The sequence below is a fragment of the Lactuca saligna genome, chromosome 9 (genome assembly GCF_052625555.1).
Source record: "Lactuca saligna cultivar CGN05327 chromosome 9, ASM5262555v1, whole genome shotgun sequence".
Classification (NCBI taxonomy): Eukaryota; Viridiplantae; Streptophyta; class Magnoliopsida; order Asterales; family Asteraceae; genus Lactuca; species Lactuca saligna.
In genome coordinates, this window is record NC_136425.1 from 46696826 (window position 1) to 46768914 (window position 72089).

Sequence of the window (72089 nt, forward strand, 5' to 3'; positions counted from 1 at the left end):
CCATAAGGTGGCTGTGTGTGTGTGTTTAATTGTTTAGTGTGTGTTTATTTTGATATTTAGCATTGTAAAATGTAAATCACAGCTTGGAATAATAAAAGAACTTGAAAACCACCACCTTAGGGTGGTGGCTGCCGCCACCGGCCACCGTGACGGGTGGCGGTGTGCTTTGATGGTGTTTGGATTCGTTTGGATGATTGGACAAGGGACTAAAACCCTAATGGGCCTTGAAACCCTATTGGGCCTAACGAAGCTTAAGGGATTCTAATGGACCCAATAAAACCCTAATGGGCTTAATAAGATTTTAGTGGGCTTATTAGGCCCAATAAAACCCTAATTGTCATAAAAGGCCAACAAATGGATAAATGGGCTAATATTTGGATTGGAACACCATAATGCCAATAAAACCCTAATTTGTGGAAATTGCTTGGGACGCACACGAGAATTAATTATTAAATCGTAAACAATAATTAATAATCATTGGCAAACTAGCGTAGGGAATAATGGACTTAATGGATTAAGTCCTTAATGGGTTAAGAAAGAAACACTGAACCTTAATCATCATTTCATGTGAAAACTCTAATTTGGGATTATGCGCTTGGACTTATCGAGACCCACATTTGGGCCATTGGAATGGAATTGTGTGATTAAGCCCAATCACACCATATGACTTATTTAAAAGAATGATGGACTTAATGGATTAAGTCCTTAGAGGAATAATTCCTTAATGGGTTAAGTAGGAAACTTAACCCTAATCGGTATTTTATGTGAAACCCTAACTTCACTTGGGTTTATTGTTGGGCCTTTCTATTGGGTCTTAATAATTGGATTATTAATGGGCCATCCAAGAATAATTATATGGGCTAAAATAATTTAATGGGTCTAGGGTAAGTCCCACGTAAGGGGTTGGGCCCAATTTGGAAAATTGGGCCATAGATGGACCATAGTTGGGCCTTAATGATTGTATGATGTTGGGCCTTAGAATAAGACCATGTATAGGCCTGGGCCCAATTTGGAAAATTGGGCCATATGTTGGGCTTTGATTCCTAGTTCGCTTTGGGCCTATGGTTTGGGCCTTGGACTTGAATAAAGCCAATCTTAGGGTAATGTAGTAATTATCCATGTATGTATTTATGGTTATGTGTTGGGACCCAATTATTAATTGGGTGTTATTTTGGTGTTGACAGTTCGGGAATCTGTCCTTCAGCAGCTGGGGTTGAGTCTGCGGGACTTCAGCAGTGTGGGGTTGTGTCTACGGGACTTCATCAGTATGAGGTGAGTTTCCTTCCAGTAGTAACGGGTCTAAGGCACCAAGGTCGGCCCGTATAGACGAGACGTTAGTATTAGAGTGTGGGTCGAGCCCGTATCTCTTAGTTGAGTTGATTATGATATATGCCAGTATGATAGAGTTATTTACACTTGTTATCTGTGCGATACTTGTATGATATGAGTTGGCGGTTGAGTGTGGGCAAGGCCCGTATCTCTCCGAGAGTGGAGTGTGGGCTAGGCCCGTATCTCCCAGATAGCGAAGTGTGGGCGGGGCCCGTATCTTCACGAGTGTGGGCGAGGCCAGTATCTCCCAGAAAGCGAAGTGTGGGCGGGGCCCGTATCTTCACGAGTGTGGGCGTGGCCCGTATCTCCTAATTGAATGTTGTTTGTTATATGCTTGCATGGTATGGGGTATTATGGGGGAACTCACTAAGCTTCGTGCTTACGGTTTTCAGTTTTGGTTTCAGGTACTTCGTGTTCAAAGGAAAGGAGTCGGCTTGATCGCAACGCATCACACTATGGTTTTCCGCACACGAGATCTTTGGGATTACACTCTGATATTGTTTTATGATAACATGTTTAATTATCCCTACTTTGGTTTTGACATGACATGACATTACAAATGTTTTACTACACTGTTGGTTTTCTAATGACGTATTTAAAAGTGAAATTTTTGGCCTGTATTTTTGGGATGTTACATCAGTTTTGGCATGGGCAGAAGAAGCGCCCTGTGGATGGGAATGTGTTTGCAGTGTTTAGGTGACAGATAAAAGGATGGAGTTCAACTCCTCAGCTGAAAAGAAGTGCAGTTGGGAAGCCCTGGAGACCTTAGGGTGAGAACCAATATCATCCCTTTGGGGTGATATTGGAGGGGTGTCTCTACGGTGTGATGAAACATGCTCACTTGATGAGCTTGAGTGGAATTTGATGGCTGCATTGAATGGGTCTGTGGCAACCCCAAGGACTACTGGAGCCTATTGAGAGGCTGAGGTATCAGTCCGGTCACACATTTAGCTTGTGGTAGTGGTTTTTCTCTTTTTGAGAATGGCGATAGGTTGTGCATCCTCACCAGAATCACTGTCAGATACGACGACAATTTTTGACTTATGCTTCTTTGTGGGTGCGTTTGCCTTGGGAGCATTCTTCTTGGGAGTTGGAGGTGTTTTCTTAGATGCCAAATGTTTTCTTCTCCCAGAGATGTTGGAGAGAGTGGTAGAAGAAGGGACTATGGTACCTTCAGGAGCAACAATTGCGGATGGAATAGGAGGGTAGGTGGGTATGGGTCAATACCCTTCGTAGCCTCTATGTGGTCAGAGACATCAGTAGTCTCAAGACCAAGGGTTGTAAGAATGTAGGTTGGGAGTCTGCGGATAGGTCCGAAGGGAGTTTGATCAGAGGAAGGAGAGTACCTTTTAATATCCTTGGTGATGAAGAAGTTGATGTCGTCTCCTATACTGATACCTGCATCTGAATGAAGATCCAAGATGCATAAGGACCAAAACCTAGCAAATGTGAGCTCGGTTGGTTTCTCCTTAGGAATTTCCTTGGGAATGTACTAAAGGAAATCATCCCAAAGGATTTGGCCGTAGTTGACATCGTGGCTGGTGAAAATAGTCCATACAAGTTCCAGCAGTTTGAGACCCATATTATCGATGCCTCCGGTTTTGCCGGAGAGACTGCGGATGACATAATGGCACACGTATTTCCACACGGAGGGTAGTTGGTTCTTCTTGAATTCGTCGATGCCCTTAATCTTCTTTCAGTATCCCATCTGATAGAGAGCAGATGTGATGTCGGGCATTGAAGGGGTGAAAAACTTGATGGATGGGTGAATCAAAAGATTGAAGGCGTTAAGAAACTTCTCTTTTGATAGTATAACCAGGGAATCATCAACTAGGTTGAGATGAACTTCTTGGAGGTTGTTGAGTGGTCGATATGTAGAAAAAGCGCATTTGAAGACTGTAGATATCGGAACCACGTCTGTGAAAGCATCGAATGGACCATACAATGGATGATTCTTTAAGAACTTGATCATCAACTTGAGTGGGGCATTGTATGAGGGATGATCATCGAAGATTGCTCTGAAATTACTGGAAGCAATCGTGGGAGAGTCTGTGGGGTTGGAGCTTCGTGATCCAGAGGGCTTAGTTGGTTTCTTTGACACACTTGATTTCACCATTGTAGAAGATTGAGAATGCATGAGGATTAGAGAAGCTGTGATTGTAGTGAGTTTTGAGGGTTTGAGAGTTCAGAAAGCGTAAAGTGTCAATGGAGAAGACGAAAGGTTTACATAGGGGAGAGGATGAACTGTAAAAGGAATTTACCCTAGGTAAAAAAGGATAAGACTAAGGGTTGCTTTTGGGGGGGAATCTCTTGGATTAAGATTTAATCTTAGCCACATAAAAAACGAAACGGTTTCTAAAAGATTTTGAGGATTTTCTAAAAGGGCTAGCATTTATTGAAAAGTCAGACGTGCGACATCACGTCTGGAAAACGTTTGGAGAGGGAGTGGAGGTTGTAACTGATGGGATGTTCTGGGTAAAGGAAAGGACATGTTTGGGATGTGTTTATGGAAAACCAATCCTTTTTGTCATCACACCTAATATAGGTCTGACACAATAGTTTTTAAGAAAAAGAAGGATGACAGTTTCTCAAGCAATGTTTTTTTTATTTAATGTTCTATTTAATGAAGAATCATTAAATAGCACACTATGATTTATTTTTTTGAAAAGTTTTTTATTTTTTATTATTTTTTTTAAAAAAGATGTTGCAGATGGACTCATCATTACGGATGGATCCTTTGCCGTTGCGAATAATCACGATAGGAGCAACTGAGAAGAGCACTTGTAAAAGAGATTAGTAATAACAAACAAAAGACCAATGAGAGGTAATTATAATATATGGCTGCGGTATATGACTGCAGTACACAGGATATCCCAAAACCATTTATTATAAATATCTTTCATTTAGAACCGCAATGGAGACCATGAATGGTCTGCGGTGGCTATCAATTTTGGAAGAATTGAGGGTCCAGATTCATCATTCCTAACATTTGTAAGAATGCATTAAGTTTGGTAGAGTCAAGTGCTTTTGTAAAAACATTAGCAATCTCTTCATGTGTAGGGACAAATATGAGTTCAATGTTACCTTTCAGAATGTGGTCTTTGATGAAGTGATACCGTAGTTCAATATGCTTGGTCTTTGAGTGATGGATAGGATTGTGAGAAATCGCTATGGCACTCTCAGAGTCGCAATAGATTGGTATCCGCAACATTCTGTACCCGTAGTCCAGCAGTTGTGTTTTCATCTATAACACTTGTGAGCAATAGCTGGTAGTGGCCACGTATTCAGCTTCTGCGGTAGATAATGACACACAACTTTGTTTTCTCGAGGACCAGCTGACTAATCTTTCACCCAAGAATTGACATCCACCAGAGGTGCTTTTTCGATCCAGCTTGCAGCCAGCATGATCAGCATTAGTAAACGCTTGAAGACTAAAATCATTGCTTGCATGATACCATAGGCTAAGAGACTTGCTTCCTTTTAGGTATCGAAGAATCTGTTTGGCAGCAGTCATGTGAGACATTTTTGGATCAACCTGATACCTTGCGCATACACCCGTTGCAAACACTATATCTGGTCGACTAGCAGTGAGATACATGAGAGACCCAATGAGGCCTCTATAGGTCTTTTGATCAACAGGTTCTCCAGAGTGGTCAGCAGAGATCTTATAGCCGAATGCCATGGGTACCTTAGCTTAAGAGCAGTTATCCATTGAGTATTTCTTTAGCAACTCAGAGGTATACTTTTCTTGATGGATGAAGATTCCTTGAGGAATCTGTTTAACTTGGAGTCCTAGAAAGAAGTTAATCTCTCTATTCATGCTCATCTAAAATTTTTTGGTCATGAGCCTAGCAAAATCATCCACCATCCTCTGATCTGTGGATCCGAAGATGACATCATCCACATATATTTGTACAAGCATCAGGTGTTCACCCTTTGCACTTCTAAATGAAGTGGATGGTATTTCATCCAAACGTGAAGGCATGGTTGAATATGATCAGCAGTTACGGTAGACAGAATATCTTCAATGTCAGAAGATTCGGAAATAAGGAATGGCAGTTCCCCCTGAACTTGAGAACAGCCTGTTGAGCCTGCAGAGTTGTCTTGAATTGTTGGTGTTGCCGTAGAATGAAGTGGTTCCCCCTGGGCTGTAGATGGGATTCCTTCCGGGATTGAAGGATTTTCCCCTGGATTGATGAGAGAGTCACAATTCTTGGATCATATCTGATATCAATAGTTTCTATGTTTTCATCATCAGAGTCAAACGAGACATTTGATGGTTTAGATACCCTACGGACGGACGGAGCTGCTTCAGTTAGTACTGGAACCTCGATGGTTGTAGTATGATCCGAAGTGGTGTTTTCCCCCTCAACCGGCGAGGTGGAAGTACCTAATGACACACCATCAGAAGGCATAGGACCAGATACTTCAGCATGTTGTAATTGAGCTTGCGGAGAGACCAGAAATTCGGATAACTTGGCAGTCTCTATTAGATCAAAAAGATCATCATAGTTAACTTCAACTATACTTAGAGGACTCGAAGTATCAGAAATATCATATTCAAGAATTGATTTTGTTTCAGAGGAGGGAGTAGCACTGCGGACATAGGAATCGTCAAACTTCACATCAAAGCTTTCAACTATTAACCTCGTACGTTTGAAAAGAACGCGATATGCGATCTTATTGGTTGAATAGCCTAGGAATATGCCTTCATCGGATTTAGGAAAAAACTTGTTGAGATGAATTTGGTTGTTGATCACGAAGCATCTGCAGCCAAAAATGTGGAAGAAGCAGACATTTGGTTTTTGGTTGTTGAGACCTTCATAAGGAGTTTTGCCAAGACGTTTGCAAACTATGTTGCGGTTCTATACAAAACAAGTTGTGGCCATGGCTTCGGCCCAGAAGTACAGAGGTAGATTAGTGAAATTGAACATAGATATGGCTGCCTCTACCAGAGTTCTATTTCTTCTTTCAACAACACCATTCTGTTGCGGGGTATAGGGAGCTGAGAAGTTGTGACTTATACCCTTGGACACTAAGAAATCATTTAGAAGATAATTGGTGAAATCTGTGTCGTTGTCACTACGGATGCGCCGCACTGGCAGCTTGATCTGAAGCACGATCTCCTTGATGAAACTGATGAATACATGCGGTGTTTCTGACTTGAGTCGAAGGCAGAAGACCTATGTAAAACATGTGAAATCATCCACTATAACCAGTATATATTTCTTATGGTGAAGACTGGCTACGGTAGATGGACCGCAGAGATCGATGTGAAGTAGTTCTAATGGTTCAGAAATAGAAGAATCGATCATGGATGGATGACTTGCCTTTGACTGCTTACCACACTCACACGCCGGACAGAGTGTGTCATTGTGATACTTTAGAATGGGGAGACCACGTACTAGTTCCCTTGTGACCAAGTTGTTGATGTATCGAAAGTTGAGATGAGCGAGCTTGCGGTGCCAGAGCCAACTCACTTCGGATACAACTTTTGATAGAAAGCAAAGTTGCGGTTTGCCAATGATCAAAGAGACGTACAGGGGGTACATAGTACCTTCGGATCTGGACTTGATTAAGCAAGTACTTTTATCATCGTCATTATGTAACAAAATTGATCATCAAATTCAACTCGATGGCCTGCCATACATAGTTTTCCGACACTTATAAGATTGTGCTTCAGACTTTCTACATAAGCAACCTTTTGAATTGAGAAGTTTCCAGTAGTAAGAACACCATAACCTCGGATAATCCCACTTGCATTGTTTCCAAAAGTGACATCACCCCCATTTCAAACTGGCCTGAAGTCCCGAAGGTATTCCATCCTTCCGGTCATGTGCAAGGAGCAGGCACTATCGATCAACCATTCATCTTCTTGATCCTCCTTGCATAAGGCCTCCAAAATTAAGTGGTTAATTTGGGCACCCAAGCGAGTTTGGATCCTGGAGTAACGTGCTTGTTTTTAATCGATGCATGATACGAGGTTGCAGGGACAGGTTTTAGGTTAACTCTTAAACCTAATACTGGGTGTTTGATATTTTTTGGAGTGTTGTGAGATTGAGAGTTGTGGCGAGTTTTTTGAGGAAAATAAAATTTGTCATGAGGATTAGACTTTTGACACTGACATTGACATGAAAATTTTTTGTCATTTTCCCTGGCATTATGCTTGTACTGCGTTTTTGAAGAAAATTAATGCTTTTGTTCAGTCTGAGGTTTGTAAGATCTGACAGCTCTGTTTGTGTGTTTTGAAATAGTGGACTTTGTAGGTCTAGCAAGTGTGTTGACACGTGCAGATCTGTTGTGATGTGATTTCATAAGCTTTTGATGTGACCTTTTGAGTGTTGGAGTTGGCAAAATGCCTTTCCATTTTTGAGCTTTTGAAAGTGATTTTGAACAGGTTGGGGTAGGCAAAATACCCTTCCATTTTGGATCATCTGATGAATAGACTTGAATTCCATTGGTTCGAAAATACTTTTCCCTTTTTGAAAATTATGTCAGATGATTTCTGAGTAGATTTAGAAACTATGACATCCTTTCCTTAATAGTTGATCTGAAATGATAATTTGAGAAAGAAAATTTTGCCGGACTTTTGGACTTGGGAATTTTAACAGAATTCTTTTGTTTTGAATAAGTTTCCCATTGCTTGTCGCGGGAACGAAATTCCTCTTTGAAAACTTGTTTTGCTTCGGTTTTAGGAGAACCGCAGTCAGTGATATTTAATTGCGGTTTCCTCAAATATTTTGAACGTTTAGAAAAACGGGGACTTGATTCATCCGAACTGGAAAGATCAGGTTTTTGAGAACATTAACCTACTTCAAAATTTTTAATTGGTAATTCATGACTGATTGGTTCAAGAGTCACTGAACTTTTGACTATGGTCTACGGTGTATTGCTTTTAACAACCGCAGAGTAAGTTTTAGTGAGAACTTTATTGGGACATCCGACACTAGATAGTGGGACTGATTGCGGACAATGACTGCAGTCAGAGATACTGTGGTCAGACTGCAGGGATGGAAAGTTCGATGAGACTTCAGGACTTTCAACAACAATTTCCTCATCAACTGCGGATGATGTCTGAGAATCGGGATGAATTGTATCATTGACAGAATTAAGAAATTAAGGGAGAATTTCCTCGATAACACAGTTATGACGCAGATCATGGAGTTTACCAAAATGAGTTTGAATATCCTCAGGAAATGTTTTGTCATTGACCGGAAATAGAAATATGCGGTCAGGTGGGACATAGGGATGTTCAGGGGTGAACCGGGGTAAGGAATCCGTTGCGGTTGGATATCCATTTGACCAACCCCAGTTGAAGGTATTATCAACATTTCCATTATTAACTAGATTCTCAATGGCTTCACTTTCATTAAAAAGTTTTTCAATTAAAAGATTTAAGCGTACAATTTCACTCTGTGCTAAATCTCTCTGATTCAAAGCTATCTCTAGTTGTGTTTCACTTAACATTCTAGCATCCTTCTCTAACATAAAGTCCTTTTCCATTGTTGTGGTTGTCTTCTTTTTCATCTTCGGATGACCACACTTGATGATTCCTTTTCACTTAAGCAACATAAGCTTTTCCTTTTTCTTTTTCTTCCAATTCTTGAGCCATTCGGAGATAGAAGGCTCGATCTTTCACAACATTTGACTTACAGTCTTTGGCAAAATGGTTCTCTTTGTTGCACTTGTGACATATTATCACATCACTTTTGTCTTTTGAAGGTGTACCGGAGTCAGTAGAGTGAGCCTGCGGTGGTGCATCTTTAGGTTGATTTAACTGAGACTGCGGTGGAGGATGTGGATTATTGGTGAAACGAGAGTTATTGTTTTGGAAGTTGCGTTTGAAAGGTGGTCGGGTGTATTTTTGGTTTTTACGAAATGAAGGTGGTAATCTATTGAATTTTTGACTGACAAGGGCTATGGCATTCTAAAATTCTTCTTCATCATCATACTTTGAGTATGCTTCATATGACTGTGGTAGAGAGTCATATGTGGTCGGATGTGTTTGAGATGATTATGCTAATAGAGCAACTGGGCCCCCGAAGTCTGAACAGTCCTTGAGCACGGTGGACTCCTGAGCTTGTAATTCTCCATAGAGCTTATAGAGGGACAATGAGTGAATTTTCCTATCTCCTTGAACAATCATTTTAGCCGTTGTCCAATGTCTTCCCAAACCATTCAAGAATTGAAGTTTTGTTTCATGATTGCTTCTTACAGTACCCGCATTGGATAGTTTAGTCACTATCAGGTTGAACCTTTTGAAGGAGTCTTCTAAGCTTTCACCCTCATGAGCTTTAAATTTGTTGAAATCATTGAGTGCAGTAGTAAGCTTTTTGTCTTGAGCTTGTTTGGTTCCCTCGTACAGATTCTTGAGCACTTCCCAGATTTCTTTTGCGGATTTGCAATTTATGATGATATCGAAGTTGTCAGGGGCAACTCCACACGATATCTCATAAAAGGCTATTGCATCGTTTTCCATTTTTTCGAGATCATCCTTGGTGGGACAGTTCGTGACTGGTTGACCTCCTCCTAATCTGACAGTGGCGCCGGCGGTTTGAGCAGGTGTAAGAACCGGAACATGTGGTCCTTCTTCAATAGATCGCCATACATCTCTTCCAAGTCTTCTTAAGTACCTTTCCATTCTTTGTGACCAGTGATGATATTCATTTGCAACCAATATTGGGGCTCGATTTGAACCACCAACATCATTGGAAACATTTAAAGAAAAAGCTTCTGCGGTTTTTTGAGTAGAGCTTCAGTGGTACAGAAGGCCTTTGTGAAGAATCAAAGTTCTAATATTCAAAAACCAACCACTATGGCTCTGATACCAATTGTTTAGAGAAAAACTTTGAGACACACTTGAACAAAAGTTAGAACAAGTATTTAGCAGAATAATTAATCTCAGAGGATCTATAATCTTAATAATAATATTAAGTTAGATTGTTAGAAGGTTAGATAGTTAGATACGGAAAGTAAAGAAAAGAAAATGAAAACAATTGGTATATCAAGTATACACATAAGTTGATTCATAACATGGAATGCATTCAAACCAATGTTAGTGAGTGAGATCAAACTTAGTGATTAAGTCAGAAAGACTTGCTCCGAAGAGTGATTGTAATCTGCTATGTAACAGTAAGTAGTATGGTTGAGTAAGAAGGAGATAGAAAGGATAAATCCAGAGAAAATGTATTAGAGAGTGAAGATGCGTATCTGATACAAAGAGCATGGTCTCTATTTATAGAGACGTAAGAGTTACAACAAAAGTTCTCTATGAGTAGCCATGCAATGTCTACTGGACAATAGAGATAAAAGAGATAAGACAAAATATACTAAGTACAAAATTAAGACTCTGATCCTTGGACTTCGTTTGCGGATGACTGAAGTAGAAAATCTTAGTTGCGGCTGCGGTGCTGACTGCGGTAGGGAGAAGTTCAAGAGGGTCACTTTTAATGATTCAACGGTAATTTCTCTATTTTTGTAACATCCCGGAATATCAAGAGTAGAGTTGAAGGGCTAAAAGTGTAAATTTGAAAGGGCAACTCGGCGAGTCCATGGGTGGACTCGGCGAGTAGGGTCGCGACTGAGGTCGCTTGTTAAGTGGCCTACTCGGCGAGTCCAAAGCTGGACTTGGCGAGTAGGATTTGTGCGAAGAAAACCCTAAATCCAGAGGATGAGCCCTATTTAAAGGACATTATACCCTCTCCTCAACCTCTTTGATCTCCCTTGAAGTCCAGAAACCCTAGATACGTGATTGTGGAGGACTTGAGTGCAATTGGAGCTTGGGGAAGTGATTGTTGAAGAAATCTTGAAGGAGAAGAGACTTGGATAAAAGGGCTTTGCAAGGATTCGGATTAACCTTCTCTTGGAGCTTCCTTTTGAGGTATAATTTCATTGTTTGAGCTTCTATTATCTAGTTTCATCATTTTTGGAGGTGTGCGAGATCATATCTTTTGATGTATTGGAGTATAGAGGTTAGATCTGAGGTTGCTACCTCAGATCTGGAATGGAGAAGGGTTAGAATGCATAAAGGTCCCTGTTTTTGAGAGATTTATGGAGCTATCTTGTCCCAAAACCAAACGCTAGAGTGAAAATGCCTAGATCTCCTTGGATTCACATAAAGATTGCCACTTTACGTGATGGATGGCCTTAGGAGGGGTACATATATGGTTTGGATCATCTGCATGGCTTGGAAAGCCTCTGTATGGATTCAGACCCGGTGGTACTCGGCGAGTCACATGGGTGGACTCGGCGAGTTTCTTAAAGAAAGGCTGGAACTCAGCGAGTTGGAAGAACAACTCAGCAAGTTGGATGAAGATGGCCTGGAACTCGGCGAGTTGTAAGAACAACTTGGTGAGTAGGTTGAAGATAGTCGTAGACTCGGCGAGTCTGTTCTTGGACTCGGCGAGTCTGATCTTGAGGTCCTAGCCTTTTCTGGTTAAGCTAAGAATCGGTGAGTCAAGGGATGACTCAGTGAGTTGTGATGGGATTTTCAGAGTTGAGAGACTCGGCGAGTCATCGGGTTGACTCGGCGAGTAGAGCCAGTCAGGAGGTTGACTTTGACTTTGACCTTGACCCGGAGTTGACCAGTTGACTTCCACGGGTATTTTGGTAATTATTGGTATTTATTGAGCTTAGTCTTTTGGTATTATCAGTTGTGGAGTTCGTGTCGGAGGTTGGAGTAGCGTGATCTATCTTTTCAGTCAGCAGTTGTGAAGTGAGTTATCCTCACTATATCAACAGGGTCTAAGGCACCAAGGCCGGCCCTTTATCGGATTGAGATCCGGGTATCTGTTGTTATGTTATTGCTTTGATATGTTTGCATCCGGGTGGTTAGGATGGTATTCGTTAGAGACCTGGTTAAGGTCGGTATCCTGGTATATAGGATGATGTTATGCTAGTGACCGGTTAGGTCGGTATCCTGTTAGAGTATGTTGTGTTACGTGATCTGCTAGATCGGTTTGATTGAATATGAATTGTTATGTGATTGTATGTTTATGTGCACATGGTTGTTTGGACTGGAGTTGGGTTGAGGCGGATCCTGCTTCGTGCTGTAGGCCAAGATATCCAGGGCGGACCGGTTGTTCAATCTTCAATTCTTCCATGATTCTTCAATTTGGGCTCTAGGATGTGAGACCATACAAACCGAGCAGCAACGAATGATTAACTCCAAATAATCACCCAAAAGTTGCACATAAAAACACACCCCAAAAATCTTCAATAAAACCAAACCCATTTCGAATACATCACTTCCGAACTTCCAATTGCATCATCTCGTAGGCTTCAAAACTTCAAGATCACTTCCATCTTCAAATCCATGTAATATGAAAAATTCAAGTTCGAATTTCCAAGTAAGATCTTTAGCAAGATCAATTGAATGCTGAAAGTATATGCTCTATGCTTCATCCATGTATAAGATTCCATGCTCAGAATGAACTATGAACATGTGTTGACTAGGATGAACACCCACTAGAAGGGAGTTGTCAATAACTTTGGTACTATAAGGAAGTAAAAATCTAATTCTCTTGAGGTGATGCCTCCTAGGCATAGTAACAAATACTAAGGATGAGGAGGATTTCTTGGAAAAATTTGGTACGAAATCAAGGTCTTTAACCTTTGTGATGAGATTTTCTAAAATAAGCCTCATTTCCCCCAACATATTTACCCTTTTTTGTTGACCAATTCTAGAAGCTGCAGCCAATCGCTGTATCCAAATTTCACCGGATCTTAGAAAAATAAGACTTTATTGTATTCTCATGCAGCTAGACCCTTATCACCTTGCCTGGTAAGATGCACTATAAGCATCCTTTCATTCTAGGGATTAGTGCATATAACCTTGATCATTGGGTCGAGGTCCTTTCTTCTTGTTATCACATCACCAAACCTGCTCCTCTCAAGCTTATTGATTGCACTTTCTTTCACCCCTTTCTCCCTTTTCATCAACTTTTTGAACTTGTTGAGGCATTCAATCCGATCAGATAATGAACCAGAGGCAGACAATGTTTTTTGAGTCTATTCTGGAAAACAACTAATTTGCAATTTGAATGTTGTGTTGTCGAGTAAACTCTCTAGCCTCTTCAACGAACACACCCCATAAACTTACCATTTCAGACACCGTGAACTATTTGTGTTCCTTCTTAGAGGGACCAACATTATAAGTAGAATCAACTTTAGCCTTCGTTTTCTTTTTCAGCAAAATATCATCACCAGATTCAACGTCACTTGGTACCCTAATATCGCTATATTTAACTGTATATTTTAGGTTAGTATCTTGTTATATTTGATTAAAATATTATATTTTAAAGATATATGATACTTAACATGCTTTAAAATGTTTTACTACAATTAAAATGGGAGATGTGATGCAAAAGGAGGAGAACGGAGCTGAAAAAGGCACAAAAATGATGTTGTCGGACAGCTTGACCCCTCATCACTATTTTGTCCATATTTGATGACTCGTAACTCCGATTGAAAAGAATCAAAATGTTATGGAACTAGAAAAAAATTTGTACGGCTTTCGTTTTTGTGCCAAACGCAAAATTTCATTCTCACATTGTGACAAGGGAATTGTCACGACATGGCGAATACAAAATTGCCGAAAATTGTCTGTGTCGGTCTGCGAGTTCATGTGCGGCGAGGAAAACCATTGCCACATCGTGGAGGAAAAAAATCTATAAATTAAGTTTTTATAGACCTAATTCGGATGTCAACTTCCACCAAATTGGGGAGCAAGTATTTGGATGATTTTTTATCCTTGAAGGCTGAAGAACACCATTGAAGTGTGGATTTGAAGATCACGACGAGAATTCATTGATTATATCGTTTCGGTTTATTTATTATCATGTATTTCAATTCCAAATTTGTTAGTTCCATTTTTCTAGTTATGATTCAAGGATGAAAACCTTATTACTTTCACTAGATGTAGAAGAACCCTAGTTTATATGTTTTGATTTCGTTAGTTAGATTATGTGAGTTGGATTTAATACTTCTGTTTATGTGATTGTTAATATTCCATGTTAAAGTTATGATTTTTATTATCAATATAAGAGTTAGGTGTAGTTTAGATGATAAATCTGGTTACATTAGCTTGATTCTTAACTTTTTATGATCATTAAATTGTTAGGAGGGCTAGAGATTTATCCATCATGGGTTAGGTAATATTACTTGGTAATTTTGATTATGTTAGAGTATAATAGTTATCCATGCTATGCTTGATTCATTTTCATGAGCACTGATAAGAATCATTAGATCATATCGTTCATAGTTGAATTTAGTTATATGGTTTTGTGCTCACTAATTGTATGATAATTGGAATTAGATGTTCACGAATAACTAGTCCTAGGAAAATCCGATCAAGATTTTTGATACTAAACTTGGTCTCATTCTGAAAAAGCATGGGTACTGGTTAGCAAGACTTTTAACAATGACTTCTAGAGATACTCTGGAACTGCTAGCTTGTTGTTGGACAGGTGGTTGCTGAAAATTGGATTCATGCTGATTTTGATGAAAATATTATTTTGTGAAATCCAGGTAGATGTTGGAGCTACCTACAGAGTTGAGCCAGATACATAACAACTTCCATGTGTCTTAATTTAGGAAATGTGTAGCCGACGAGACGATAGTGGTACTGTTAGAGGACATTCAGATTGATGCGAGTCTGAATTACATCGAGAGGCCAATAGCGATCTTAGATAGGAAGGTGAAGGTCTTGAGGAATAAAGAGGTGCCCTTAGTTCAGGTCCAGTGGCAACATTGGAAGGGGTCCAAGTGGACTTAGGAGCCGGAGTCCAAGATGCGTGAGCAGTACCCAGAGTTACTTCTAGAAGATGACTTCGAGGGTGAAGTCTGATTCTAGTGGGGGAGAATTGTAACATCCCAAGACCAGGTATACCTTATAAACCCTTGTTCTTTTGGTAATTGTCAAGTTCGGCCTTATTTAAGAAAAGGTAGTAAATTAGTACGTGAGGCATACGCGTGTGTACGCTCAGCGTACTCATGTGCGTATTTTTGATGCGGAAGCCACCTAGTACGTTGGGCATACTAGAGGGTACGCTGGTCGTACTCTAGTACATCCAACGTACTAGGCCCAGAGTGAAAACCTTAATTTAGGGTTTTGGTCCCAAACTTGGATTTGTGCATCATTTTAGTTCGTTTGTACGCCCAACGTACTAGGCGTACTCTGGGCATACTCTGGCACGCCCAACGTACTAGACCCAACATTGGGCGTACCAGAGGGTACGCTCAAAGCTTTCTCACCCTTTTGATTTATGCATCATTTTAGTTCATTTTAGGGTTTTGGTCCCAAACTTGGATTCTTTATGAGATATTGAGCTCCACAGTTTATTATCAGCTCCTTTGAGTGTTTTTAGTGGTGTAGAGTTATAAAAATCAAGACTTGGACGTTTAAACCAACCCAGGCATGAGATATGAGCATTCTTGAGAATAGAGAGTGAGAGTTTTGGTTTTTGTGACTTTATCAACCATGCAAAGGCTTAAAGTCATAGACTTTATGGAGTATGAGCTTTTAGGGAGTCCAGATATGAGAATTGAGTTAAGGTCTTAACGGATTAAGACCAAATGACTATGAATAGCAAAACTGGGGCGTACACTGAGCGTAATCCCAGTACGCGCAGTGTAGGGTCGAGAATCCCCAATGCATGCATCTCGAAGGAGTACGCCCAGCATAGATGGCTTGTACACGTAGCGTACGCACTACTGTTGACTTTTAATTGACTTTTAGGGTTTGGTCAATTTGTGGACTATTAAGGCCATGGAAGAGTAAAATGGTCTTTTATCCTTCTGTGAGTTTGTAGAGGGTTAGTCTAGCTTCTTTGAGATCCATTATTAATTAGCGATAATTATCGTATGTATTAGGTGGAGGCTAGACTGGTAATTTGAGTTCAAGGTTATCCGATTTCTTACGAGGTAAGTCTTCTCACTATACTTACCTAGAGTGGTAATCTTTGTGTGACCGTAGGGTCTTATGTGTTTATATTGAGTATTATGATATCTTGCATTATGTCTTTGTGATTTATGTTGTGTATTATTCTGAGCTTCTGAGTTAGGACCGGAGGGTCCACCCGAGTTGTGGGACCGGAGGTTCCCACTGAGACACATTGACCAGAGGATCTTATTCGAGTATAGCCATGAGAGGCTAATGAGATATGTGTGGTATTTTGGGGAACATACAAAGCTTTATGCTTACCATGTTATGTGTTATGTGTTTCAGGTACATCTCAGGATCACGGGAAGGTGTCAGCTTGATTGTACACATGAGGGGGAGTTACATTTTAAGGATCTTGGATTGTGTATAAAACAATTTTCTGAATATGTGTTTTTGAAAACATTGTCATTTGGAGTTTTGTGAACTAGGTTATGAGAATTATGTGATTTCTAAAATGAAAATTTTGTTTGAAAATTTACTATGTTACAAGTTCCCAATAGATCTGGTACCGATAGCAATGGGTGATGTCTGTGTCATAGTGGACATGGACCGGTTGAGTCGGTTTGGAGCTTTCATTGACTGTGAGCGCCAAATGGTGACTATACGAGACCTTAATAGGGGAGTGCTTACGGTGTAGCGAGGATACCAGATCTGGATCAGCTTTCTGCTCTATTATCAAGACGAGATAGAGTCTATAGTAGGGTTGTATGGGCTTTTTGGCGTACGTGATAGATACGTGAGTTGCTACAGAAAGGTCGAGTTCTATCTTCGAGGTTCCGATAGTGTGCGAGTTCCCGGGCGTTTTCCCTAAGAAATTGTTAGGTGTGCCTCCTGAGAGACAGGTGGAGTTCCGGATTGATTTGGTTCCAGGTGCGGTGCCTATTGCCAAGGCACCTTGTCGCCTTGTGCTGCCTGAGATGCATGAGTTATCCTCACAGCTCTAGGAGCTACTAGGGAAGGATTTTATCAGACCGATTAGCTCACCGTGGGGAGTGCCAATCCTTTTTTGTCAAGAAAAAAGGATTGTTCACACCTGATGTGCATTGATTACCGGGAGTTGAACAAGCTGACGGTCAAGAACCGTTATCCACTACCAAGGATCGACGATTTATTCGATCAGTTGCAGGGGTATCTTGGTTTTCCAAGACTGATTTGAGATCTTGGTATCATAAGATGAGAGTTTGCAAGGAGGATATCTAGAAGATGGCCTTTAGAACTCGTTATGGGCACTACGAGTTTGTGGTGATGCCTTTTGGACTCACCAACATACTTATAATGTTCATAGATCTCATGAATCGGGTGTGCAGGCCCATGTTGGACAGGTCGATGATCGTGTTCATCGACAACATTTTGGTATACTCGAGTTCCATAGAGCAACATGAGGAACATCTTCGAGAGATTCTTCGAGTACTGAGGACCTATGCAGTTATAGCAGTTCACAATCAAATATCGGTCAAGGACCGATATTTGATATGCAGGTTATTGCGGTGGGATATCAGTATTTTTATGTAATGTAGGGCCTTTGTAACCTTGTGTTTTATTGGATGAATACATGGTGATTTATGTTTTGATTGATATGATATGTTAACATTGATGTTGCTATGTGGACTGTATGTGATCGGTATTTTGGGGGTAACTCGTTAAGCTTTCCGGCTTACAGTTTCAGTTTATTGTTTCAGGTACTTTAGGGGATTGAGGCAAGGCCAAGGCGTGATCGTATAGCTCCTCCTATTGTGTTTATGTTTATGGGAAAAACTCTGATAATCAATATTTTGAAAACAAGTTGTAATGTTTTGATGAACTTGATATGTTTTAAAAAGTTTAAATTGGTTTGAAATTTTGGATGTTACAATTATTATTGCATGACACATTTTTATGACTTTTGATTATGGGTTTACGAACTTATATGTTATCAATGATGTTTTTCAGTAAATAGTTTTAAAAGAAATATAATTAAAAACAAATTTTTTGCCATGATTTTTGGGATGTTACATCAGGGGCATCAAGAATTCATGGGGATAAGGACGAAAGACTAACACCATGGGAAAGATTATATTCATGCATGTATCGATCGAGCATAAAATTGTCCACTTCAAAAAGAATGGATGACCTGTCACACGCCATGACAAAAATGATGTGAAAGGAGAAGGAAAACAGAGAAATGGACGTTTCTAAACAATGCTTACCCGTTAAATAATGATGAAGACCGGTTAAAGCACTAATTAACCAAACTAATCAAATGAACGGATGTGACGTACTGACGGTGTTGGCATTTAATACGAACCTATACACACCATGCGCAAAGCGATTTGTTAGCCAAGGCAGATTTCAAAGTGGCATGTGTTACTTTTTGTGATACTACTACGGTACACTAGACTATCCTTGTTATACGTGAGATTGGTGCCTAAGCATAGCTAGCATTGGTTTAACGCCGAAAACGTGGAAGACGCAAACATTATCGAGAAGTATTGTCAGACATTCAGGATCATCACGACATGTTGAAGTTATCTTGGAAGCACAAAAGATGCCATGCCTGGCTAGCATCTTTGTGTGGGCGGGGTAGCTTCGTAAATTGCAATAAGACTTGCCTTCTCTGAGGCATGATTAGTGCCCATGCCCAGCTAGTGTTGGTCGTATAGGATCAGAAGACAGACATTAAGAGGTCCCTTCTTGCTATTCCTGGCCCAAGCACATACTATATAGCCCGTGTTGTTTGAAAGACAAAAAAAAATCCGCGCCATTCTTTTACTCTTCGGTCTAGGGGGGGGGGGGGGGGGGGCTTTAATTGTATACCTGGGCTAGTTAATCAATTAAACCCATTACCAGCCCACATCCACCAGGACGGTCTGAAAAAACTTACCGGACACAAGTATAACCCATCATAAGTTTATCCGAACCTGCCCAACCATATGCTAACATGTATATTGACAAAAGACATCCGATCAAAATCAGACTAACATGATAATATCAAAGCACAACAAATAAAAAGTAACATATCCTTGGATTCACCCAAAGATAATATCAAAAGCAAGAAAATAAGAAAACGGTACACATGAGGTAGCTTTCCTTTTATATAGGTAATAAGGAAAGACCGAGTAAAACCTTGTACCCTAAAATATAAGGAAGCCTATAAATACCTTCAGAGACATGGCACCAAGGTAGGTTGTGAATGGAACACTAAGCCGTTCTTAGCAATTTACTTATCCAACATCTAACTTAGGCATCAGAGAGCAATCCCGGGGTCCATCCCTTGGTATAGCTTTCTAACCTAGCGATGGTCTATTCTATGCAGTGTGATTTCCCGGATGCTCATTAGACGAAGTCCTAGTAGGATATTTACCAACGCACCAGGAAAGCTACATAACAACAATATGGTCTTTAATCCAAGCTCTAATGTCATGAAATGCAAGTTAGATTAACATATGTATGACTTTGGGAAATTTGTAATAACTAGCAACACACTTTAACTTCATTTTATTGCTATTTTTGGTAGACAATCGGTAGTATCCCCGTAGTCAAAGACATATAGATTTAACTTTTTTATTTGGTAACATCTACATTTTATTTGGTTTAACATATACATATGGTAAACCTGGATAGCTATATCATCTTCTTTGTTTTTTCATTAAGACACCTCCATATTTTTCCCCTTTACTTTATGCGTCTATCTTTTTTTTCTCTCTCTCTCTCTCTCTTTTACTTTTTATCAAATTTGTTCTATTAATAAGTTGGGTTTACTTGATAGATTCATGAATCAGTATTGTCGCATTTTGAAACTTTTTTTACTTTGTATATATATTTTTTTATGTAACAGAGTGCTTTCCAAACAATGGAGTTTATAAATGTATATTAACTTGATTAGGCTTTGAGTTACATTTGATCATTAAATATTTACCTATATACCCTTTTCAACATTCGTTTTTTTGAGGGGGCATGTTTTGCGTTACAAGTTTAAGGTCCAGGTGGTGATGCAGTTTGGAGATCGATAGTTGGATAAATTGGTGATATTATACAAATCAAACTTGGAATCTTTTAGCATCTTAAAGGTGAAATATTTCATTCATTAGAAGTCAAATACTCCAAATACTTTTTTTTTTTCCGTTTAATTGTTTCAAATTATAGGAGCGAGCTTCTACATTTTGTGAAATGTGATGGTTATTTGTATTAATTTTTATTCATTTGGAATTGCTGAAGCTCTTGCGGAGTCACTTTATGATGAACTTAACTCATCACTTGATATGTATGGATATCAGTTTTTGTAGGTATGATGAATGTTTTACCCGTTGAGTTTTATGTATATTCCAGAAGTTAAAACATATATTTTTTTATTTGATTTTGATTTTCTATTGACGTTTGTTTTTAACTTTTGTCTCTTTCTCTTTCAGTGTTATGAAGTTTGATAAAGAAGACTCTTTTCAGTTTGGAATATTCCAAGGTTTACAGCATGGGTAAAACACCAAATAAGTTCTATTTTTAATGATTTTACATTTTTATACTTTTATCGATTAAATTTTTGGGGTAATTTATACGTTTGGTCCCTAACTTTTTTTTTTTTTTAACTTGGAAGATCCATACAGTTTGTTTTTGTTGCACGCTTGGTCCATATCTTACCTAAAAAGACTATTTTGCCATGTATTTAAATAAATACACCCCAACCCCATTTCCACCTCATCTTATTTTACCTTACCTATCCCATCTTATTTAAATAAATTAAAAAATCAAGGACAATATAGTTTTTTTAGATATGATAGAGACCAAGCGCGTAACAAAAACAAATTGTATGGACATTCCTAGTTAAAAAAATAAGTTAATGACCAAACATGCAAATTACCCCAAACCATAGGGAACATTCGTGTTATTTACTCTAAATTTTTAATATGTTTTCTATTTTAATTAATTATTTAGATATAGCTCTGGCCATTATACTTTTACTTAAGGGTTTCAAGGGAATATGTTGCAATGTGTTTGTAGTTGTTAGTAAATTGTCATTTTGTTTTTTCTTACCTATGGTGTATGGTTCAATTTCATTTGGAACCATAGGCTTCTAATTGTGTATTTTTATGCCGACTTGATAGTGCTAATCAATTCCAACTTACCTTTGAATGTTATATCTGATGAATGTCTAACAAACGAACAATTTACCAAATTCGCAGATGCTCAACAGCTCTCCTTTGTCTCCTCAATAATATTTTGGAAGCAGTTCAAGCGAAAGTCGTGGAAGGATACACAATAAAAAACCAGTTCCTCTAAACAATCCTCACAAGGCCAACATACATGAACACTTTTATTAACCGTTATTATGTATGTCTGATTTAGATTATAATTCTAAATATATTAAAAACTAATTAAAAAGTGACCCGTGGTTCATCGCGAGCTCACTCACTAGTTGGAATTTATATTGGTGGTACGGGATTAAAACGATGCGATATGATACACGTTAGATATGTGGAGTACGCACTTGTATGCAATTAGAGAAAGTTAATCATAATGCTCCTTATAGTGGATTTCTTTGTATAAGGGAGAAGTATTTTGACTAAGGTAAAATTTGTCTTTTGAACATCTAAAAGATACATCCTAAGAACTCAAATTGTTATCTCGTGGATTATCATAAATCGAAGTTTGAAAAACCATACATACAGTCAAAATATGACAAAAAAAAAAAAGTAAACTTAACATTATCTACACTTATTCTTATGAACATTGATTATGATCACATCCTTTTCTCCCTTAGTTCTTTGCTAACATATAATGCCATGAAGGACCAAGTTCATGATCCATGTATCATATCTATCACATTCTCAAGAATCTCCATGGAAAATCAAGTACAAATGTGTTGGCTTGGGCCCTTGGCTAGATGGATACATGTCATGATCTCCGTCTCATATCCACTACATTTACAAGAATCTTGTATAAAGAAATTAGGCACGAATAGAAACAAGAAGGACACACATCATGACCCATGTCCGATGCATATCCTGTCTTAGAAAATCTCTACGAGTAAAAAAGTAGTGATGAGCATGGGTCGGTTTGGGTCGGTTTTTGGCTTAAACCAAACCAAATCGTAGAAAGTCGGTTTTTAGGTTTTTAAACCCATATAGGTTCGGTTTTTGCATGGGTCGATTTTTCGGTTTTCCTGGTTAGGTTTATGGGTTTTCGGTTTTAAACCGTGGGTTTATGAGCTCCTGTTTTTTTTTTCTTCTAGACTTTGGGTTCAAACCTAGTGAAAATACGTTGCGATAAATACTATTGTATCTACTTTAAATATAATAAAATAAAGAGTACGAATTTGGTATTATAAAAACATAAAAGTATTCAAAAGATCAAAGTTTAACACCATTATCAGTTTGTTGAAAATAAAGATAACGTATTAAATAGATAAATTCTAAAGTGTAAAACTAAAAGTTTAAATCATAATATAAATAATATATATGTGGGTCGGTTCGGTTTTTATGGGCGGTTTTATACATCAAAACCGAACCTAACCGTTATGTTTCAGTTTTTGTAAAATTCAAACCTAAACCGTCGGTTATTTCTTTGGTTTCGGTTATGTCGGTTTTTCTTGGTTTTTCGATTTTCGGTTCGGTTTTTGCTCTTTCCTGTAAAAAAGGATGAAAAAGATGAGGTCATGATGACCATCTCATTTAGACATTTACAAATATCTTTATAAGAAAATAGAGATATGAATTGTGATGACCAAATGAATACTGGTCGCGATCTCCAAGTCAAGATATTTTTATAAAAACATGAGAACCTTAAAATATGGAGGAAAGAATAATAACATGTGAATACACAATACATTCTTTTAAGATAACAAGAAATAAATACGATTTTTTTTTTTTCTTCTAGAATCACAGTATAAAAGTCGTCATTGCCATGGTTGAAAGTCAAAACTCAAAACCGCTAATTTCTGGAAGTAAAAGGAGGTGGTAGGCTATCCACCCCTCTTTCTCACTTCTCTTTCTGCTTCTTGTAGAGTGCATTTCTTTCCTACCACACGCCCCAGAATCAACGCTACTACTATGCTTGCAGATCTTTAAACGAAACCCTAATGATATGCTACAATGGTGTTTAAGGGTAGATTCTTCCATTCAAAGAAATCATCCGATATATCAAGCCCCGAGGGATCCAATAGCCCACGATCAATAGGGTCTAATTCCAGTTCACCCATCAAATCCGACAAAAAGAAAGCTAAGTCCGCTAGCAAAGACGAACCTCAAACGCCGATCAGCGCTTCATTGCGTCAAAATCAAGTCAAAGATGGTTCCAATTCCAGTTCCACTTCGAATTCAAAGCATCAGAGCCGGAGTAAGAAAGATGGTCTTCAAGGAGTTGAATCGAAGGTTCCGAATACGACTCCTATTACAGAAAAACCGAGTTTGGGATCAGGGTCATCGAAGTTGACGAAGAAAGGGGCGGCGGAAGGTCCTGCTACAGTTTCCCCAATTCTGGCTTCTTCACTTGGGCTAAATCGGATCAAGACGAGATCTGGGCCTTTGCCACAAGAGAGCTTTTTTGGGTTTGGTAGAGATGGTAATAGTAATGATAACAAAAACAAAGTTAATAGTAAAATGGCTTCACTTGGTTCTAGTAATCTTTCAAAATCAAAGAACAATGATGGCGGTAATTTCGAGGATGGATTTGGTATTGACAAGAAAAAGATGTCTAATTCCATGGAGAATGAAGATGGTAGCAATTCAGACCGCATGTCCATTGAAAGCCTACCTTCAAGGGATCATACTCCTAATGTTCTAGGTCGTTCTCGACTGCAAAATGGGGAATCTTCCTCTGAAGCTGGTATGATTTCTTTAAGAGTTTTCATGATGTTTCTCATTACGCACCGCATTTCATATAATGTTATATCTATGTTTCATGAAATTGCTGATTTTAGAGTTGAATGTTCTTCCTTCTAACATTTCCCAATACCATATGCAATATGGAGATTAGAGTTGCGTAATGTTAGGTATAAGAACAGTAGCCGTGGACTAAAAGATGTTGACCCCTCAAAGCCATTCACATAGTTTGGCCCAACCACTCATGTGACACTGCTTTCATCCATGCTCATTAAGATGAAATTTCTAGAAAGATACCACATCTAGATTGATTTGAAGATATATGCTGCCCAAATTGGGCCCTATTGCCCATGTGACACCATTTAATCCATGTCCAGTAATAAATGTATCATAAGAATATCTTAGATATAACTATAAGTATATGGATATACTCTTATATAAAGTATGCTGGATTCAGAAATTATTTCTGCACTATTTGCTTCATCATTCTTCATCTATCTTGACAATTCCCATCAAAATAGTTTTCAACTTTGATATTTTAGGCATCCAACCTTCAGTTTTAACAATAGACTTTCATATAGGTGTTATTTATATAGTTTATTCTTGACAATCATGATACACTACTACTTACTTCACATTAGTTGCTAAATACGCAATACACATACATCTTAATACTTCCTTCATTAACATAACACTATATTTTAATAATTTGATTTCATCTTCACATACTTGTTAGACATGTACTTTATCTTAACATTGACTAACATGCAAAGCAATTCACTTTATGATCTTTAAGCTCTTAACTTGAGAACCCATAAATCTTGAGTCCATGACCTTAAACTTAAGTCATGTACTCATGAAATTAATCATACATTCATCATTATTCCATCATATTCCCATGTAGTTTTTAAGCAATAATTAAATATATCTCAAGTTACTCAACTACCATGATAGGCCATGTAAATTCAAGGGGATTCTCTGGAGGCTTGAGGAGTTCAGAGCTTTGTACTCCAGAAATGAAGGTGAGTTATTCTATTAGTTCTAGCAAACTGTTTTTTTCTTTCTCCTTTTTTTTTTGTAATTGAAAAACTACTTATTCTGCCATTGTAGACTTCCTATGATTCTGAAAACCCAAAAGAATCCGAGTCACCCCGTTTTCAAGCCATACTAAGGGTTACAAGTGCACCTAGAAAACGATATCCATCTGACATCAAAAGCTTCTCACATGAACTAAACTCCAAAGGCGTACGCCCTTACCCTTATTGGAAACCCCGTGGTTTAAACAACTTAGATGAAGTTTTAGTAACAATACGCGCGAAATTCGATAAAGCAAAAGAGGAAGTAGATTCAGATCTTCATATATTTGCAGCAGATCTTCTTCCCATTCTTGAAAAGAACTCAGAAACCCATCCAGAATGGCAGGAAACTTTAGAGGACTTACTGGTTTTAGCTCAAAGATGTGCCATGACTACCCCTGGAGAGTTTTTACTACAATGTGAAGGCATTGTTCAGGAGTTAGATGACAGGCGTCAAGAACTTCCAATGGGAATCTTGAAAAAGCTTCATACCCGTATGCTTTTCATACTCACAAGATGTACAAGATTGCTTCAGTTTCATAAAGAAAGTGGATTAGCTGAAGATGAACTTGTTCTTCAGCTTCGAAAATCTCTTCATTCTGCAGATAAAAACATCCCAACAACTATTAAAAAAGATGACATTTCAATTCCAAGAACATCAAAAACCTCAAAAACATCATCAACAAGACAATATTACAGTCAGGAACAACGTGGGCTACATAACATGGATTGGAAAAAAGAACAAGCTCCACCTCCTGTAGAAATAGTTAAAGGTTTAGACTCTCCAACAAGCAGAAACCGTATGTCATCATGGAAAAAACTGCCATCTCCCGGAGGAAAAGCTCCGGTGACTGAAGTTGCTCCGGTGAAAGAACTTGCACTTGCTCCGGTGAAAGATCTTCAGATACAACCTGCAACCACTACTTATAAGCATCAACATAAAGCTTCATGGGGATGGGGTGAACAATCGAATATATTTGATGAAAGCTCTATAATTTGTAGGATTTGTGAGGAAGAAGTTCCTACTTTACAATTAGAAGATCATTCTAGAATCTGTGCGATTGCGGATCGATGTGATCAAAAAGGTCTTCGTGTTGATGAAAGGTTAGTAAGAATCTCTGAAACTCTTGAGAAGCTAATGGAGTCGCTTTCTGAAGGTGCAAAAGTATCAAATTCTGAAGAATCTGAGCTTGTGTCTCCAAATGATTGGTCTAGAAGAGGTTCAGAGGACATGATTGATTGTTTTCCAGAAGGTGATAATTCGGTTTTAATGGATGACATGAAAGGGATGCATTCTATAGCACCATATAGAACACGTTTAGGTCCTATATCTGATCAAATGGCCACATCATCTGCTGGGAGCATTACTCCTAGGTCACCATTGTTGACACCTAGGACTAGCCAGATAGACTTGTTGTTAGCTGGAAAAGGTGCTTATTCAGAAAATGCTGATCTTCCACAGGTATAATTGATTGATTTCAATCTTTTGCTTTCTAAGTAACTCATTACTGATAGTTTTGTTTTTTGAATGATGTAGATGAATGAGCTTGCTGATATTGCCAGATGTGCTGGAAATACACCCTTAGATGATTCCCGCTCTCTGCCATATCTGCTGACGTGTCTTGAAGATCTAAAAGTTGTTACAGACAGAAGAAAGTTTGATGCTTTAACTGTGGAAACATTTGGAGCAAGAATAGAGAAGCTTATTAGGGAAAAGTATTTGCAGCTTTTCGAGTTGGTTGATGATGAAAAAGTTGACATCACAAGCACTGTAATCGATGAAGATGCTCCATTAGAAGATGATGTTATACGCAGCCTTAGAACAAGCCCTATACATTCAAAAGATCGGACCTCAATCGATGATTTTGAGATCATAAAACCGATTAGTCGTGGTGCATTTGGGCGTGTTTTTTTAGCCAAAAAGAGAACAACAGGGGATCTTTTTGCTATCAAAGTTCTTAAAAAAGCAGACATGATTCGCAAAAATGCTGTTGAAAGTATATTGGCTGAACGTGATATTTTGATATCAGTTCGCAACCCTTTTGTGGTTCGTTTTTTCTATTCTTTCACATGTCGTGAGAATCTTTACCTTGTTATGGAGTATTTAAATGGTGGCGATTTGTATTCTTTGTTGAGAAATCTGGGATGCTTGGATGAAGATGTTGCTCGTGTATATATTGCAGAAGTGGTAAGTTTTTTGATTTCGTGAGATGGGACCCACAATTTATATATATATGAATGACATTTTATAAATTGAACAGGTGCTTGCGTTGGAATATATTCATTCTTTACGTGTTGTTCATCGTGATCTAAAACCAGATAATTTGTTGATTGCACATGATGGGCATATAAAGGTATAAATAATTAAATATAATATTGGAGTTTTAATATATTCTATTTTTTTTTTTACTGTTTACACTGTAATTGTTATTTGTGTTTTACAGTTGACGGATTTTGGGCTCTCGAAAGTTGGTTTAATTAATAGTACAGACGACTTATCTGGTCCAGCAGTTAGTGGGACATCATTATTAGGAGAAGGAGAACATGAATCTCAATCATCTTTCTTATCTGAAAGTGAAAGTCAACAAGAAAGGCGTAAAAAACGGTCTGCTGTGGGGACCCCTGACTATTTAGCACCCGAGATTCTTTTGGGAACTGGACATGGTTCGTTCAAATTGTAATAATATTTACTATATCATATATTTTTAACAACCCCATGCAACAAAATTTTATCTCCCATCTTTTTTAGGTACATCTGCGGATTGGTGGTCAGTTGGTGTGATACTTTTTGAACTAATTGTTGGCATTCCTCCTTTCAACGCAGAACATCCTCAGGTTTATTTGAGTTTTTTTTTTTTTTTTTTTTTTTTTTTTACCTTTTTCGATTGTACTCTGATATTGTTTATTTATTTATACTTTGTTTTTTTTTGTTCAGACGATATTTGATAACATTCTCAACCGTAATATACCTTGGCCAGTGGTACCTGATGAAATGAGCGCGGATGCCCAGGATCTAATTGATCAGTAAGAGAAACTTGCTAATTTCTTTTTTAAGTCAAAAAGAAAGAAACACCTCACTTAATCAACTTATTTATTTCTTCTCATTCCTGTCTGCAGATTATTGACAGAAGATCCAAACCAGAGACTTGGAGCTAAGGGAGCAACCGAGGTGAAACAGCATCGGTTTTTCAGGGATATCAACTGGCATACACTCGCACTACAGAAGGTTTGTGTTTTGTATAATATACATGTGAGTTGTTTTTGTACTGAGATTGGTTTTATAACTCAGGCTGCATTTATTCCTTCATTTGAGAGTGCACTAGACACGAGTTATTTCACAAGCCGATACATGTGGAACACCTCAGAGGAGCATGGATATGTCGCCAGTGAAACAGAAGATTCCAGTGACAATGGCAGCATCAGTGGTGGCAGTAGTTGCCTAAGCAATCGCCATGATGAAGTTGTCAGTAACTCTTGTTAATTCTCAATAATAAAATCCAACATTTTTGCTTGTGATTTTTTTTTTTAACTGCCACGTGTCAGCAGGTTGATGAGTATGGAGGTCCTGCAGAAGTTGGATCACAATCTTGTGTCAACTACTCTTTCAGTAATTTCTCCTTCAAGGTACATACATAAAAGGACAATGTACTTTTTTTTTTTTTATTGATTTGGCCACTTAACCATTATATCTTTTTGTTGTGTTGCTACAGAATCTGTCTCAACTCGCTTCGATCAATTATGATTTGCTTACGAAAGGATTGAAAGATGATCAGTCAACAAAACCAAACGAATAGTCAGCCTGGTCAACGCACCAGAAAGAAGTCAAAGGGGTATGGTGGTTTCATGTGAAGGATGTAAATGTAAGTACTAAGTATAGTTATTCTCCTTTTTACATATATTAAATACAAGTTTTTCACAGATGGAAGTGAAGTTTTTCGGCATCGGGGGTAGAATGGTCAGAAGAGGTTTGGTTCTACAGATGTGTGACAAGAAGGGCGGGTAAACTGGAAACTATTTAATTGAATTAAACACAATGAGTTGGGAAATAGAAAGAAAAGAAGCCATGCCCTCTAAATTTTGTGGTGTTGTTTTTATCTTGTTTGTAAATATTACTCTTTTTAAAGTGTTTTTAAATGAAATATATGATTGTGTAGTAGTGTCAAATGGGAGCCTTGGATTCGTACAATTGGTAAAACATGTTATGTGGGCCATGTCAATCTCTAGTTAGAGTTTTGAGTCTTGGCTTGGTAGACAAGATGACAGAATACTATACTATGGTTAGGAAAAAGAAGCTTTAAATGGATATCTCCATGTTTTTAATGTAGTTTTGCTTAGTATTGGATTGACATGTCAGTGGGCACAAATTGTATCTTATCTTATGTCTGGTTGCTTTCCTAGAAGACTTCCAACCTAAGAAAAACGAGAACCTGCAATGTGCAAACCATGTGAAGAGGATAAGTCGATGCAAACAATGAACTTATAGCTTTAGCCACCACTTTCATCGCCTCTATTTTAAGCAGGTTTGTATCTTTCTTTATCTATGCTCACCACACCTAGAAATTCCTTAAAACGGGATTCTTTGACCTTAAAGTTGGACCTCCTCACATAATCTCCTTACAAATAATGAACTAAAATAGAATTCGCTTGTTTTATAAACAATTTGTGTTAAATATGATTACAAAACTATACTATTACAACAATAATACCAGTTCTCAAAATAAGGCGATTCAAAAAACTGTATGCATTTGCATATACTTCGGATGACTTCCCATATAAAAACCATTTACTTTTCAACTTATTTATTAAGTTTTACTTTCACCTAGCTTGCAGAGTTACAAACGAGTTGAACTTCAATCAAATCACCTAAGCTCAAACTCTAATTACGGCACACAAACACCTTCTACACTAAATTATAAACTCTAAATAAATTTATTGCTACGGTGTCTTTTTGTAGTTCAAGTACAGTCTCAATATAATCTAAAAAAAAGTAAATTTACAATCTAAGAAAAAAATGTAAGAAAAGTGTCTGGAACAAACTCAAGTAAAATTCCTGTGGGTGGCATTCACTTCTCATAAAGATCATCTTCAACAATGTTCAAAAATCATTCATTCTTACAATTCCATACTCAATTGACAAGTGGTGCAACATTGTCATTAGGGCGAAGTGGCGGAGGAGCCACTCCCCCTCCCCCACCACCACCAGCCGCCACCTGCCGCCGTTGCCGCTCACGAAGGTAAAGCACCGTCAACAAGCAAACAAAAAGAGTAAGAATCGTTGCATTCCCTTCCTCCATTACAACGTTCTTGATCCATTCATCCGCTTTTGGGTAAACACCAGGCAAAGAGTCTATCAAATCAACCTGTAACAATAACAAGGGCATTCACGTCTTTTCACATACAACATCAAGAGCAAGTCCCTATCCCATCTCGACATATTTGAATGAAACAAAAAAGTACAATTTTGTCCCATTGACCGACACCACTCCCAGTACAATGCATGTCAAACACAGTACATCCTGGTCTGTTCTGTCTTGTGTAACAAACTAGATTTAAGAGAAAAAAAAAAAAAAAAAAAAAACTCACCATAAAACTATTGGCGTAATTTCTGCGTACCCACAAGCTAGCAAGGGCTAACATCACAGGCAACTTTGCAGCAGGATCAATTTCTAGGGCTTGATCATAGTAACGTTTAGCAAGATGAAGATCTAAAGGAAGTCCTTGACCATGTTCATGCATATATCCCAAGTTAAACATAGCTTGAGCATTTGACTGTGATTTGGCATGCATATAAGCATCCGCAGCACGATCATAATCTCTTTCAGTCCCCTATAAACAATATCTCAAAACTTAAAACCATGTTTTATAAGTACTGTAAGTACGTTGCTATTACAGGTATAAAAAAAGTTTACACATACCCTGCCATAATAGTATGCATCTCCAATAAGCAAAGCTGCGTGTTCATTACCCTGTTCGGAAGCTTGCCACCATAAAGAATGTGCACGTTGATGCCTTTCTGCATCTGTGCAAAACCCTGATTCACCCATGCACATGCTTGCTTCACCAAATTTATCAAGAATCCAGGCTGCGTTACTTTGTGCCACCTCATACCCTAATTCTGCCATTCTTGAGTATAGTAAAAAAGCTTTTCCGATTTCGCCCTTTAGATATGCTTCTAATGCCCATCTAGATAATGAACTCCATGGTCCCCTTTCTGCAACTAGTTTGTACAATGATGTTGCCTGAAACCGGATCTTGTTAAGCTTTTGTCTTGAATAAGTGCTTGAAAGATTTATAGAGGTTATGAGTAAACACATACCATTGGGAGATTCTTTTTTAGACCTATACCAGTGTGGAACATCTTTGCCAATTGGTAAAATGCTTTTGGTTGACCAGCATTTGCTGCTACTATGAAATACTTGCAAGCTAGCTTCACGTCTTTCTTGACTCCAATTCCTTTGAGATACATTACACCCAAGTTGTAATGCCCACCAGCTTCCTCATTTTCAGCAGCCTTTTCAAAGTATTCTTTTGCCTAAAATCAAAAATGTGTAAGGAGCATGAATCTGCTAAATGTAAGAGAAATATAGACCTTCAGAAAACTTACTTTAGTGTAGTTCTTTTGTTCTACTCCATAACCCTTGACGTATAAGTATCCCATTCCATTGTAAGCTGAATAAAGTTTCTGTTTTGATGCTAACGTGAGCCATTCAAGAGCTTTTGTGTAGTTTCGTTTAACTCCAGCACCTCTTGCATAGATCTCACCAAGAAGCTCCATGGACCTAGGTTCACCTTTGTCCACAGCCTTAGAGAACCACCATAATGCTTTGGCATGATCACGCCTGACTCCTCTTAATCCAAAGTAGTAAAATATGCCGATCTTATACATGGCTACAGCATTTCCTTTCTGTGCCTGGTATTCCAAGATCTGGAAGTCTTCATCTTCTTCCCCTCTGGATTTTCTGAGAGCTTCTTTGTTCTCTTCTGCTCCGCTATGGATTCTAACTGGTTCAATCACTGGGGAGTCTTTTGAGATCAAGAAACTGTTAACAGCGGCTTCGGCTAGCTCAGCATACAGTATGACTGCTTTATCATATACCTGCAACATGAATCATACAATTCACCAATCAAAGGTCCCTAATTCTAGTTCACAATCAGACAAAATTAGAGATATCTTTATGCACACAACATGTGTGTGTTATAAAAGAATAACTTACATCTTGGCGAGAATACGTATAAGCGAGTGCCAATTTCGATTGCATATTGCCAGAATCAGCGGCGAAGTGATGGTACATGAAAGCTTTGGCACCACTACGCTCCCTAGCCATTCCTGTATTATACAAAAACCCTAACAGCGACTGCGCGTGAGGATTGCCGGTGGCGGCGGCCGATTCAATCTCCGAAGCGACATCCTCCATTGCCCTACCCCCATCGCTCACGGCGGCGACCATTTTCCTGACGCTCGAATAATACTCCTCTAGTTGGGGATTGATCGGGAACTCTTCGGCGGAATTAGAGTTGGATTCGTCTGGCTCGAATATCGGTCGCCAGGATCCAGGATCCAGGTCGTCATCGGACCTAGCGTCTGATTCACCGAATTCGTCCCAATCAGCGACGGAAGAGGGATCATCAGGAGACTCATCAACGGGTCCATCCTTCAGGTCGTCTTGAGAGAGGACAAGAACGAACGGCCGGGCAGTTACTGTTGTCGAGAGGAGGAGAGAGCAGAGTATCAATATTATCAGGTGAGCGGCGCACGGTGGCTTCCGACGACTTCGCATCTCTCCGGTCGCTGGATTTCTTTTCGGGTTGGTAAAAAAAAGTCCAAGTCCTCGCCATATAAAACATTCCGCTTGAATTACAAAAAATCTAGAAATTAGAAAATCATAACTTCTGAAATCTGATCCTAGAAGCCTGATTCGGGTTAACCGGACCTTTTTCGGGTTACATAATACGGATTTCGGGTTTGGATTATTCATATTCATATATCATACTATAAACAAGAATTTTTTTTGGAAAAATGTATTACAATTTGGGTTTTGGATTAGGTTATTCAAAAATTATATATGGAAAAATAAAAATATATAATTTATGCTTTTTCGGATTTCAAATGGCCCCATATGACAAAAATTCAAATTACAAGAAACCCAAACCAAACCAATAAATTGGATTTTTATTCGATTTCACTCCAAACCTAAACTTACATCAAATAATAATAAGGGATAATGACTTGAAAGGGTAACGAACTTTCGACTTTTGTCATATTTAATCACTAAACTTTTTTTCGTTATCTATTTGCCATTGAACTATTGAAACTGTTTACATTTTACCTTTATGACCGGCTGTTTAATAACTTTATTCATATCCGGTTCTGGTCCTTTTTCCTTATTAATTCCCTAGGCATTTGGAAAATTAGAACACATGAATATTATAGCGTATGCAATTGATCCTATACCCGAAGCATATGGAACACTTGTAACAACCCAGATTTCCAGGTATCTTTAATTTCATATTTTTGGTATTTGGTGAGGGGACTCGGCGAGTTGGAGGTCGAACTCGCCGAGTCGGGTCGCGGTTTTGGACGAAGGTTCGCGTCTGGACTCGGCGAGTCCAAGGGATGGACTCGGCGAGTCCGCGCTGTTTAATGAAACCCTAATTTTCCGGTCCTAAGCCCTATTTAAAGGACCTTATGGCCCTTCATTGCGGCCACCTTGAGCCCTGAGCGCACCAAAGCAGCTGAGAGTCCTTGTGAGTGAGATAAGAGGCTATTTGTTCACCAATTTGTGTGTTATTGCAAGAAAGGAAGGAGAAGATCAAGCTAGAAGAGTTGGGGAGCGTGGATCTGCTTCTATTTCATCAAGGGAAGCTTCTTGAGGTAAATTTCAGAGCTAATCTTCGTGTTTTGGTTGATATGTCAAATCTAGGGTTTCTTCTTGACCCATTTGACTTGTATTTGAATTGTGAAAGGTCCCATGGAGATATGGAACCTAGATCTGGACCTTAGCAGGTCCAGAAGGCCCCAAATGATATGCTTTATGTCCATTCTTTTGAGTTGGAGACTAGGGTTGCCATATTAGAGGTCATTTTCCCAAAAAGAGCCTTGTAAGTGTTGCATGGCGGCCAAGACTGAGACTTTACGTGACAAATGAGCTTGGGAAGGCCAGATCTATGTGTGTATGGAACGGATCTGACCGCAGAAGCAAGTTTTAGCTGATGCATGGCATGGACTCGCCGAGTCTGAAGAACAGACTCGACGAGTAGCTTGAAGATTGTCCTTAAAACCACCCAATGAGTAGTCCTGCCGAGTTATGGGTGACTCAGTGAGTCACAAAGAGTTAGAGAGGGATTGACAGGTGGACCGAGTCGAGTTGGGACTCGCCGAGTTGTCCTTGCGACTCGGCGAGTTGAGTCGCGGTGGCCCCGTGATTCATGACCAGGTGGAACTCGTCGAGTCGGGGGAGTACTCGACGTGTCAAGGGGAAATCCTTGCGAGTTGGTGAAAACGCGTAGACTCGCCGAGTCGCTCTAGTGCACTCGCCGAGTCCAGTCAAATTGACCATTAACTGTTGACCATAGTTGACCAGTGTTGACTTGATAGGGATGGTCAACCTTAGTGGTACAAGTATTAATTATAGATATATGATGTTATAGGAGGATTATAGCTCGGGGGTTCGAGCACGAGTGATTTCCAGGGTTCGCGAGTTATCGAGATATACGAGGTGAGTCTTCTCACTATACTGTACCCGAAAGGGTTTGACTGTGTGACCGGAAGGTCGGATATGCTATGAGATATATGTGTTATGTGTGATAAGTTATTCGTTATATGTGCCATGTATGATATGCTTGATATGGGCCGGAAGGCATTATATTATGGGCCGGAAGGCGGATATGTTATGGGCCAGAAGGCATTGTAAAATGGACCGTAAGGTTGACGTGGGTAGGACCAGAAGGTCCACCCAGTCGGGACGGAAGTCCCCTGAGACACAGGGACCGGAAGGTCAGGGCCTGGAAAGGCGTATGTACGTAGGTGGTATTTTGGGGAACTCACTAAGCATTTATGCTTACAGTTGTTGTGTTATGTGTTTCAGGTACTAGCGAGGACCGTGGGAAGGCACCGGCATGATCGTACACACACTCGGGGAAAACTATTTTGTGATCTTTGTTATGTAATCGGTCGTGACAATATTGTTTACATTGGAACTTAAATTATTACTCGATGTTTTGATGTTTGTAAAAAAAAATGAAAAAAAATTGGTTTAAAATTTACGTCGTTACAACACTATTTATAATGTCTTACATAAATACATGATACCTGACCAGTCTTTTGCTATAATATTTTTCATATATAGAATTTCCATTGTTGAAATATTTCAACATGGTATTCATATATCCATGACTAAGTTTGATTAATACTTCAATCTAAACTTTTAGATTTGAAATAAAGTATAAGTATCATCTCCCTTACTATAGCGAAACAACTTTGCAAATTTGTAACCTTTTTTTCCTATAACTAGTATTGCTAAATTGCAACACTTTACATAATAATCATGCTCCCACCAGCATAACAATTATTTTGTTACTAGCATAACATTTATGCTCCCACTGGCTTTGACATGTATCCAAAATCAGCTGGACTTCTAGAAATCAATACTTATTGACTTTCTTACGAAAGTTCAGATTTCAGATACGAGATGCTTCGATAAGCCTTTATCTAAGCTTATGCACCTTTTATTAGAAAGCTCATATGTGTATCTAAGCTATTCATAACTTACAACGATAAGTTCTGAATGTTCAAACTATTTTCCATTTCTCATAATTTGAACTATGAAGAGGGATGTCGTAGTCATAATCGAATTTGAGAACATAATTAACACAACTGCTATCTTCTCAAAATCTACTTGGTGAAAATGTTTCCTCACAATCATTTTCATGAATTGGAGAGAAACCTTTTGTCACTTATATTTTATGGTGTATGTGTTCCTATCCATGTGAAAATGTCATTTCCAACCATTATCATTATACAAGGTCAATGAAAAAATCAAACTCATATGGACTGAACTTACTCAATCTTATTTTCTTGCCACTTGGTAGAACAAGGGCCTACCATGTCTTCCAAGTTGTTGAGCAGCGCACCCTTACTAATCAATGAACTTTCACTGATCAAGGTTCTTTGCCTTATGTAAACAATTGATAACTCATAGAATTCACATGCATAGTCAACTTTAACTGGAACGGGCACAGAAACAAGAATATGTCAACACAATAGGTTACAAACCTCAAGTCGTGTGCTAGTGATAAATGATAGTTTTATCCTTGATTAGTTCTTGAAGCTTTTCAAGGCCTTTAAGACTCCCACTAAACTCTTGGCATATAAGATTCTCTTGTCAAGGAACATTCCTTAACAAACAAGTATTCAAGAGTTAATGCGGTTTCTTATCAAGATTAACACTTCACTCAATTGGTCTTAGTTTATCTTTGTCTTATCTAAACAACACAATTACCAATATCAAATGTGCAAGAGCAAGAAAACTTTTTCTACTCCACATTTCATGATGTGTTACAAACCTTCTTAGGACATGTCACTAAAGATACAATCTTGGAGTATGACTCTAAGACTTGATTATGGAACAAAGTATAATTTATCTTCTTGATTTCACCATTTCAACAATTCATGATTCCTCTTCTTAGCCATACAAGTGCACTAAGGTGTATTGTGATATGGTTCTATAATCATTAAGATGATCATAAAACGCGATACTGAAGTACTCTCCTTTCCTTTCAGATTGGAGAAACTTCTATCTTTCTACCTAATGGATTTTTTATTCATTCTGCTATACATTGAAACTTTTTTTAATGATTCAGAATTACACTTAAACTTGTAAGCATAATCATATTTAATAAACTTTTAGTAAATCATGACGAAGAGTCTTGTCATTCTTTGTGGTGGATCTGAGCAGTACATAACAACTTGTACTAGATCCCTAGTCCTTCACTTGACTCACATCTATATGTGAACAAGGGATTAGTCTTAATTTCCCAAAGATGAAGGTTCTCATTCATCATACAATACATGTTGCATGATTCCAAGTTTCTGTCCAATTGAAAGTTTTTGTTGATAATCTTTCCTTATTTGGTAAATTTATACACTACCACAAATGAAATAATCAAATCCATATTGCTAAAAATAGAAACATACAAACATTAATTTTCACAAATGCCATTGCAAGGAAACATAAAATACGATAAAATCAAAATTTTCCTTTATTTATAAAATGCAGAAAACTTGTCCTTGCAATGCAAATACATATAAAAACTATGTTGCTACATATTTCTAAGAAATATATCATAACCCTTAAGCAGCAGCTCACAATTCCGATCATCGAATCATATGATCAAAATCCATCTCTTCGCAATCAGACTCAACTTGCTTTTTCTTTAAGCTTCATTTCTCTTCTTTGATCCTACAAAGCATAAAAATGTAATCTTATCACATCATATATTACGAATCTAGAAATAGGAACTTAATAGAGTTACATAGTGGACTTACCTGAAGCAGAGTCAAACACTTTGACTTCGCCATCCTTGTGGTATTTTAGGTAAATACGACAGCTTCGCATCCAATGCCCCTTCTTTTGGCAATAGAAGCAAAGAAATTCTTTTGGAATGGCATATGGGATAATCTCAAACTTATCCTTTTGATTTCCATTGGGAAGACTTTTCTGGATTTCCAATGTTTCCATTGTCAATATCCATAGAAGTTTGGGAAGTAGATCTTTCAATCAAATTTGCTTTACCAGTGCGCTAAATCATTGCAGATTCAGCAACAATTAGCAAATAGGTAAGATTGATAACAATCACATCGCGGTCTGTCATATAGTAATCTTTAATGAAATCACTATATGACTTAGGAAGTGATTGAAGAACCAAGTCAATATCCAACTTCCTTGACACAACGACTCCTAACATTCCAAGCCTATCAATATGTGATTTCATCTCCAATACATGTGCACACACAAACCTTCCATCTTTATGTTTGCTTTCCAATAGGCCTTGAGTGACCTCGATGCCGGCCAGGGCCTAATGAGTATATTGTATGTTAGTTATTTATATGTGTTTTACGATTACTGGGTATGACCAGATGCTGGGCGGGGCCCAATAGCTAGTTGTTATGCTGTTTATCTCTGTGATTATGGCATGTGTTGTGTGTTTATATGTTCATATGTTTATATGCTTATACCAGACGGGGCCTGATGATTAACATATCTACTTACCAAGCGAGGCTCGATGTCGGGCGGGGCCCATTATGTGTTTTTATTTATGTGTGGTATGAGGTATATTGGGGAACTCACTAAGCTTTGTTCTTACGATTTTCAGTTTATGTTTTAAGTACTTCGGTTTCAAAGAGAAGAGCTTGGGATGATTGCAAAGCACACACCACATGTTTCCGCATTCTGTGATTTACTCTGATTTGATGATGTTTTGATAAATCTCAATTAACTTACTCTTATGGAAATGATATGTATTAATGATTTATTAATCTAAAAGTGAAAATTTTATGTCATTATTTTTGGGACGTTACAAGTTGGTATCAAAACCTTGATTTAAGGGATTCAGACATCCTCTCGGGTGTGTTTGAACTCAAACTGAGGATTTAGTAAAGTTAAAAAAAAGTATTTTCAAGAAAGGGGTTTTTTTAAGGCAAGAAAAGGGTGTGGTGCATGCAATCAACCGAACTCACGTAAGTTTTCCCATAATACCCATACATGTATCTATTATGATTGATTTATGAATTTGTGAATCGCATGCTAGTTAGGGCTAAGGTTCTGCTCGGTTCTGCATGATAGAATGCTAGGAGAGATGCCTTGTTTTCCTATTGTTTGAGCTTGGAGACTTGCATGCTAGTTCTGATTGGTATGTAATGCCTAGTAGTATACGAAGCATGAGATGTTGTATTGGGTTTGATTTGGATGTGTACGCAGTCAATAGCGGGAGTGGGAACACCTTGTATGAATTATAGTATGTGGGATTGGAGTGCTACTGCTCGAGTGTTTCTTGCTTTGTGCTTTGTGGAACTCTTAGGTGATGGGAGTTAACTACCAAGTGAATATGTCAAGTCACATGTGATAAGGGTTGAATAATCTCAAAGTGATGGATTTGACCCTACTGTACAGCTCTTGTCTGAGTCTAACCATTATAGGGATAAGTTTGTTACGCGAAGGATTATCTAAGCCTTGTTACATGTGATTATATTCATGAGGTGGGTGAGTGGAATTATGAGGAGTTCTTCAACAACTGGTGGCAGGGTGAGGTCAGGAAGCTAGGAAAGCCTAGGGGTTGCTTCAGTGGGCTTTGTTGCACGAGTTGGCGAGCGTTGACATATAAATTGAGGAGGTGACTTAGAGGATTCGGGAGGATTCTTAAGGAAGGTATGGATAGGTGTAGAAGGTAGTATTGGGCCAGTACTACTGAAAGCACAAGATCCATACTTAAATCGGGGAAAGTCTCAAATATCTAGGAAGCCTGTGGATAAGGATTCTTAGGAAGGTTCTGATCATTCGCATATGGTTTTGGTATGGTGGTGGGCTTATTTATTATTGGGCTTGGCATGTTTTAATGTTGGGTTGAGCCCATTTATTATTAGGTTGGGCCCATTTGCTTGTCTGGGCTAGTCCCATTATTTGGTATGTGGTATTTTGGGGAATTCATTAAGCTTTGAGCTTACGGTTTTGTGGTTTAACATTTTCAGGTACTTCCAGTTCGAAAGGGAACGACCCGACATGATTGTCTTGCATCTACTAGATATTTCAAACTTGTGATTTAATGATACTCTAAAGTTCTTTGTAAAACACTGTTTGGCATTAATGATCTTTTATGATGTATATTGAATGTTTTCTTAATTAAAAATGAAAAATTTTCTATGAATTTTGGTACATTACAGGGGATGTATAGACTCCGTTGTGAATATGTGGATGTATTGCACCATATATGAGTCCTTGCTCCAAGATGATCTTAAAGAGAGTATACTTGACGTCCGCGATGTAGTAAGATTTTAAAGTGTTTTTATGCTCTAACAAAGACTCTAAGGCAATACAACTTGACCTTGAACTTCGTAACATTACACTAAGTGATTCTATAATTGAAGACTACCTTACTCGTATCAAGACTATTATGGATCTCATGGCTAACTTCGAAGCTACTGTGCCCGAAAAGAACCTAGTTGTGTATGCTGTCAATGGATTATCTCAAAAATATGATAATGCTGAGATTATTATCTGCCATAGTATGCCTTTCCAAACCTTCCTTGAAACTCGTTGTATGCTTTTACTTGAAGAACAACAATTGTTGAAACAACTCCCATAATGGTGTTACATCATCTTCTCTAGCTATCCTTATCTGGGAATAACATCCCAACAATTTCTCTAATAATCTTTCCAATAATGGGGAGGATTCAACAACAAAGGAGATCATAATGGGGGTGATACAGAGGTTTTGGTTGCAGGCGGAGGCCGTGGGGGCGGATGATGGTCTCAGCAATAACCTCCGTCAACATCTTTGATGATTCAAACATCCCATGGTTGGGGTTTTTGGTGTGTTATCCACTTCATTTCGATGTCAGGGCTTACTTTTGTCTCATGTTCAACAGTCATTCCATTCGCCCAAAAACATTAATGGTCTATGTCGTCTCAACCTAATCAGATCTGCCCCACAAGTCCAACAAAGACTTTCAACCCAACAAACTCATCAAGCATATTATACACATCATATTGGATAGACTCCTGTTCTATGGGGATGGTTCCAAACTTCAGCTAATACGGGTGCACCTCAACCTACAACTCTTCCAGAAATGTTCAATGTCATGTCTCTTAATGATCCATCTCAAGACGGTTGGGTAATGGACAGCGTTCCATGTCACACATTCATTCCAATGCATGTATTCTCCGTTCTTTTAGCAATAAAATCTCTAATTTGCCTTCGGTTTTGGTTGGTAATGGAACTAAAATTTATGTAACTAAGTCGAGACACATATTTTTATCTAACCTAAACCCAAATCTTCCTCTTGTCCTAAAAATGTTCTTATCATGCCTCAAATTATCAAAAGTTTGATTTTTGTTTGTAAGTTTATGCGTGATAATCTTTGTTCCATTGAGTTTGATTCTTATGTGTTTTCTTTGAAGGATTTTCAATCCAAGTAAACACTCCTTCGATGTGATATCATTGGTAATATGTACCCTGTCACACCTCATACACCTCGAGCTTCTATTTCGGTCAACTCTACCATTTGGTAATGACATGTTGGTCATCCCGGTCAAGACGCTTTTAATCATTTGTTTTCTTAAAAGTTAATTCCTTGTAAAGACAATAAAAGAGATAGTTTATATCATTAATTTCAGTTACGCAAGCATGTTCACTTACCATTTCAATTATTCTGTTGTATCTGTCGATTTTGAAATTCTTCATGATGTTTGGACTGATCTTACTCTTAGTAATCCTGGTTTCAAATATTACGTCTTATTTTTGGATCAATATTCTCATTATGTTTGGGTTTATCCCCTTAAAACGAAATCTAAGGTGTTTAATAAATTTTACATTTTCGAAATTATGTTGCCAATTACTTTAAATGTGATGTAAAATATTTTCATTGTGATAATGGTGGTGAGAACAATATTACTCAGTTTCACAATCTTTGTAATATTAAGGGTATTCAAATGCAGTTTTCTTATCTATATACCTACCAATAAAACGGGAAGTCCGAGCAAATGGCTTGATCCATCACTAACACCATTCATACTCTTCTTTTTCAATATCTTATTCCTCCTGCATAGTGAACATAAGCTCTCTTCATGGTCGTTTCCTTTATCCTTCAAACTTACTTACATGCGTTTAATGATCCGAACTGATTCAACATCATGAAAGATGAATTTACTGCTCTTATTTGTAATAAAACATTGTTACTGGTTCCTAAAATTGTTGGGGGCTAATATTATTAATTGCATCTGGTTATTTAAAAAGAAAGAAAATGTTTATGGTTCCATAGTATGCTATAAAGCACTTCCTGTGGCAAATGGTCACAACCAACAACCGAGAATTGACTATGACGAGACTTTCAACCTTATGGTCAAACTTGCACCTTTCGCACCATTCTCAGCCTTTTGTGTCTCATCTATAACATCCAGTTTCGAGTCGTTTCTTATTTCAGGATTACGGGTCATAATGCGATCAAGTAAAGTTCTTTGGCCTCAAAGGAGTAGAGTTTAGACCCTATCAGATATTGATAATGTTGGTTAAGTGATTAAAGTCCTCGAATTGTGGTTTGAAGCAAAGGGTAATATGGGAAAGGTGATATTTTAGAATTCTTGCATGAATTAATGATTTTAGTTAACTATGTTTTTAGGCCAAAGTAATTAGATATAATTGTGGGGCTCATCAATAGCTTCGCATTCATATAAAGACCGCTAAAAGTTGAGTTGAAACAAAGAAGTTATGGTTGTCTAAAGCCGAAGTGGAATTGGGTGGAAATCCGTACTCATGAGTTGGCAAGTAAGTTGCCACGAGATGGAAAGTAGGTTGCCAAGAGGTGGCCACTATGCAACCCAAGCCCATGAATTTTAGGGTTTCAACATATTTATGGGATGGGTCCATGTTTTTAGGAATTTTCTTAGCCTCCATCATATCTAGAGCCTCTTGAAAGAAACCCTAGCATTTCTCTTCATGATTTGAATTTCTCCCCTTTCTTCTCTCCTCTTTTGGGTGGTGTTTTTATGAAGCTTGGAGATCAAGAAAGTTCTATTGTTTGCAAGGAATGTTGTTTCAAGTTTGGGTCCATCAAAGTCACTACGTTTGTGGACTATTGTGAGTATAAAGTTCATATCTTGATCTTTAGTTCTTTAGATATGGTAATTTATGGTTTTGAGACTTTTGGTCCATTTTATGCGTGATCTTGGAGTTGAGTGAACTCCAACGTCTTTTGATTAATTTGTAATGCTTCTTGGACCTCATCGCTATGAAAGTTAGGATCTTTATCCATCTATACATCATGTTGAATTAGATATGAAGGTTGGAGACTTGGGCTTAATGGATTAAGTGAAAAGGATGCATTTTTGGTCACTTTGAGACTTAAAGCTTAGATTTTTGGTTGTTTGGACCATCCTAATGGATAAATTTTGGAAACTTTATCTATTTTGAAGTTATTAGGTACCAAATTTGAAAAGTTGGAAGCGTGGGTATAAGGGTTAAGTGCTTAACCCATTAAGCTGTTAGAACCAGTTCCTACGACATTACATGTTGGTCGCCATGATGTGGATGTAAATTGAGGGTGACTTTGGTTGTTGACATTTTGACCAATTTGAATTTTGGTCAGACTTGGAGAGGTGTTGAGCTATAATCTAAGGTTTAGCTTGTGATTGATTTAGGAGGTTCGTGTAGCTGATTATGTGGGACTTTGAGTAATGGATTTCAACTTGTTGTTCATGTGAGTTTTCTCACTATATTACATATGTCATAGTGGTGTGCATACTAGACTAGCTGAGTCTTATTTGTTGATTGTTGTTATATGTGTTGGATTAATGTCTAAGTCCATAACTATATTTGGTATGTACTTGACCCGACTCGGCATGGTCCATTTGGGTTGCACTTCACGGACACAATTTATATGGATAGTCTTTTGAGAATAGTATATTTATGATTAATATTAATATATTATAAGTTCTAATATATTAATATGGAATCATATTATTTAATTAGTATTGATCAATAATTAATTTAGAATTAATTAAGTGATCAAAATGAACTAATTAAATATGGACTCTAATATATATGGAATGGGCCAAGTTCATCTAGGTTGGGCTAAGCTTTCATGGATAGTCCATGGAGTGTTTCACCCATGGATCATATGAAATGAAAGGTCATGGGTTTAACCATAGTCTCCATACTATATAAAGATGTCATTGGTTGGTGAAATTGGCACTAGTGTGGTACACTAAGAAGGGCTAGCCGATTTCACTAGAGAGAACCAAGTATCCATATTCTCTAAAGTCTTCCAAGGTGTTTTGGTGATTTGTGATTCCACTTGAGGCTTCCACACTATTGGGGCTAAGCTCTTAAAGCTTGAAGACATCAAGCTACATCAAAAGGTATGTCATCTAACTAGTACTTTGTAGTATAAGAACTTCATAATATGCTAGTTAGGATTAAAGCCTTGGAAAGTTCTTATTTTCATGTTTAATATAGAAAACATAGATCCAAGGTTTATAGGGTTGCATGTACACCATAGGAGTGTTAGAATGCTCAAAACCCAACAATATGTGTATCTGAGTTGCTGATAACTCCAGGAATTTTGATAGTCCATAAGGTTGTTGATAGTCTGCAAGAGTGTTGATAGCCCATAGGGTTGTTGTAAGCCCATAGGATGCTAATGGCCCCATGGTTGCTGATAACAAATAAATGTTTATATTGTTATGTTGTATGTGATATTTAAGATTGCTGATAGTCCCAGTGTTGCTGATAATCCATAACTGATGTATGTACTATTTTGGGGAGCTCACTAAACTTTGTGCTCACAGTTGTGGATTAAATGTTTTTCATGTATTATTGGATTGTGAATGCGAGACTGTATAAACACATCGACAGTTTTATAATTCGAGATTCCACATTGTCTTCCTTGTAACTATGATTTTGAATTTATGGTTTATGAACAATTGGTTTGACTTAAATGCAACCTTATAAAAATGGATGTTTATATTAGGTTTTGACATACTAGCACTACTATGGTGTATATGCAACCCTAGAAACTTTGGATCTATGTTTTCTCTAAAATACATGAAAATATTATTTCCAAGGTTTACAACCTAACTAGCATGTTATGGGGTACTTGTAATACAAAACTTTAAGTAGAATAACATACCTTCCTTTTGTGGTTGATTGCTTGGAGTTTATGAGCCTATCACCAAGAGTGTGGATGCCTCAAGTGGTGTCACAAATCACCAAAACTAGTTGGAAGCTCTTGAGAGAATTAGAACACTATAGAAATCAGCTCACCCTTATGCTCACACACAATTAGTGCCAATTCTTGAACCAAAGACTCCTTTATATAGTATGGAGGATTAGAGTTAAACACTAATACCCATGACTATTTGTAACACGCCCGCAGATCCGGGCTAGTCAATTTAGAGGCAATAGGGGTCAAAAATGACTTTTCGACAAAATATTATTTAGAATAAATAGTCTTAACCAAGTTGTAGAATATGTCACAAGGTTTCCGTACATATAAAGAACGCCGAAATCCGAGTTATAACGAAGAAGTTATGGTCCGTCGAAGTTTTACGGCAAAACCGGCACGGCACCGGGAAGCGTAAATAGTGAATTTACGATAGAGCGAGATTTATCCTTAGCAATCTAAATGAAAGTCGTAGAATATGTTAAACTAAGAGCGTCGATAAAAAGAACGCCCAAATCTGACTTCGTATGAGGAAGTTATGATTTTTCTAAGATTCGGCTTAGCAGTGCACGGCCCGAAACTCAAATTTTAGTTCGAGCGGTTTTTGGCTTACGCGACCTAAATGAGAGTTGAAGATCTCATTAATAGGAACTCAACGGTAAAAAGATAGACGAAAACGGAGTCCGTATGAAGGAGTTATGAATTCTTCGCGGTCATTTAACAGTCTAAACGCCTCCTACTGTTAAATTTGAGATCGGTCGAGAATTAGCTGATGGAGTCTAAAGGAAAGTTGTAGATCTTGATTTTAGCTACGCGTGGATATAAAGAACGTCGAAAACGGAGCTCGTATGCAAAAGTTATGATTTTTCTAAGTTTGAAGGCTGATACGCGATAGGGGTGACGTGGCACCACCAGAATTGGACACGTGGCACCACCAGAAGGCCACCACATGGACCAACTCGACGAGTCATGACTCAGACTCGACGAGTCAATCAGATTCCTCCCCTATAAATAGAGGTGTCGGGTTCCCTCATTCTTCACACCTTCCTAAACTATTCTTTCTCTCTCTAGACTCTCTCTCTAGCCCCCTAACCCCCCTAACAGCCTAGGTAAACCCCCTAGCACCCGAAGGAAGCCCCGAGGCTCCCAGAGTCCCGAGAAAAAGGGTCTTTCGGCTCGGAAACGATGCTCCAGCGAAGCCCGGTTTTCGAGAAAACCCGTTGTAAGTGAGCTAGGCCTACGCTATCTTTAGTATAGCTTATGTTTTAATATAGTAACATTATTAGGAACTTATAATGAGTATTTGGGCTATTATTATGAGTTATATTGAGTGTTATTTAACGCTTGTATAATAATAATAATAGTCAGACTATTAGTTTGTCGCGGTTATCGTTAGACAAAACCCTAGTGGTATTGATACTAGGTTTTATCGAAGGAAATTGTTTTGAGAGTATCGAAGCGCTGTCCGAGTACTGAGTCACCACCTACTCAGGTGAGTGCATAGTCCCTTTCATCTTACACATAGATATGAAGTATTTTAATATAAATTACGTGTTGTGTGTGCATATTGTCTGAATACTTGCTGTCTATATTGGGTGAAAGATTTTTATACATGTTTTAAATGATTTAAACTGTATATGTATTTTATATCTACAAAATGTGTTGGGTAAAACATGGGTAGATGAAATAGTTGTTTTGTGATAACACGATGTTGTCAGTGATCCAGTCATCTAGTGGAGTATAGATGAAGACCATGGGCGGTACTAGATGGTCCGATGGAACGCTAGTAAGCTCGTAACCTGTAGGTGTTTTTGAACTAGGTGCTCATTAGGTATTTTGAACTGAGTGTGTTCACTACGTATCTTTGAACTGAGTGTGTTCACTAGGTATTTTGAACTAAGTGTGTTCACTAGTTACTTTTGAACTAAGTGTTTATCAGATGTTTCAGACTACGTGTTCACCAGATATATTCTATAAGCCTTGGTAATGATGGACTTCGTGTCGATTCCTTAGGATGATCCTTAGGAATAAATAAACGAGGAATAGCTGATTCTTAGGGTAGATCCTTAAGACTAAAGAAGATAATGGGGATGGGTAATTGGGTTGATTGTTTGATTGTTTAAACATAATAATTGTATTATTGTGGATTGAAAACCTTATGTACTCACCAGGTTTCCCAACCTGACCCACTCAGTTTATTTATATCACAGGTGTTGATATGAAGTCACTTTACACTGAGAGATTTAAAGAGATGTAGATCACTAGTGTAAATAAATGTAAGTTCTGTTTATGCTTATGTTTCTGTATTAACGATGACATCCCAAACATTTTGAAATGAATAAAATACGTTTCTTCGAAAATGTTTTAATAACGTATTTATCGTATTTTTTTGGGAACAAATTCCGCAACATTTTTATTAAAAGAAGTACTCTGATTTTTATAAAGCATAAACAAAATCGGTCTTTTCTGGCCGTAAAAATGGGGATGTCACAGTTGGTATCAGAGCATTAGTTTAAGCGAACTAGGAATATGGATTTATTTCTAGACTTAAACTTAGAATGCTAAGCAATGATTGTGAGGAGTGTGTTTAATAAAATTTAGGTAATACACCTGAATAGACACAAGCACTAGCTTATTTAGGCAAAATTCCTAACATGCTTTTAGGTGCTAAATGATTTATGATATGCATTATATGATCGGATCTATGGTCTGTTGCCGACCGGATCTGGAAATTTTATGTGCTCAGGTTTCTAAACGTTTAATTACGATATTAGAACTGGCATGTAACTTTTTGGAGTAATAAGGAGGAATACGCATCTAATTCTTCCTCTATCTATACTCTCGTCTCGATACACCAAACGCTTGCTTTGGAGAATAGAATGTCATGATAAGGACTCATAGAGAATTAAGTAAGTGGATGAAATGTTCAGGCTTACGATAGTGAATGACACCTATCGGAAGATATCATAAGAGTCGTATCTTGCCTTTAGAATATGTCATGCTGTACGTTTAGAGGAGTACAGTACGTCCGAAGTACACCTTCTATTGGCAGTATGATGGAATGATTGGCGTAATTCATGAAGTTGACCCATCGTATGGTATTTCCACCGAGCTGAAGCAGAATTGATGATTGAAGATACGCATATAAGAAGTCCTAGTAGAGTCTAGGGAAAATTTTGTGATTTTTTGGACACATTTTTATGTGTTAAAAAAAATGTTTTGTGATAATAACTTGGGAAAACTGCGAGACAATACTTGGGACGAGTATGAGTAGGTGTGAAAGGTAGTAGATGCATATACTACCGGAAGCACAGGAGTCACGCTTGGATCAGGGAAAGTCACAAGGCTACCAAGAAACTAGTAATTGATTTCGATTTATTCAAGTGTGTTGTTACCATTGTTTCGATAATGACTAAGACGATTGTTGATATTCCGACCCGAGTGGTCATATCGAATTGAGTCTGACTACGATAAGTATGTTACGTGGTTCAAAGAACCAAGTTCGATGTAGCACCGACTTAAGCCAGAAGAATTAATCAAAGCGATAAGTAGAAGTATCACGATGGTTACTAGAGATGCTACCTTTTTAGATGTGACTAGAACATGAAGGAAGGTATAGACTGTTCTGGAATTTGACTCTAAGAGACCTGAGTCTGAGCATTGCAACATACGATGAGAGGTCATTAGAATATGACACATCGGTCCATTGTATTAATAAAAGAACTTATCTTAAGTTCATATCCAATGAGGATCGAGATTGTGACTTGAAGGTCATAATTTGGAGTCTAATGTGAGATAGAGGGCGGAGGTAGGATCGAGCACCGCCTGTAGTCGAGGAGTCTAAGAGTTAGATACATGTTCGAAGAAACCTCGAAGTTATGACTTAGGATGAATAGATAACAAATGGAGTCATCATGTGAGCCCTGTTTCGTTGATGATTCCGGGACGTAATCATCCTAAGGGGGAGATAATTGTAACGCCCGCAGATCCGGGCTAGTCAATTTAGAGGCAATAGGGGTCAAAAATGACTTTTCGACAAAAGATTATTTAGAATAAATAGTCTTAACCAAGTTTTAGAATATGTCACAAGGTTTCCGTACATATAAAGAACGCTAAAATCCGAGTTATAACGAAGAAGTTATGGTCCGTCGAAGTTTTACGGCAAAACCGGCACGGTACCGGGAAGCGTAAATAGTGAATTTACGATAGAGCGAGATTTATCCTTAGCAATCTAAACGAAAGTCGTATAATACGTTAAACTAAGAGCGTCGATAAAAAGAACGCCCAAATCTGACTTCATATGAGGAAGTTACGATTTTTCTAAGATTCGGCTTAGCAGTGCACGACCCGAAACTCGAATTTTAGTTTGAGCGGTTTTTGGCTTACGCGACCTAAATGAGAGTTGAAGATCTCATTAATAGGAACTCAATGGTAAAAAGACAGACGAAAACGGAGTCCGTATGAAGGAGTTATGAATTCTTCGCGGTCATTTAACAGTCTAAACGCCTCCTAGTGCTAAATTTGAGATCGGTTGAGAATTAGCTGACGGAGTGTAAACCAAAGTTGTAGATCTTGATTTTACCTACGCGTGGATATAAAGAACGTCGAAAACGGAGCTCGTATGCGAAAGTTATGATTTTTCTAAGTTTGAAGGCTGATACGCGATAGGGGGTGACGTGGCACCACCAGAATTGGACACGTGGCACCACCAGAAGGCCACCACATGGACCAACTCGATGAGTCATGACTCAGACTCGACGAGTCCATCAGATTCCTCCCCTATAAATAGAGGTGTCGGGTTCCCTCATTCTTCACACCTTCCTAAAATATTCCTTCTCTCTCTAGACTCTCTCTCTAGCCCCCTAACCCCCCTAAAAGCCTAGGTAAACCCCCTAGCACCCGAAGGAAGCCCGGAGGCTCCCGGAGTCCCGATAAAAAGGGTCTTTCGGCTCGGAAATGCTGCTCCAGCGAAGCCCGATTTTCGAGAAAACCCACTGTAAGTGAGCTAGGCCTACGTTATCTTTAGTATAGCTTATGTTTTAATATAGTAACATTATTAGGAACTTATAATGAGTATTTGGGCTATTATTATGAGTTATATTGAGTGTTATTTAACGCTTGTATAATAATAATAATATTCAGACTATTAGTTTGTCGCGGTTATCGTTAGACTAAACCCTAGTGGTATTGATACTAGGTTTTATCGAAGGAAATTGTTTTGAGAGTATCGAAGCGCTGTCCGAGTACTGAGTCACCACCTACTCAGGTGAGTGTATAGTCCCTTTCATCTTACACATAGATATGAAGTATTTTAATATAAATTACGTGTTGTGTGTGCATATTGTCTGAATACTTGCTATCTATGTTGGGTGAAAGATTTTTATACATGTTTTAAATGATTTAAACTGTATATGTATTTTATATCTACAAAATGTGTTGGGTAAAACATGGGTAGATGAAATAGTTGTTTTGTGATAACACGATGTTGTCAGTGATCCAGTCATCTAGTGGAGTATAGATGAAGACCATGGGCGGTACTAGATGGTCCGATGGAACGCTAGTAAGCTCGTAACCTGTAGGTGTTTTTGAACTAGGTGCTCATTAGGTATTTTGAACTGAGTGTGTTCACTACGTATCTTTGAACTAAGTGTGTTCACTAGGTATTTTGAACTAAGTGTGTTCACTAGTTACTTTTGAACTAAGTGTTTATCAGATGTTTCAGACTACGTGTTCACCAGATATATTCTATAAGCCTTGGTAATGATGGACTTCGTGTCGATTCCTTAGGATGATCCTTAGGAATAAATAAATGAGGAATAGCTGATTCTTAGGGTAGATCCTTAAGACTATAGAAGATAATGGGGATGGGTAATTGGGTTGATTGTTTGATTGTTTAAACATAATAATTGTGTTATTGTGGGTTGAAAACCCTATGTACTCACCAGGTTTCCCAACCTGACCCACTCAGTTTATTTATATCACAGGTGTTGATATGAAGTCACTTTACACTGAGAGATTTAAAGAGATGTAGATCACTAGTGTAAATAAATGTAAGTTCTGTTTATGCTTATGTTTCTGTATTAACGATGACATCCCAAACATTTTGAAATGAATAAAATACGTTTCTTCGATAATGTTTTAATAACGTATTTATCGTATTTTTCTGGGAACAAATTCCGCAACATTTTTATTAAAAGTACTCTGATTTTTAAAAAGCATAAACAAAATCGGTCTTTTCTGACCGTAAAAATGGGGATGTCACACTATTCATTTACCTAGGATCCATGGGTTAAAAGCTCCATGGACTATCCATGGACCTCATATACTCTTAGCCCATTCTAAATAAATCTTAGCCCAATCCATATATATATATATATATATATATATATATATATATATATATATATATATATATATATATATATATATATATATATATATATATATAAGAGTACATATAATAATTAGCTCCATATTAATCACTAAATTAATTCTTGATCAATACTAATTAAATAATTATGATTTCATATTAATATATTATAACTAATAATATATTGATATATCATAAATATATTATTCTCAAAAGTATATCCATACAAGTTGTTAGGTGAAGTCCAACCCAAGTGGACCATGTCGGGTCGGGTCAAGTTGATACCAAATATAGTTACGGACTTAGACACCTTATCCAATAGTCTTCCACTTGGATAAGTCTGATAACTATAGTTGCAAGTATAACTTCAATAACTAACGAGCAATCGTATCTCTTTAAAACTTTGTTGAACTATGAAGCGCAATTTTAGATAAGTGATCACATACTCCTCTGTTCTCAACATATCAGTCGGACAAAAAAATGGAACATGTTCTAACTTATTGTCGAACATTTGTTTCTCGATCTCTGATTTGTTTGACACAGAACTAAATTGAACACATCAATTAGGTTTTGACCGGGCTCAGCACATAAGTCAAACCCAAGTCATCGAGGGGCCCATATATTGCTTCTATGGCTAGAAGGAACATATAAACTTTGACTCATTTGATTGTACTAACTACTTGTTAAATTATGTGCAAAAGCACGTTTTATGACATCAAGTTACTGATGCGTTTTCATACAATCAATGGATAACCAACTCATAGTCAACAACTCATATCTCTAAGTTTGAAGATATATATGATATTATCGTCTCGCGATCTCTCGAGATAAATTCCATGAAGTGATACAAGCGAGCATGGGTTTAATCCAATACTCAGACCTTATGAGCACTCATGAACGTTGTACCAACCATTGCTATGTCTAATGCACCTTAGAAAAATCTTACAAGCCAAATTCAGACAGTCTTGATTCATATCTACTTCCGACATATGACCTACTGTGGAGAGTTTGAATAAAATAATTATTGTGGAAGTCAAAACATGCAAAATTGAAACAATAGTAAATGATCAAGATAGGATAGTAACACTTTATTCATAAATAAATAACAAATTTTATTTAATCATCAAATGTCAATTATATTTTACAAGTTTCAGAAATCTAATTATTAAAACTAATATCGTCCCTCAGCCCGATGCTTCTTGCATGCTGCAAATGCCTAACCCTAGTCAATCCCTTTGTGAGGGGATCTGCAGGGTTCTCTTCTGATGATACCCTCTTTTCCACGAGGAGTCCTTCTTCTATATTGTGTCTTATGAAGTGGTATTTCCTGTCAATGTGTCTGGATCTACCGTAATCTCTTGGTTCCTTGGCTAAGGCAACCGCACTGTTGCTTTCACAAAAAATCTCCATAGGCTATTGTATAACTGGCACAACTCCAAGATCTCTAATGAAGTTCTTCAGCCATATCGCCTCCTTCGCGGCTTCACTCGTTGCTATGTACTCTGATTCACAAGTAGAATCAGCTACTATCTCTTGCTTGGAACCTTTCCAAGTAGTTGCTCCTCCATTTAGGGTAAAAACCCAACCTGACTGAGAGCGGAAAATATCCTTGTCAGTCTAAAAACTGGCATCACTATACCCAATCACTCTCAATTCATCACTCCCACCAAGGGTAAGGACCCAGTCCTTAGTCCTCCGTAGGTACTTGAGAATATTTTTACCGCAGTCCAGTGTGCCATGCCAGGATTTCCCTGAAATTTGCTAACCATGCTCAAAGCAAAGGCCACATCAGGGTGAGTACAAGTCATAACATACATGATCGAGCCAAACAGTGGAAGCATATGGAAATCTACTCATCTCATCTATCTCAGCCTCTGTACTCAGACTATGCGTCTTACTCAGTTTGGCATTGTTCTGGATTGGTAAGTCCCCTTTCTTGGAATTCTGCATGTTGAATCTTTTCCACACCTTATCCAAGTAGGTACTCTAACTAAGTCCAATTAGTCTCTTACTCATGTATCTCAATATCCTTATCCCTAGGATATAGGCATCTTCTCCAAGGTCCTTCATAGCGAAACACTTCCCAAGCCAGGACTTAACCTCTTGCAAAGTTGGTATGTCATTTCCTATGAGTAGTATGTCATCGACATACAACACCAGGAAGCTAACTATACTCCCACCAGCCCTAACATACACACATGACTCATCTTCGCTCCTCGAAAAACCAAACTCTTTGACTTTCTCATCAAAGCAAAGATTCCATCTACGAGATGCTTGTTTCAACCCATAAATGGATTTCTCAAGCTTACACACCTTATTATGCTACTTTGCATCAACAAAACCCTTTGGCTGAACCATGTAAACATCCTTAGCCAACTTTCCATTAAGGAAAACGGTTTTGACATCCATTTTTCATATTTCATAATCATGAAATGCACCTATGGCCAGCAAAACTCTAATCGACTTAATCTTCGCTATTGGTGAGAAGGTTTCATCATAATCAACTCCTAGAGTTTGAGTAAAGCCCTTAGTCACCAGTCTTGCTTTATAGGTGTGTACTTTCTCATCCATGTCGGTCTTCTTTTTGAAGATCCATTTGCACCCAACTGTCTTACGACCTGGTGCATTGTCAACCAAGTTCCAAACTTGATTGTCATACATGGATTGAATCTCACTGTCCATAGCCTCCTTCCATTTAGCAGACTCAGGGAATGCCATGGCTTCCCTGTTATTATTAGGTTCATCCAAATATATTAGTGTACTATCACTAATAAATGTATCACCTTCAGTGGTGATGTGATAACCATAATAAAAACCAGGTGCGTTCCTAAACCTAGTAGAACGCCTCGAAGGTACGAACTCATCTATCGACTCAACAAGAGTTTCCTCCTCAGGTTGGCCGCTAGTGTTTGAGGTTCCTTCACTACTTGACTCTTGAAGCTCTTCAAGGTCAATTTGCCTCCCACTGTCTCCTTGGCTTATAAATTCTCTCTCACGAAATACTCCTCTCCTTGCCACAAAGACCACATTCTCACTGGGTCTGTAGAAAAGGTAACCAAAGGATTTATGTGGGTAGCCAATGAAAATACACCTCTTACTTCGAGGTTTGAGCTTGTCGTGACACTCGCACCTCACAAAAGCCTCTCAACCCCAAATCTTGATGTGGTCTAGATTTGGAACTTTCCAAGTCCACATCTCGTGAGGTGTTTTGGCAACCTTTTTGGTAGGGACTAGATTAATGATATGGGTGACAGTCTTTAAGGCATACCCCCAGAATGAGATTGGTAACGAAGCTTGATTCATCATGGAACGAACCATGTCCAACAAGGTTCGATTGCGCCTCTCGAAAACACCATTCAACCGTGGTGTCCTAGGAGGTGGCAATTGTGAGACTATCCCACATTCCTTAAGATAGTTAAGGAACTTAATACTAAGATACTCTCCTCCCCGATCGGATCGGAGCATCTTGATATTCCTGCCCAACTGATTCTCGACTTTCTGTTTAAACTCTTTGAACTTTTCAAAGGTTTCTGACTTATGCTTAATTAAGTAGATATATCCATATCTGCTATAATCATCAATAAAAGTCACATAGTACTAATTAGCATCCCTTGTGGCTGATTTGAAAGGTCCACACACATCTATGTGCATGAGATCCAACAAACCATCACCCCTCTCACAAGTACCAGTGAAGGGTGACTTTGTCATTTTTCCAAGTAAACAAGACTCGCAACTATCATCCGACTTTAGGTCAAACGATTCCAAAACTCCAACCTTCTGGAGTTGGCCTATGCGCTTCTTGTTAACATGTCCAAGATGACAATGCCACAAGGATGCTTTATCTAAGATCATCGAAGAATCGATATGATATACATTATTTCTAAAGTTATCTATAATCGACATAGTTTCATATACACCATCACAAGGTAATTCTTTAAAATAAAACACATTATTATAAAAAGCATCAATAGCACCAATTTTATTATCAAATGACAATGTGAAACCTTGTTTGTACAAACTATGAAGGGAAATAATATTTCTCGCCATTTCTAATGAGTAACAACATTTATTCAAATCTAAAGTTAACCCATTATTAAGCAATAAATAATAAACTCCAATCTTGGTCACATGTGATGCTTTCCTATTTCCCATGATTAGGTTTATCTTCCTGTGCTCCACTTCTTCACTACTTCTTAGCCCTGCAAATCAGTACAAATGTGAATACCACAACCTGTATCAAGCACCCAAGATTTAGTATGCAATGAGTTACCAGACAATATAGTATAAATACCTGCATGGGTGGGTTTAACTTTCCCATCCTTTACATCCTGCAAGTATTTGGGATAGCTTCGCTTCTAGTGCCCCTTTTCGTGGCAGTAGAAGCATTGTGCTTCCTTTGGGTTTGAAGAAGGAGGAATGAGACTTTTCTTGGTCCCACCTGAAGAGGAGCCATCAAGGGACTTTCCCTTGGTACCCTTCGAAAGGGTCTTCCTATTCTTCCCCTTTCCCTGCCCTATTGCCAGAACAGGAGCTGCAGTAGGAGTAGTAGTAGAGGTAACAACCAACTTGCCTTTAAAGCCATTTTCAGCGGTGCTTAAAAGCCCTTGAAGTTTTCTAAGCGTGACTTCCTCCTTGTTCATATGATAAGTCATACAAAACTGATCATAACTTGGAGGTAAGGAATGGAGAATGATATCAATCGCCATGTCCTCAGGAAAGTCCACATTAAGCTTCAGCAACCGGACCACGAACCTTTGCATTTTCTGCAAGTGACCGGTGATGGGTTCACCATCCTTCATCCTGGCTGTTATCATGGAGGAGATGATTTCATATGTCACAACTCGCATTTTTGCTAGGAAATCCGATTCTCTTGAAAACATCATCTACGGTAAGGCTTGTACTCTAAGTGAATATCATACCCTATGTTCAATCAATGTCATCCATTTGAATCCAAACTCTTGAATGAAGGTCAAAACCTAATACAATACATCTCATATGTTCAACTAAGGGTTGGAAACCCTAGAAATCCCGACTCAAGTTCATTATAGACTAGGATTCTCTTATTGGGCCTAAGGGACCAATAAATCACCAATTCATCAATCTATAACATTTTGGGCCATTTGGGCCTAGAATGATTCATTCTATCTCTAATGGGCCTTATTGGGCCATAACTAATCCAATTAACCCTAACGAGCCATAAATGCATTCTTTTATGCCATTCTGGGCCGTGAATTTCCCTAAAGGCCCAATGGGCCGAAAAGTCATTAGTGGGCCTCATAAATTCGAACCAAGACTAGAAATGGGCCAAGCTAATCTACCTCCCCTCTCTTTAGCCTAATTCTCGGCCCATTATCTATTTAAACAAAAAAAGGAGAAATTAGTTAACTAGCTTAATGCATGACACCTCATTTTTGTTTGGAGGATAACAATGCATTCACATATATCCATGCAACACCTTATCTCTTCCTCCCTTCTCCTTATAATTCACGGCCATAAGGCTTTTCCCCACCACAAGTTTTCATTTCCAACTTCACTTTTATCTCATTTTTCTCTAAAGACATCCATTCCCCCCTCAAGAAATTTCGAGTTCATCATCAACAAGGACCAATTACTAAGCTTCTTGGTAAGTCCATAGTAAACTCTAGATGTTTTATTTCAATTTTATACTAATATCATCCCTCTTACAACTCCATTTTCATGAATATGGGTCTTAGAACAACCATCATTTCGAGATCCCTTCAAGACACAAGCTAGGACTCAAAAAAAAATCCCTCTCCTTCTTCATCTACAACTCAAAAACCCCCAAGGTGAGTTCATACCCCTTTTTTTTTGGTTTTTACTTGTTTTTGGGGGAGAATACAAGTGGCTTTGTGTAGATCTATGTGTATATGCATGTCTATGTGTGTTTTCCATGAATTATTTGGTGATTATGTGTTGATTACTTCATTAATCTAAAAATATGTTAAGAACTTGAAGTTTATCACTTGGATCTTCATAAGAACTTTGAGAAAAGTGTGTTTTATCACATATATTACATATAAACTAGTAGATATGGGATTTATACATTTTAAATAGCAAAAATGAGTGTTTGTTCTAAGATCTATAAATTAAACTCATAAAACAGCCTTTAACAAAAAAAAAATTGGTCCAATATCGGACTGTTTTGATCCTCTTAATGGAGTTATATTTCAAAACTGTTTTATATGGATAAAGTTCAGATTTATATCTTTAAAATGACTACTCTCATGTTTTCATACGATTTTTCTACAATTTTTGGGGGATTTTACAAAACTGCCTATTAGATTTGAAATAATTTCGGATCAGCCTGTGAAGGTGAGCAATTTCATACTTGTTAGAAGCCATTAAAAATTATGAGAAAAATTCTGAACAAAGTAGACAAAATTTCTAAAATTCTAGAATTGACGGATCAAAATTTCGACTTACGATGATTTTTCTACAAATTTTCCAAAAACTAGGTCGGAAAAGCCCAAAACTAGAAAAATGTGTATTTCCACAAAAATCAAGCAAAAAATGATATTTTGACAAAAATGGTTTTAAAATGTTATTTTTACCACAAACTAGTCATCAACACAAGTTTTGAACAAAATGGAGACTAAAGTGTTATTCTTACAAAAATTGGGCCTTAATTGTAAGTTTTTGGCTTATTGGGCCAAGAATGTCATTTATACAAAAAAAATGGGCTTTTTATATCAATTTTGTAAACAATCAAGCTAAAATAAACAAAACAATAACGAACGAGTTAAAAACGATATTCATATCCTTATTGGGCCTGGAAATAATATACATGTTTAGTGGGCCTTAGTGTCCTTTTACATGTATATTGGGCTCGGGATAGGTATTCATATCCTTATTGGGCCTGGAAATAATATACATGTTTAGTGAGCCTTAGTGTCCTTTTACATGTATATTGGGCTTAGGATAGACATTCATATTCCTTTGAGCCTGGAAATAATAGACACGTATAGTGGGCCTTAGTGGTCCACTTACATGTTTATTGGGCCTGTGAATGAGTTTTATATGTGTTCTTCTTTCTTTTGCTATTTTAGTGAATGCTTGAACCAAAACTAACGATAACTAGAAACGGATTATTTTGATCATTTTCTAGATTATTGGGCCTTAGTGGCCATTTTTATGTATGAGAGGTCATGTATACTATTTATATGTTTATTGGGCCTCATTGACCCATTGACATGTGCGACGGACCTTGGATACTATTTGTGTGCTATTTGGGTCTGTAAATACTTTACATGTGAAATGGGCCTTAGTTGTACTTTCATATATATTTTGGTCCCATGTTATATAATCTCATTCCAATTGGGTCTTGAAATGATTTATATGTTTAGCGATGCCTTAGTGGTTCACTTACATGGATCATTGGGTCTGGAAGGAGTTTATACCTTTTTCTTCGCGTAAATTCGATTAAGGATCTAGTGAGTTTTGTCGGTTGGCACCTATTAAGTGTACGATCGTAGCCTGTAGTTATAACCAGAGTCTCTTGGAGGGAGAACGGGGATTTGTGTATAGATCTATACGGGGATGACACCCCACACCTGAGCTGTTCGCTACAGTTAGACTAACTCAGTCTAGGGTGACGAAAACCTTATAATCAAAGTCAAAACCGACAACCAACGACGCCAAGACAGGTGAAATTGTCTTTATTTAGTATGGTTATGATGACTCACTTAGAGGAATTAACGCTATGAAGTTTACGGAAGACCGTTCTCTTTTCTTTTGGATTACTTGGAAACATTCTCGTACTGGTACTCAACCTCGGGGTTTGGTATGGAATCTTTCTCTTTTACAGACAACATCGAGTTGTCTGGGAACATTCTTTTTACATGCTATTTACATTCTCTTTACCCCTTTTAGTCAAATAAACAAAAACATGCATGCATTACTATAAGATCCGACACAAACATTCTAAACAGTTTTCAGAAAATATCGGATTTTCTGGTGGTTCCAAAGTTATACAAATCATTTTCACAAACATGCTTATGAACTCACCAACATTTTTATGTTGACAGCTTTCAAAATAACTTGTATTCTCAGGAAACCGTTGAAGCAGGATGAACGAAACAAACTAATGAATATTGTGTTATATTTTGTTTCATCATACTCTTACCATTTTGGCATGTAATATACTCGATGTAAACAATGAATGTTGTTATATTACATGTGTTATGATGATGTTATGATTCAATTATATTCACTGTAATGATATTTCAAGATGAAGTCACGCACAAGCCCCCAGACGTTACCGCCGTCTGGTTCGGGGGTGTGACATCATACCTCTCTTGACGCGTGCTTTGATGGTACCTTTCCATCAGACCCATGTGCATCTCATAGAGGTAGAAATCTTCATAGGATTTCTAGAGTTCGGGAGTCATGGTAGCCAACATGATGCAGGACACTTTGATAGCATCCCTATCATGTGTAGTGTACTCCGCAACCTCCTCAGGAGTAGCAGTGGACTCATTGATGACCTTAAGCTCTCTATCAAGGACACATTCCTTGTCCTAATAGCGGGTAATCTTCTTGATGTTTCTAATCCATTCATTGAAGTTAGACCCATCGAAAGTGACTTTCCCGCACAAGTTCATGAGGGAAAAAGAGCCTGTAGGGTTTGAGCCAGTAGCATTGTTTTTGACATCTGAAAAGAAAGAAGGACAAGTTTAATTAGATGAAGAATCCTTAATAAGTCACCCAAATGAAATATTAAGGCTAGGACCCTACAAACTATTTCATAACTTGGAAGTGTGATACCGTAATCCAAGCTACAAAATATTTGAAGGTAGGTAAATGACGATTTACCAATTTCCACCATGAAAAACAAAATAAAATATTAAGTTTTAATTGGATTTGAAACTCCTAGATCTTTGAGATACATTGAACTTTCAATGGCATGTTTAAATCTCGATTGTGCCCTCTCAAGTTTGTGACTGGGATGCCGAGGATCACAAACAAGGTGTGAATAACCATGCAAATTAACTTGGTACCATTAATTTTATCACCTAATCGATGTTCCGGTTAACCATATGCGCTCCACCGATCTATGATAAAACTTAAGTCACCCTTTGCCACTCTTACTAGTCCTTGTTAGTGTGCGAGTTAACCACACACACTCCACTAACGACTTGGTAAGGTACAAAGTGTAATTTCATGGGTTAGCACTTATTTCACATTTTCCTAAAGTAACTAAGATTGGGAATTGGTTTAGTTACTTTATAATTTCATTATACTTTTAATGAGGATAAAGGTCCTATCCTACCCATTCAGCTAACAACCCTCCACCAGTCAAGTAAGCGGTGGGTGAGAGTGAACACCCATTGAACCACCATTTTATAGGCAGTAACCTTATACCCCCCTTATAGACCGGCTTCGTGAATGAGGCCTACTAACGGTAAGATTGACTTATTCTTTTACACACACACACACACACATATATATATATATATAATAGTTAAACTTTTAATATTATAGAAGTATAAGGGTTGTATTTTAAACTTTTAAAATTCTAAGGTTCAATTTGGAATAAAAGTAATTAATATGTGAGACTCTACAAATTTCAAACTTGAGGGCAAGTTTTGAAACTATTCAAGACTTTTCATTTTATAACTTATGAGTTTTAATGATCCATTAAAATGAAGACTCTTCATTTTATGTAATTTCTTATTCTTTAATGACACCTTTTAAAGAAGTTACTTTTGGTTATCCATAACTTGAGGACAAGTTATGGACTCCATCATTAGCCATTAAGATCAAGAATCATACTTATAAGCAAGTTACACTTATTTCCTGTGATCTTCTAAAACTCATAAGAACATGAACATTCATATCAAAATTTCAAGAATCATATTAACACATATAAAACATGGAATTTTGATATTAGCCGTTGTGAATGGATTAGCATAAGCATTACACCATCTAAAACAAGTTTTAAAGCACCAAAATAGTTTAGGGTAATGTTTCTAGTCCATTTCCAGCAGCAAAAGTTGAAAAACTACATTCTGGGGCTCCTACTCGTCGAGTGCAAGAACCTACTCGATGAGTAGGATGAATTTACACATGGACCCGTCAAGTCCCCCCATGGACTCGGTGAGTTCATGCTGCAGAGTGCAGAATTTTGAGCTTTTTCAACAAGTTTGCATCAACTATCAAGCAAACAAGCCTAGGCTCTGATACCACTGTTAGGTTTTGAGCATACTAACACTCCTATAGTGTACATGCAACCCTAGAAACCTTGGATCTATGTTTTCTCTAAAATACATGCAAATTTGATTTCCAAAGTTTACAACCTAACTAGCATGTTATAGGGTACTTCTAATACAAAACTTTAAGTAGAATAACATACCTTTTTTTTGTGGTTGATTGCTTGGATTTTGTGATCCTAGCACCAATAGTGTGGATGCCTCAAGTGGTGTCACAAATCACCAAAACTAGTTGGAAGCTCTTGAGAGAATAAGAACACTATAGAAATCGGCTCACCCTTATGCTCACACACACTTATTGCCAATTCTTGAACCAAAGACTCATTTATATAGTATGGAGGATTAGTGTTAAACCCTAATACCCATGACTCTTCATTTACCTAGGATCCATGAGTTAAAAGCTCCATGGACTATCCATGGACCTCATATACTCTTAGCCCATCCTAAATAAATCTTAGCCTAATCCATATATATAAATAAGAGTCCATATTTTATTAGCTCCATATTAATCACTAAATTAATTCTTGATCAATACAAATTAAATAATTATGATCTCATATTAATATATTATAACTAATAATATCTTAATATATCATAAACATCTTATTCTCAAAAGTATATCCATACAAGTTGTTAGGTGAAGTGCAACCCAAATGGACCATGCTGGGTCGGGTCAAGTTGATACCAAATATAGTTACGGACTTAGACACCTTATCCAACAGTTTATTATGTTTTAAAAATGAAAATTGTATTTTGGAATTCGGGACGTTACATCAACATTGGCCGATTCGTCAACTTGATGTAAAAAATGCCTTTTTATCATGGTTGCAGAAACCAGGATCAATCGTGGATTAATCATTTGACGTTCTCCAACCGGCTAGGATTAGTGCGTTTGACGAAAATTAGAGATTAATCGGGTTTGGCGGGATTAATTTGTCTTGGCGTTGTTGACCGTTCAAAAAAAGTCAACAAAAGTAAAAAAAATAAAAAAAAAATAAAAAAAGAATCAAAACATTAGTTTTTTTAACCCAAAATTTCAAAGATTATACCAAAACATTCATATTTTCGTATTTTCAAACTTTCAAATCACAAATTATCTTATTTTATACTTTTGAAGTACTTATTTTTCTAAAAATATTTTAAACTTTGATTAATTTTAATATTTTATTTATAATCTATAGTCACCGATTAATCCCCGCCAAGACCAATTAATCCCTTAACACAAGTCGACCATTGAACGATTTTTACAACCTTGTTTTTACACTAGCATTTACAGAAGATGGTTTAATGCATTAGCGTTCGGGGTTTCGTGACCCATGTTTTCCTGGCTACATTTGTCTTTTGCAACTCTCTCTATATGGTCTTAAACAAGCCCCACATGCTTGGTTTCATCGGTTTTCTCAGTTTTTGCTTCAACTCTTGGGATAGAGTTTGCTATGGCGAATCTTAGGGATCTTTACTATTTTTTGAGAGTGTGTGTGGTCAGATATAATAAATGCATGTTCTTATCTCAACGCAAGTATACCATCAAGAGTCTATCTCGAGCAAACATGATCAATTGCAAACCAACTAAAACTCCTTTTGATACATTAGCAAAACTGGATGACTTCGGTCCACCTATCTCTCAAGGTACTATTTCTCATTCAGTTTTGAGGTTAAATATAGAGGTGTTTCTAATTTTTCAGAAGTTTCATGGATTCATAATTTATTGCAGTAAATACACGGTCCTACTACTCGCACCACTATAGTTTATTGTGACAATGTCAGTGCCGTTTATTTATCAAATAATTCAGTTCAACACCAACTCACGAAAAATATTGAAATCGATATTCATTTTATTTGTGACAAAGTGGCTCTCGGTGAGATTCGGGTTTTGCATGTTCCTTCCTCTTCGCAGTACACAAATATCTTCACAAAGGCCTTCCATCATCTTTGCTTTTAGATTTTAGATCCAGTTTGAATGTTCGGTAATCGCCTCCTGTTCTAATTGTGTGGAGTTATTAATCTAGAATATTATGTATGTATTCTTTTGTATTTATCCGGACCATATATGTATTTGTCATATATATTGTTTCAATTAATGAGAAGGGACGGTATGAGAATAATACTAATTAACTTTAGAGCATCCACGATGATGATTTCAATGGAAGGGTTGAATGAGGTAACAAGTATAGTTGTCATTCAATGGATAAAACTCTATAATAATGAGATGTCACCTTGACAGTCAATGAATTTGGAGTTTAATGACCATTGAACTTTTCAACGGGGAAAAAAAAAAGTTTTCAAATCTTAAATACATACTATAAATTAGCTTTTGTAACTTCTGATTAAACTTTATAGAGTTTAATGCATTGTAAAAGAAAATTAATAGAGTTTTATAGACTGTAGAAAATTGATGTGACAATCAATTGAATTCCATGAAGTTTAATGCATTGTGGATGTCTTTATTATCGTCTCCTAGTAGTGTGGCCTCTCCGGGGAAAAGAAAAATAGGGTTTGTGGTATATATGGAGACAACTTTCCACTTGAGTGAAATATTTGATTAGTAATTGCAAACTAATATCGAACTATATATCACGTGAAATTCTTAAGAGGTTTCTGATATGGGTAAGAAAACATGTCTTTGTAGGTTATCAAAAGAGGGATAAACAAATATATATATTCCAAAGGAAGCATGCGAGGGGAAGTTTAAGTGTAAGGTGTTAGTTAGGTTTGAAAGGTGATCCAGACCTAATAAACACATACCCTCATCTTTACGGATTCTAACAACATTACCAACCTCTCATCCCTTTCGTTTATCTTTGTTAATACATATAGATTCTTAAAAGTTGATTTTTAATATATATTTAAAAAATAAGATTTAACCAAAATATATTTTTCTTTGATTTATATATAATCTATTGTTATCATCAAATCATAATTTAATTTATCTGATTTTGCTTATTAAACATGTCATATAATATATATATTTTTAAAGCCTATGGTATGTTCTATTACAACTAATTCATTATTATTCATTTAGTTATTAAGACTAAGGTTGTTTATAAGTAGACGTTGTAGGTTAGAAACTTGGAAAGACGTTGAAAGGAGAACGGAATTTATCTCACCAAGCAACTCCCCTCCTCCACCCTTAAACACATATACTCCACTCACTTAACACACACGTGTAGATATATATAATGAAATATAATTTATACATAAATATATTAAAATATTTTAGTTGTTCTTTTTTTTTTTTGAAAAGTATATCTTAAAATCACTTATATGTTTATAACAAAATAAGATACTCGTTATAAAAAGTTACAAAATAAGAGTCTACAATACATAGTTTAATTGAAATTTGAATAATATTGAATGTCTAGTTGATGCTAATTTTATATTTTATGAAAAGTAGAATAATGATTTGTTTATTGATAAAAAAAATATATATGTTTTTTAATTTATTAGAGTTAACTTCCAATTTTTAGAGTATTTGAGTTTCTTATTTGATAACACACTTATAAAATATGTTTTTTTTTTTTTGTAAATGTACATTGAAAGGCAATAACATAATAAGATTCGAACATGCAAAATTAATAAACTGTTCATTAATATTTTAATTTTATATATATATCAAGAAGTGATTTTATTAATTTATTAATTTATTAATTTATATATAGTGGATGGATGTACCAAGATGCATAGAAAATATGCTAGTTTTAGTTAGCCTAGACGTTGCATCAGTTTCTGGTACACTCTTCTTAACAGAAACCAACTCCTACGGTACCTCCAGACTCGATCTCCTCCTATATATCAATCTCACCATCCAAGACCACAAGACCTTCCTTCTCCCTCTCCCTCTCCCTCTCCTTTTTCTTTACTTTTTCATCTCCAACTCCAACTCCAACTCCTACCTACACTTTCTTCACAATGTGCAGCCGCGGTCATTGGAGGCCCTCGGAGGACCACAAGCTCCGCCAACTGGTTGAACAGTACGGACCTCATAACTGGAACGCCATAGCTGAAAAGCTCCAAGGCAGATCAGGTATATATAATTGTCTTGTTCGATCGTTATCCGTCTTCATCTTCTGAAAAACTATTTGTTTCCTATATGGTCGTATCCGTCTGTGATTTTCGAGATATGCAACTCAATTCAATGGTTTGTCATCGTTCTGGAATATTGACATAGTTGAAAAGCTCCAATTCCAAGTAGATCAGCTGTCATTATGTTCGTCATTCTTCTGTCATTTTCGAACCACGCAACTTGATTACATGCTTCGTATTCTTCTTTGATTTGCGAAATTATCAACTTAGTTGCTTCTTCCTCGTACGTCTGAAATATTAGAAAGTAATCTGCCTGCACTGATCATTTTGTTGGTTATCGATGGAACGCCATTAAGCGGATCAGATCTTGTCTCATCACTTAAGTTACGATCGATCCTCCTCTTACAGGTTATCCTTAATTTCCGAAAATTTCAACTCACTGGCTACGTATTAATTCCAAGAGTTAGTGTTCGTTTCATGTCCTTTCGCCTTTTTCTTTTGAACGAATTAGGAGATATATAGATAAAACGTCATTGTTTACTTTCATAATCGAAAGAATTAATTACATAGTTTTATTAGTTTGCTGTACTTTTCGTTAAATGATCTTGATTTGCTTATTTGTTATGGATTGTATATCTTCGTACGTAATTAATTAGTAATATGAATTGTATGATTTTCGCACAGGAAAAAGTTGTAGGTTAAGATGGTTCAACCAACTGGATCCAAAGATCAACCGAACGCCATTCACTGAGGAGGAAGAGGAACGACTTCTAGCTTATCATCGTGAATTTGGAAACCGATGGGCTAACATCGCCAAGCTTTTCCCTGGTCGAACTGATAACGCTGTGAAGAACCATTGGCATGTGATCATGGCTCGAAGGCTTAGAGAAAAGTCAACAAGGATGCATGGCCTCCTGAGAACCAATAATGCTACTACTCATCATCATCATGCATTTACGGACAGATATCCTTATTTCCCTTATGAGCTTTCAAGAAATCTTGCATCACATCTACAACTCTCCATGAATCTGTTTCATCAGTTCAAGATAAATGAAGGTATACCCACTAGGCCACTAACCTATTAGAATTTGTATTGTCTGTTTCGACATGCTGGGATTAGATTACCGATCAATTCTAAGCAAACATACAAATTAAGCACATTGGGATCAATTTGTTATTATTTTAGTTTTGATTGTTTTCTCTTATTAACTGATTATCGGGGTTTAGATAAACGAGATCAACGGGTGGAGTTTTACAATTTTCTCCCTGTAAATACGGAGTCTAACGGGAGTGAAGTAATCGATCATGCAAAAAAAGACGAGGTCGAGGTGGAGCAAGAAGCACCCGAACAAAAAAGGAGAGACATTCATGTTGTACCGTTCATAGATTTCTTATCAGTCGATAAAAGTTCATCAAGACACTAATCAGGATGGTTAACCACGATGTTCAGTTCATGACTCACATAGTTTATGTATCATAAAAGAATATACGTTCGATATTCTAGGAGATGATACTTACATGTATTCTTAGATTATCATTAAGCTCTCTTGAAATCAATAGACAAGAGTTAGCAATGCATGCATTGACTTCCAACAACACAAAAGATTATCACAAGTTGTAACATATATATACCGCATTATGGACTAAAGACTATTCATTTTATTTTGTAAAAAAGATATTTGTAGTTGTAGTTTTAATACCTTTTGGATAAGTTTTTTTTTTAATCTTAATTTACTATCAGTTGTTCCAAAATAATATGACAATTTTATTGATACATGTTTTGACAATGATAACGTACTAGTATATCAAATCCTACTTTGTCAAATGGTTGGAATGACAACAATTGCCAACCGAACGTCCAGAAGTCCCTTTTGTACAATTTGAACATTTTTTAAGCCGGCCCTTAACAAAATTTTGAAATGTAACACTTTAGCTTTACATATCATCATATGCACAATATATACCACCAATACAATAACCTTTGTTGGAACGATGAGCTTTTTTATATTGATGCAGTTATATCCTTAAACAACATTATAAAACCATCAAAATTTGTTTCCTCGTCAATAAACAAAGGAACTGATAAAAACTAAAACACAACTCTATCACAACATCAACAGATCTTTTATTAACAAGACCCAGTTGGTTTTCAGGAAACTTACAGATCAAAGCCTCACTACATAACACTCACCCTCAAACAAAATAGACACCATAACAGATTACAGAGTTCTTCATCTAAACATTTAATCACAACGAACAAAATAAGATTTAACCAAAAAACCCTAATCTGAAGAAGATGACAACGAGAGAATAAAGAGACTCGGTTAACTTGATTTAGTTGATTGAGTTGTCCACTAATCTGATCAATAACCACATATATACTCTCGGTTCAACCCATTAACCAAACCCGCGATATTTAGATCCGCGCATGCTTCCAAGTTCTATTAGACCACCTTCAACACCTGCATTATTAAAATAATACACAATACACCCAAAACTAAAAATACCAAGTTTAACTTTACAATATTACAAATAAGACTCAAACAAATCTACCCTTTCTCAATGTTAATCTTGCTTATAAACATACACTTTTAACACCCTCTCTCAAGATAAACATTGAGAATGAATTACTCAACTTTAAACAGATCATATAATCCCAATTCAGAACATAAAAAATCATGTTGTTTTGAAGACAAAGCTTTAATAAAAATATCTGCCCTTTGAAGTTCTGACTTTATTTTAACAATTTTTAAAATTCCTTTTGACACTCTATCTCGAACAAAATGAACATCCACTTCAAAATGCTTAGTTTTTTCATGAAACACAGGATTAAGAGCCAGTTTAATAGCAGAATCATTATCACAAAAAACATTTACTGGAAACAAACTTTTAACTCCCAAATCATAATACAGTTTTATAATCCACATAATTTCACAAGTAACTGAAGCCAAAGCCCTATACTCAGATTCTGTAGAGGACCTGGAAACAGTATCTTGTTTTTTACTTTTCCAAGAAATTAATGAATCTCCAAAATACACACAATAACCAGTAACAGATCTCCTGGATGTAACACATTTAGCCCAATCAACATCCACATATGCACATAAACTAGGCTTTTGATTTTTAAAAAAACTAATACCTCTACCTGGATTTTGTTTCAGATATCTTAACACACGCATAGCAATATCCAGGTGAGATTTTCTTGGAGAATGCATAAATTGACTGAGAGTTTGAACAGTAAAAGAAATATCAGGTCTAGTTATGGTTAAATAAATCAACTTTCCTATAAGTTTTTGATATTCTGTTATATTACTTAGTAAAAAATCCTTTTCATCAACTCTTTTTCCAGATATATTAAAATTCAAATCTAACGGAGTTTTAACTGGTTTACAAGCTAATTTTCCAAATTCATGAATTAATTCCAAACAATATTTACGTTGAGATAGACAAATTCCATTATCTTTATCAAACACGTCAATTCCTAAAAAGAACTTTAACTTCCCTAAATCCTTAATTAAATATTTAGATTTTAAAAAATCTTTTACTTTAGTAATTTCAATCTCACAATTTCCTGTTATAACAATATCATCAACATATACAAGTAAAATAACAACAGTATCACTTGTATTTCTAACAAATAATGAGTAATCATTCATGCTTTGAGCAAAACCAAATTCAAACAAAGAAGAACACAGCTTTTCATTCCATTTCCTAGGTGCCTGCTTCAAACCATACAAAGATTTTAACAATTTACACACACGTGTATCACCAGGAGTATGATACCCTTGAGGAAGAGTCATATAAACTTCCTCATCAAGATTTCCATAGAGAAAAGCATTATTAACATCAAGTTGAAACAATTTCCGGGAATAATTGACAGCTAAAGAAACAACAACCCTAACAGTAACCATTTTGGCTACAGGAGAAAAAGTCTCCTCGTAATCTATACCTTCCTTTTGACTATATCCTTTAGCTACAAGTCTAGCTTTATACCTTTCTACTTCACCATTAGATTTATATTTAATCTTATATACCCACTTACATCCAATGGGTTTACGATTAGTGGGTAAACTCATAATTTCCCATGTTTTATTTCGATATAAAGCTTCCATTTCCTCATTCATTGCAGTTATCCAATTTGAATTAGTAGAAGCTTCAAAAAAATTCTTAGGTTCAACTGTTTTATTTAAATTTGAAACAAAACATAAATTTTCCAAACTCAATCTTGCATAATTCATAGTTTTATCAATACCATATTTATATTTTCCCGCAACAACATAATCACTAAACCTAAGTGGCATCTTGGACTCTCTATTAGACCTTCTAACAGAACTACTACCAGATGGTTCAGAACTCTCAAAAACATTTCCCTCAGAAACATCAGAAACACCTGAACCAACCTCCTGAGACTGAGACACTTGTGCCATGCCATCCTGGCTACTATTACTAGCAACCTCAGGAGAAAAGGCTGCACTAGCACCATCAGTCTGGTGGCTAATCTCAGGAGTTTCAGACATAGGAACCTCATCCATATAGGATGATTGTAAGATTTCATCATAGGGACTAGAAGGAATAGGGTCATTAACAAAAGAATCATTAAAAAATGAAGACAAATTTTCATTAACCAAATCCTTCTTCATTTTATATGGAAACACATCCTCATAAAACACTACATCCCTGGAAAAGAAAACAGAAGAATTATCAAGATTATACAGCTTATAGCCTTTCTTTTCATTAGAATAACCAATAAAAATACATTTTTCAGATCTTTCAACAAACTTATCTGAAATATTTTGCTTAACAGAAAAACACAAACATCCAAACACTCTCAAATTCTCAAACTTAGGTAAACACTTGTAAATCATTTCAAAAGGAGACTTCCCTTAAAAAACTGAAGTAGGAAGCCTATTTATTAAAAACACAGCAGTCAAAACTGACTCACCCCAAAAATTAAGAGGTAATCCAGATTGAAATAAAAGAGACCTGGCTACATTTAAGAGATGTCTATGCTTCCTCTCCACAACACCATTCTGTTGTGGAGTATAAGTACAAGTAGTTTGATGTAAAATACCATTTTTATCAAAGAAATCTTTAAACTGTGAATTAACAAACTCGGTACCATTATCAGATCTAACAATCTTAAGACTTGAATTAAAATGATTTCTCAAAAAATTATAAAATATAGAAAACCAATAAAAAACTTTAGATTTAGATTTTAACAAATATACCCAAACACCTCTGGTGAAATCATCCACAATTGTTAGAAAGTATTTGAAACCATCAGTGGTAGCAACTCTATAAGGGCCCTAAACATCTATATGTATCAAATCACCTAAAGAAGTACTCTTATGTTCACTCAACTGAAAAGAATTCCTAGACTGCTTAGCTTTATGACACACATCACGAGGAAGAGACTCAGTTCCAAATGACAAAACATGTTTAAGAGAATTTAAAGACTGAATAGCTGGATGACCCAACCTATTATGCCAAGTTACTTTGGAAACATAACAATCAATCCTACTCAGAGAAGCCATATTACCTGAAGGATAAGAATCTTCACGATAATATAACCCTCCTGACTCACTACCAGTCCCCACAGTCACCTTGGACTGTGAATCCTGAACAGCACACTTAAATTCATCAAACACAAGCTGACATTTATTATCCTTACAAAGTTTGTGAACAGAAAGCAAGTTTACATTAAATTCAGGAACAACAAAGACATCAGACAAAACAACCGAATTAGACAGTCTCATATTTCCAATTTTATTAATCCTAGCAGATGACCCGTTTGGATGATCTACTCTAAGATCTAGTTTTGAAACATCAACAATATTATCAAGCTTAAAATCATTTTTGGTCATATGATGATTCGCACCAGAATCAACAATCCATTTATTATTGGTAAACACAGAAGAACTACAACAAATACCTGCCATATTTGCAGACACTTCACTTGTTGAAGGTTTCTCATTAATAAGACTGAGAAACTTGTTATATTGCTCACTTGTAAGAAAAAACTTTTCAGACGAACTGTTAGTCTTAATATCTAAATCAGAAGAAACCGAATTATTAGAAGAAAACGTCTTATTAGGGTTTTGAGATTCATTTTTGAATTTAAAATCTTTAGGAAAACCAATGAGCTTATAACACCTTTCGATAGTATGTCCCTTAAGACCACAATTCTTACACTGAAGATTAGAATTTCCACGAAACTTATTTCGTTTTTGATCATTAAATTTACCAACAAAAGTAGTAGCTTGAGACTTAGTAGAAGTTTGTGAAACAGAACCTCCCTTCTGATGTGATTCTTCACGAGAAACAATAGAAAAAGCAGTTTTCACATTAGGAAGAGGTTCTGTTAACAAAATGTGACTTTTAACCTGACTAAATGTATCATC

The 72089-nt window shown here is 37.1% G+C and overlaps 3 protein-coding genes across 4 annotated transcripts; 2 read left to right on the forward strand and 1 right to left on the reverse strand.

Moving 5' to 3' along the window:
- Positions 1-23145: 23145 nt before the first annotated feature.
- On the forward strand, positions 23146-30497 carry LOC145014452 (putative serine/threonine protein kinase IREH1). 2 transcript variants are annotated; one of them, XR_013665537.1, is made up of 13 exons: positions 23146-24064; positions 25015-25082; positions 25171-26598; positions 26674-27324; positions 27398-27490; positions 27581-27800; positions 27886-27971; positions 28072-28160; positions 28254-28362; positions 28426-28599; positions 28683-28760; positions 28847-28996; positions 29056-30497. XR_013665537.1 is itself a non-coding variant. In XM_078972821.1 (13 exons), exons 1-12 carry the CDS (start codon positions 23332-23334, stop codon positions 28928-28930), a joined length of 3813 nt encoding a protein of 1270 aa, XP_078828947.1. In that variant the 5' UTR covers positions 23146-23331; the 3' UTR covers positions 28931-28966; positions 29056-30497. The 2 variants fall into 2 exon arrangements, 1 of the variants encoding a protein (XP_078828947.1); XM_078972821.1 differs by having other exon boundaries at positions 28847-28966.
- Positions 30174-32975, reverse strand: LOC145014453 (ERAD-associated E3 ubiquitin-protein ligase component HRD3A-like). The gene is made up of 6 exons (XM_078972822.1): positions 32351-32975; positions 31741-32232; positions 31453-31668; positions 31052-31375; positions 30720-30962; positions 30174-30496 (listed from the first exon to the last, which is right to left on the reverse strand). The coding sequence occupies exons 1-6, from the start codon at positions 32912-32914 to the stop codon at positions 30263-30265; spliced, it is 2073 nt and encodes a 690-aa protein (XP_078828948.1). The 5' UTR covers positions 32915-32975; the 3' UTR covers positions 30174-30262.
- Positions 32976-65429: 32454 nt separating this feature from the next.
- Positions 65430-67333, forward strand: LOC145017132 (transcription factor MYB52-like). The gene is made up of 3 exons (XM_078975208.1): positions 65430-65689; positions 66373-66744; positions 66916-67333. The coding sequence occupies exons 1-3, from the start codon at positions 65575-65577 to the stop codon at positions 67110-67112; spliced, it is 684 nt and encodes a 227-aa protein (XP_078831334.1). The 5' UTR covers positions 65430-65574; the 3' UTR covers positions 67113-67333.
- Positions 67334-72089: the final 4756 nt, after the last annotated feature.

Excerpts from the sequence above, each read along its gene's own strand:
- LOC145014452 (XM_078972821.1), top strand. The coding sequence starts at position 23,332 with ATGGTGTTTAAGGGTAGATTCTTCCATTCAAAGAAATCATCCGATATA. Across the intron at positions 27,491-27,580 it reads CACATGATGGGCATATAAAG|TTGACGGATTTTGGGCTCTC; the intron begins GTATAAATAATT and ends TGTGTTTTACAG. Across the intron at positions 28,161-28,253 it reads GCCCAGGATCTAATTGATCA|ATTATTGACAGAAGATCCAA; the intron begins GTAAGAGAAACT and ends TCCTGTCTGCAG.
- LOC145014453 (XM_078972822.1), bottom strand. The coding sequence starts at position 32,914 with ATGCGAAGTCGTCGGAAGCCACCGTGCGCCGCTCACCTGATAATATTG. Across the intron at positions 31,669-31,740 it reads AACAAAAGAACTACACTAAA|GCAAAAGAATACTTTGAAAA; the intron begins GTAAGTTTTCTG and ends TTTTGATTTTAG. Across the intron at positions 30,497-30,719 it reads ATTACGCCAATAGTTTTATG|GTTGATTTGATAGACTCTTT; the intron begins GTGAGTTTTTTT and ends TTATTGTTACAG.
- LOC145017132 (XM_078975208.1), top strand. The coding sequence starts at position 65,575 with ATGTGCAGCCGCGGTCATTGGAGGCCCTCGGAGGACCACAAGCTCCGC. Across the intron at positions 65,690-66,372 it reads AAAGCTCCAAGGCAGATCAG|GAAAAAGTTGTAGGTTAAGA; the intron begins GTATATATAATT and ends ATTTTCGCACAG. Across the intron at positions 66,745-66,915 it reads TCAGTTCAAGATAAATGAAG|ATAAACGAGATCAACGGGTG; the intron begins GTATACCCACTA and ends ATCGGGGTTTAG.